We start from the raw sequence: 72,089 nt of genomic DNA, 5'->3' as shown, positions 1-72,089 counted from the left end.
GACAGGGCTTGAAGAATTTTGAAAAAATCTATGGGCAAATATTTTACAATCCAGGTGTGAAAAGCTCTTATTAGAGACTTACCCAGAAAGACTCGCTGTAATCACTGCCAAAGATGATTCTAACATGTATTGACTCAGGAGTGTGACAACTTATGTAAATGAGATATTTCTGTATTTAATTTTCAATACATTTGCAAACATTTCTAAAAACATGTTTTCACTTTGTCATTATGGGGTACTGTGTGTAGATGGGTGGGGGAAAAAAATCAATGTCATCCATTTTAAATTCAGGCTGTAGCACAAAATGTGGAATAAGTCAAAGGGTATGAATATTTTCTGAAGGCACTGTATACGCAGAGGAAGGGACGCTGCCGTGACAAACAGTACCAGTCAAAAGTTTGGACACACCTACTCATTCAGTTTGTAGTGTGATTTCCTTTACAGTCCATTGAGGTATTTAAAACAGTATTGTAATCTCCCACCATAATAAAAGAGTCTTGTATTGCTTGCAGGGTTGATAATTTATTATATATACACTACCAGTCAAAAGTTTTCGAACACCCACTCATTCAAGGGTTTTTCTTTATTTTTACTATTTTCTACATTGTAGAATAATAGTCAAGACATCAAAACTACGAAATAACACATATGTAATCATGTAGTAATCAATAAAGTGTTAAACAAATCAAAATATATTTTAAATTTGAGATTCTTCAAATAGCCACCCTTTGCCTTGATGACAGCTTTTCATGCTCTTGGCATTCTCTCAACCAGCTTTACCTGGAATACTTTTCCAACAGTCTTGAAGGAGTTCCCACATACAGTGGAGAGAACAAGTATTTGATACACTGCCGATTTTGCAGGTTTTCCTACTTACAAACCATGTAGAGGTCTGTAATTTTTATCATAGGTACACTTCAACTGTGAGAGACGGAATCTAAAACAAAAATCCAGAAAATCACATTGTATGATTTTTAAGTAATTAATTTGCATTTTATTGCATGACATAAGTATTTGATCACCTACCAACCAGTAAGAATTCTGGCTCTCACAGACCTGTTAGTTTTTCTTTAAGAAGCCCTCCTGTTCTCCACTCATTACCTGTATTAACTGCACCTGTTTGAACTCGTTATCTGTATAAAAGACACCTGTCCACACACTCAATCAAACAGACTCCAACCTCTCCACAATGGCCAAGACCAGAGAGCTGTGTAAGGACATCAGGGATAAAATTGTAGACCTGCACAAGGCTGGGATGGGCTACAGGACAATAGGCAAGCAGCTTGGTGAGAAGGCAACAACTGTTGGCGCAATTATTAGAAAATGGAAGAAGTTCAAGATGACGGTCAATCACCCTCGGTCTGGGGCTCCATGCAAGATGTCACCTCGTGGGGCATCAATGATCATGAGGAAGGTGAGGGATCAGCCCAGAACTACACGGCAGGACCTGGTCAATGACCTGAAGAGAGCTGGGACCACAGTCTCAAAGAAAACCATAAGTAACACACTAGGCCGTCATGGATTAAAATCCAGGCCCGTCTGAAGTTTGCCAATGACCATCTGGATGATCCAGAGGAGGAATGGGAGAAGGTCATGTGGTCTGATGAGACAAAAATAGAGCTTTTTGGTCTAAACTCCACTCGCCGTGTTTGGAGGAAGAAGAAGGATGAGTACAACCCCAAGAACACCATCCCAACCGTGAAACATGGAGGTGGAAAAATCATTCTTTGGGGATGCTTTTCTGCAAAGGGGACAGGACGACTGCACCATATTGAGGGGAGGATGGATGGGGCCATGTATCGCGAGATCTTGGCCAACAACCTCCTTCCCTCAGTAAGAGCATTGAAGATGGGTCGTGGCTGGGTCTTCCAGCATGACAACGACCCGAAACACACAGCCAGGGCAACTAAGGAGTGGCTCCGTAAGAAGCATCTCAAGGTCCTGGAGTGGCCTAGCCAGTCTCCAGACCTGAACCCAATAGAAAATCTTTGGAGGGAGCTGAAAGTCTGTATTGCCCAGCGACAGCCCCGAAACCTGAAGGATCTGGAGAAGGTCTGTATGGAGGAGTGGGCCAAAATCCCTGCTGCAGTATGTGCAAACCTGGTCAAGACCTACAGGAAACGTATGATCTCTGTAATTCTGTACCAAATATTAAGTTCTGCTTTTCTGATGTATCAAATACTTATGTCATGCAATAAAATGCAAATTAATTACTTAAAAATCATACAATGTGATTTTCTGGATTTTTGTTTTAGATTCCGTCACTCACAGTTGAAGTGTACCTATGATAAAAATTACAGACCTCTACATGCTTTGTAAGTAGGAAAACCTGCAAAATCGGCAGTGTATCAAATACTTGTTCTCCCCACTGTATATATATTATGTCGCAAGTAAAAGTCCTGGGTGGCGAGTTGATACAATTCCATGTCTGGAAGGTTAAAATCACCCTCAGATTTAGGAACATGTAAAACCTTCGCTTTTTATTCTATGAGTTTTATTTGCCCATATAAAGTCTTATGACCGAGTATACTTTTTTAAAGAATGTCTTCGGTGGGGTAATTAGTATTACCGAGAATAAATATAAAAGCTTTGGGAGCCATGCCATTCTGAAGAGGTTTATTCTACCTGTAAGATTTATGGGAAGATTGTTCCATTTAATTAGATCTGCTTTCATATTGTTGAGTAATGGGGTAAAGTTGTCTTTATATATTTGCTGTTTGTTGTCACTTATTAAGCATCCTAAGTATTTGATTTTTGTATTTGAATGTCATACATGATGGATCATTAGCTTATACACTAACTTTCACACATCTAGATGGCCGGGCGGGGTGGGTGTGGAGCCAGAGACAGCAGCGGTTCAAACTGTAGAACACAGTTCCTACATTTGAATATAAAAATGGATTTTATCAAACAAAACTATGCTACATTTTATCTCTGGGACCCTTAGGATGACAAATCAGAGCAAGATTACTGAATGTAAGTACATTATTTACCTTCAGAGGTGAATGTATCAAACCAGTTGCCGTTATACGTTTTTTGTTGTTGTGTACTCTCCTCAAACAATAGCATGGTATTTTTTCACTGTAATAGCTACTGTAAATTGGACAGTGCAGTTGGATTAACAGGAATGTAAGCTTTCTGCCCATATGTTCTGGAAAGTTGCTGTTACTTACAACAGTCATGATAATCACATTAGCGAACGTTAGCTCAACCGTCCCGTATATGGGATACCGATCCTGTAGAGGTTAAAGGATTGCTGTAGATTAGTGGTCACCAACCGGTTGATCTCGATCGACTGGTCGATCTTCAAGGCATTCCTAGTCGATCACCAAACATTTCTGTAGAAAAGCCAACGATAAAGGCTGTGATAAATGCTTGCGCTCCCTTTTCCTATTCGTGTTGTGCGGTTGGCGGTAGGTTAACTTGATTCAGAAGCCCTGGCACCGGGTAAGCAAAGTGTTCTCATTTCGAACCATTTCATTTGTCGGAAAAGATAAACTGCACTTACCTGGCAGAATGGGAGATCTGTGGCTAAATTGAGTGGAGCACACTGCGCTGGCCAATCGGATAGCTCAAATCACAGTGCCTACAGAGCTTCCACGACACCAACCACAGCAAAGTTTGATACTAGCTTACGTAAGATTTAATAACTTTTAAAACCATGACCACAGAGAGACGGTTAAAGAATACAGCAAAGAGCTACTGTTGTTATGAGTGAGTTCATGTTAAATGTTTAATTCAGCACTGTCAACACTGTTTTTATTCAACACTATTACAAAACATGAAATGGCTTCTCTCTACTTCCACTGGCGCTGCAGATGCAGTGTATCGATAGCCCTGCGTTTTTATTATTAGCAGCTCGTCGTGTCTATTTTAATATCTATGAATATTTCACTTTCTCTGGTCATAGGAACAACATGAATTTGGGCATGAGGCAGATGTGGTGCGACTCGAATTTCGCCATCATGTGGAAGACGGTGTCCCCTCTCTCTGGTCCGTCTCACCGGAGGAAAGGACGGAGAGAGCAGGGAGACTAATTCCGTGTTCAAAACAACTGGGAACTCGGAAATCTCCGACTTCCGACAGCAGTGCGTTCAAGACAACTGGGAACTCAGAAAAAAACGAGATCCGACTGGGAAAAATCGTTTTGAACGGTCATCTAACTCGGAATTCTAAGTTGGAAACTCTGCCATCTTTCTAGACCTCCGACTTTCAGACCTGAACATCACTGACATCAGGATTTCACCTTGTTTTTTTTCTCCAAGTTCCCAATTGTCTGGAAAGCACCATGAACATCAGGTGCATGTTCCATCAGTCCAGTAAAATTAAAAAGCAAAATATTTGCAAATTATTTAAATGTATGCTCAGCTGTGCCTCGCAGGTGCTACACCAACTGATCTATTTTGTAACCAAAGCTCATTTTCGAAATATAATATGGTCTGAGAATAACAATATTAGCAGGCCTAATTCTTACAGAAATGTTTTATAAGGTTAATGTTAAATTTTTAAGTCATGTTTAATAAAAATCTGAGCGGTAGATCTTGGCTTGCATTTTGACTGCCAAAGTGATCTTGAGGTTGGTGACCACTGGGCTAGATAGATAAAGTTGTTTCAGAGTTAGAGCACTATAGGCTACCTTTGTTAGCTAGCTAGCTAGCCACTTTACAAGCCTGCTAACTCTTACAAATAAACGTTAATTTACCTTTGTTAGCTAGCTGCTGTAGATCGTGAGTTGTTCTTTTTCTTTTTCCTATCACCATTATTTCGTTTTTTTCCACGTACATTTTATGTCCTGAGATTTTTTTAGTATTCTGATTTTTTTTTGCAAGAGGACATTACATTTTCAATATTGGTCAGGTATATCAGGAGATCATCTGCAAATAAGTTTAGTTTATATTCATGTTTACCAATAATGATACCTGTTACGTTTGGGTCCTGTCTGTTTCTGCAAGTGATTCAATTGCAAACAGGAGGGGGATGAGAGGACATCCATGTCTTGTGCCCATTTCTAAAGCAATTGCATCAGATAATGTATTATTTGTGTAAATATTTGCTTTAGGACATTTCTATAATATTTTTTGCACTAACATTTCTAATGCTTCCCTGTCTGGACGACCTGGAATGATACAGAGAATATTTGTAATGCTCACAAGCTTCATCCTCCTTCTCAAGATGCTCTAAATAACTCAACTGGATTGTTTGCCTGTCTGTAAAGAAAAGGCCAGGCTGTACGTTGATCCTGCTGCTCTAATTGGATAGAGCGAAGCTGTCTCCGTTCCCGTGCTTCATATTTCACCTGATTGCTTCTCATCACACTTCTTTGTTTTCACATGCAACAACTGTAGTTTAGACACTGACCACAACCACACAACTACTGACTACAATTACAGACCACAACCACACAACTACTGACTACAACTACTGACCACAACTCCTGACCACAACTCCTGACAACAACCACACAACTACTGACCACAACTACTGACAAAAACCAAACAACAACTATTGACCAGAACCACACAATGACTGACCACAACTACTGACTACAACTACTGACCACTATTGGCCACAACAACAAAACTACAGACCACAACTACTGACCACAACTACTGACCACAACCACACAACTACTGAACCACACACCTACATACCAAAACTACTAACCACTACTGACCACAGCTACTGACCACAACTACTGACCACACAACTACTGAACCAAACAACTAATGACCTCAACCACACAACTACTGACCACAACCACAAAACGAATGACCACAACTACTGACCACTACAGATCAGAACCACTGACCACAGCTAATGACAACAACCACAAAACTACTGACCACAACTACTGAACCACAACTACTGATCACAACTACTGAACAAAACTGCTGACCACAACCACTGAGGACAACCACACAACTACTGACCACAACTACTGACCATAACCACAAAACTACTGACCACAACCACAAATTACTGACCACAACTACTGACCACAACTACTGACCACAGCTACTGACCACAACCACACAACTGCTGACCACAACTACTGAACCACACATCTACTTACCAAAACTACTGACCACTACTACTGACCTCAACCACAGAACTACTGACCACAACTACTGTCCACACATCTACTGAACCACACAACTACTGACCACAACCACAAAACGAATAACCACAACTACTGACCACAAAAGACCACAACTACTGACCACAACCACACAACTACTGACCACAACTGCTAAACCACAACTACTGACCACAACCACAAAACTACAGACCACAACTACTGACCACTACTGAACACAACTACTGAACACAACCACATAACTACTGACCACAACTACTGAACCACACAACTACTTATCAAAACTACTGACCACAACTACTGACCACAACCAGCCTATCCTAACTTCAAATTCTTAAAACCTTTTATCAACTAGAACTATATACATTTGCTTCATTAGCAAAAAACAACCCACCAACAGTAACTCCTGAACTGTTCAAGCTAGAGACACCAAACCAACTTTCTCTTTCTCTCTTGAGTAAAACAATATTTGGAAGTTGATCAAATATTTTCGTGGAATACAGCATATTCTAAATAAATGATTAAGTGCAACGCTTGAGAGATGAGAGTTCAGGCTCATGTCTATCGGAGCCGAGAGGGAGAGAGATCATAGAAAGTGAATCTCATTCTAGTTATGTGAGAGATACTGGCGCGCTTCTCACACAGCCACCGTCACACGTCGGCCACGCATTGGTCTCAAACATATACTACGCCCACATACTCTAGTGTAGTTGTGGGGCTTACAAGTCTGAATGTCTTATAGCCTAATTTTCAAGACATCAATGTAAGGGAAAACATTTTGCCGTCACTGCAGAACACCCGCCATATGTACAGTGAGGGAAAAAAATATTTGATCCCCTGCTGATTTTGTACATTTGCCCACTGACAAAGAAATGATCAGTCTATCATTTTAATGGTAGGTTTATTTGAACAGTGAGGAACAGAAAAACAAAACAAAATTCCAGAAAAACGCATAAAATGTTATAAATTGATTTGCATTTTAATGAGGGAAATAAGTATTTGACCCCCTCTCAATCAGAAAGATTTCTGGCTCCCAGGTGTCTTTTATACAGGTAACGAGTTGAGATTAGGAGCACACTCTTAAAGGGAGTGCTCCTAATCTCAGTTTGTTACCTGTATAAAAGACACCTGTCCACAGAAGCAATCAATCAATCAGATTCCAAACTCTCCACCATGGCCAAGACCAAAGGATGTCAGGGACAAGATTGTAGACCTACACAAGGCTGGAATGGGCTACAAGACCATCGCCAAGCAGCTTGGTGATAAGGTGACAACAGTTGGTGCGATTATTCGCAAATGGAAGAAACACAAAAGAACTGTCAATCATCTCGGCCTGGGGCTCCATGCAAGATCTCACCTCGTGGAGTTGCAATGATCATGAGAACGGTGAGGAATCAGCCCAGAACTACACGTGAGGATCTTGTCAATGATCTAAAGGCAGCTGGGACCGTAGTCACCAAGAAAACAATTGGTAACACACTACGCCGTGAAGGACTGAAATCTTGCAGCGCCCGTAAGGTCCCCTGCTCAAGAAAGCACATATACATGCCCGTCTGAAGTTTGCCAATGAACATCTGAATGATTCAGAGGAGAACTGGGTGAAAGTGTTGTGGTCAGATGAGACCAAAATTGAGCTCTTTGGCATCAACTCAACTCGCTGTGTTTGGAGGAGGAGGAATGCGGCCTATGACCCCAAGAACACCATACCCACCGTCAAACATGGAGGTGGAAACATTATGCTTTGGGGGTGTTTTTTCTGCTAAGGAGACAGGACAACTTCACCGCATCAAAGGGACGATGGACGGGCCATGTACCATCAAATCTTGGGTGAGAACCTCCTTCCCTCAGCCAGGGCATTGAAAATGGGCCGTGGATGGGTATTCCAGCATGACAATGACCCAAAACACACGGCCAAGGCAACAAAGGAGTGGCTCAAGAAGAAGCACATTAAGGTCCTGGAGTGGCCTAGCCAGTGTCCAGACCTTAATCCCATAGAAAATCTGTGGAGGGAGCTGAAGGTTCGAGTTGCCAAACATCAGCCTGTTATTCTGTCTCTCACTGTTCAAATAAACCTACCATTAAAATTATAGACTGATCATTTCTTTGTCAGTGGGCAAACGTACAAAATCAGCAGGGGATCAAATACTTTTTTCCCTCACTGTATACAGTAGCTTGCGAAAGTATTCACCCTCCTTGGCATTTTTCCTATTTTGTTGCCTTACAACCTGGAATTAAAATTGATTTTTTGGGGGGTTTGTGTCATTTGATTTACACAACATGCCAACCACTTTTAAGATGCAAAATATTTTTTGGGGTGAAACAAACAGAAAACTTGAGCGTGCGTAACTATTCACCTTTTGCAGCAATTACAGCTGTAAGTCTCTTGGGGTATGTCTCTATAAACTTGGCAGATCTAGCACCTGGGATTTTTGCCCATTCTTCAAGGCAAAACTACAACAGCTCTTTCAAGTTGGATGGGTTCCACTGGTGTACAGCAATCTTTAAGTCATACCACAGATTCTCAATTGGATTGAGGTCTGGGCTTTGACAAGGCCATTCCAAGACATTTAAATGTTTCCCCTTAAACCACTTGACTGTTGCTTTCGCAATAAGCTAAGGGTCATTGTCCTGCTGGAAGGTGAACCTCCGTCCCAGTCTCAAGTCTTTGGAAGACTGAAACAGGTTTCCCTCAAGAATTTCCCTGTATTTAGCGCCATCCATCATTCCTTCAATTCTGACCAGTTTCCCAGTCCCTGCCGATGGAAAAACATCCCCACAGCATGATGCTGCCACCACCATGCTTCACTGTGGGGATGGTGTTCTCGGGGTGATGAGAGGTGTTGGGTTTGCGCCAGACATAGCATTTTCCTTGATGGCCAAAAGCTCAATTTTAGTCTCATCTGACCAGAGTACCTCCTTCCATATGTTTGGGGAGTCTCCCACATGTCTTTTGGTGAACACCAAACGTATTTCCTTATTTTTTTCTTTAAGCAATGGCTTTTTTCTGGCCACTCTTCCGTAAAGGCCAGCTCTGTGGAGTTTACGGCTTAAAGTGGTCCTATGGACACATACTCCAATCTCCGCTGTGGAGCTTTGCAGCTCCTTCAGGGTTATCTTTGGTCTCTTTGTTGCCTCTCTGATTAATGCCCTCCTTGCCTGGTCCGTGAGTTTTGGTGGGCGGTCCTCTCTTGGCAGGTTTGTTGTGGTGCCATATTCTTTCCATTTTTTAATAATGGATTTAATGGTGCTCCATGGGATGTTCAAAGTTTCTGATATTTTTTTTATAACCCAACCCTGATCTGTACTTCTCCACAACTTTGTTCCTGACCTGTTTGGAGAGCTCCTTGGTCTTCATGGTGTCACTTGCTTGGTGGTGCCCCTTGCTTAGTGGTGTTGCAGACTCTGAGGCCTTTCAGAACAGGTGTATATATACTGAGATCATGTGACAGATCATGTGACACTTAGATTGCACACAGGTGGACTTTATTTCACAAATTATGTGACTTCTGAAGGTAATTGGTTGCACCATATCTTATTTAGGGGCTTCATAGCAAAGGGGGTGAATACATATGCACGCGCCATTTTTCCGTAATTTTTTTTTTTTTCATTTCACCAATTTCGATTATTTTGTGTATGTCCATTACATGAAATCCAAATAAAAATCCATTTAAATTACAGGTTGTAATGCAACAAAATAGCAAATACGCCAAGGGGGATGAATACTTGAGCAAGGCACTGTATGCACACTTACTCAGCTGTGGGGCTTACAAGACTCGAATTTCATATACTTTTCAAGACATCAATGTAGCAGTAGAACATCATATCACAATCATTTGATTTGATATCAGAATATACTTCAAATAAAATAAATCAATGTAGGCTACAGCATAACACACATTATAATATATAGGCCTCCTGCCTAGGTGATAATATGAAGCACATATTCAGATTAACTCACAGTACAGAACAAGTTTGTAAAGGAAAAATACGTTCCTTCCTTAGTTTTCCAAAACCTCCCACAACACATCAATTTCCTTGTGCGTCTTCTTCTCCCTATTTCTTGTTTTGCTCCTGGTGTCTGTGACACGTCTGTGTCCTTTAGCAATCCATGACCTAACATAGGGGATTGGGTTGAATTTGGTCAGGGGTGGGCCAACGTTCAGAAAGAGTAGCCCTGATATGGTGCAGGTATGCAGAGAGGCGTTGGTTGAGGTGCAAATCAGATTCATTTGAGGAAATCCCTGCTCGCATTCTGCACTGGAGATGGGGATGGTGCTGACCACCATCTGGAATGTCTCCTTTATCATTACCATTAGTGTCCCTGTACTGCCTGTAGCCCTTTATGACTGTACGTGTTCTGTCAATGCCAAACCGCTGGCAGAGAGATTCTATCTCTGTTTCTCCATACAGTGCTCCTGCGTCCTCCGGCCAGTATTGTTCGTAAAGCACCTTCAGCTCCTCTATGAAATTGCTTTATCCTGTATTATCCACCGCCCGTCCTCCTTGAGAGAACATTCTAGCGTCCATGTTCCTTGCCAAGCTCTCAAAAAACTCCCTGATTAAGGACTCTGTCGCTGGGTCTTCCACCATTCAGTTTGACACCTTGGAAAGAGTTATCCTGAATCCCTCTCTGGCTGAGTTGTGTGTGTCGGCCTGGCTGCTCTGCCATTGCTCTGAACACCCTTGCTTCCCTGGTGACTGCCCTGTGTGCAGTAATAATTGTGCAGTCTCTCTTTTGGAGCTCAAGTGACAATTCAAAGTGCACCACACATAAGGCCTAGATTGTTAACAAACACATGCAAGGATATGCGCATGGCAAGGCCACTATAGCTCTGACAGGTCACGCAGTCATGGGAGGCATCCTCAGCTGCTGTGGTGAATTGCTTATGAAGAGCCGGGTACATTTTCCACACAGACGCTACAGTTCTAAAACTGGATGCCACCCATCTAGTGTCCAAGCTCCTGCCAATTTTGCACAGCTTGTCACACCCTGATCTGTGTCTTGTGCTTGTCTCCACCCCCCACCTGGTGTCTCCCATTTGTTCCCATTATCCCCTGTGTATATATACCAGTGTTTTCTGTCTGTCTGTTGCCAGTTCGTCTTGTCTCGTCAAGCCTGCCAGTGTGTTGTTCCGTACTCCTGTTTTTCCCTAGTCCCTGTTTTCTAGTCCTCCAAGTTCCGACCTTTTCAGCCTGCCGTGACACTGAGCCTGCCTGCCGCCCTGTACCTTTCGGACTCAGACCTGGTTTACGAACTTCTGCTGTCCTCAACCTGCCTCTTGCCTGCCCCTAGTATTTTAATAAATATTAAAGATTCAAACCATCTTCCTCCTGTGTCTGCATCTGGGTCTCATCCTGTGTCGTTATATAGCTGAATGTCTAAAATCTGTGTGCACTCCCTCAGCTCCATTCGGTTTTTGTTGGATACGCTATAAAGCGAATATAGCTTGTCCATAAGTATTTTATATTGATTGATAGCCCCCATCTCTTTTACCACATTGCCTACTGCAAGCTCAAGCCTGTGTGCCGAGCAGTGCCAACCAGTTATATTAGGGAAGAGGGCCTGGAGCCTTGTTGCTACTCCGCTCTTGCGTCCCAGCATGACAATCAAGTCACTCTTGTTATTCAAACTAGCATTAGGCTGATTTTGGGAGAGCACTGAAATATGTTTCTGTATGTTGGAGCAAGAAACATTAGAATGGGGAATTCTCCCCATGTCAAGTCCATATAACACCTGACAGTACATTTCTTGCTCAAAACCGTGAGCGGGTCTGTGACGTTTAGCCTCCTTGTAAGCTGTTCGCAAGACTCACAGTCTGCAAACAGACTCTGTAGCGTATATGTTTTTATTTTGAGCGTTAAATACAACCTGTGTTAAGGTGTCCTCTTTAGCCTTGTCTACAATACTTTCTGCCGCTAAATGGGGCTTGGTTTGGGCATGTTCCAAAAACAAAATTCTGAGGGCCCTTTGTTGCTTTTTTACATCGGAGGCAAAGGATGTTACTGTACATTCCACCCACTCTTTTGATAGTTTCATCCCTCCAGTCTTTTCCGGGCCCAAACTCCCTATCTTTGTGCATGTTGTACAGCCCAGCTTTGAATTTTGCTTGACAAGCCAGGGGTTATAAGTTTGCTTGGTCTTGAACTGAGCCTCCGTCCAAATTGCACCTGCTCCGGTACTTCGTCGGTGGATGCACTGAGCACACCATATGTATGTATGGAGCATAATGGTTTGTGTGGTAATCATTTCTTTATTCACTGTTTTATTCACGTTTTCAAGTACTGTTGATAAATCATGCATTCCGATTCTTGCATAGATTGTAATGGGCAAATATGTATATAAAATACATTTCTGAAGGTGATTATGATGAGCTAATGTTAAGCTATTTGCCGGCTCTGTGTGGCGCCATGTTTGTTGACATCATTCAATGCATTCTGGGTGTAACGTAAACTTCTGTCAGACCAAAGAAGTTATAGCAAATCGAGGTGAAGGGATGGTTCACTTGTTTGAGTAAACTTCCAGAAGTGAATGATGGGAAGTGAATGATGGTAGATGGCACACCCCCTTCGCCTTCAAAATGCATACTGCAAACAGACCCAACTCATCTTGTCACCTCTTTTTATCTTTGGTTGACACAGAAAAACAAACATGGCTGCGTGCACAAACTACCCACTGTCGGATTACTGTAGACTTTTAGAAAGTGTTTTACTCAATTATTTAGATCACTGGTAAGCTCACCTGTGATGTGATGAATTGTAAATAGTAATTGCTTTTAGCTAATTCATATTATGGTTTCTATCAGCCGAGAGTTGGCTACATATTACCACTTGTGTTAGCTCACTCTTTACTCAGTTAGCGCTAGGACCAATGTATCCTACATTTTCCGATTTGAATGAGATTTGTGTTATGCTGTTGCTACTTCTGTGAATATCTGAACATGGCATCCAAAAATAAACTGATCACATTGAGGATATAACGTTGTAAAGACTATGTTTGTGCAAAATGTTTCTGTGAAAAAACTGTCTCCATCTCAAACGCTGACTGTTGCGTGAATCCTAACTAGCTAGAAACGCTGTTCAACTGGTCAGGATCACTGTGCTAACATTTTTTATATTTTTAAAATACTTTTTAAGTTCTCATTTTTTTGTCCTTTTTGTCCTCCATCCACTATCTAATGGGATTTCCTCAACATTCTAAAGGTTCCATCATCACTTCCAACATTCCATTCACTATAAATGCAACAATGCAACTTCTGACACAAATCAGCTACTTTGACCACATTGCCAACAACTTCAACAAAAACTTAGAGTGTATGAAACCTTCCTCTACATCTCTGCTTTTCAAATCCAATCAATAGATATAGATGTTTTAGTAACCCATCAACTGTTTTCATTATAGATGCAGTAAGTCATGTCAGAAGGTAGCAGATTCATTACTTACCAACAAGAGCTGCAAAATCCAATAAAACTATATCACGTTTTGAAGTTCATTTTTCTTGCTTTGTCTAACAACACTATCATGAGTGCAGTATTTATTTAGGTTCATAGCACAAACGTTTGTTAGCATGTTTCTCACATTGGCTTTAGCCATGGAGGGAGCAGGCCTGCCAAGGTAACTTTTGCCTAGCAACACGTGCCTCGGTGGGAGAAATTCCCATGATTTGTGAATCTGTTTCAGACCAAACAGCTAGCGCTAAGATTTCTAATGCTTCCCTGGTCTGGACAACCTGGAATGATACAGAGAAGATTTATAATGCTCACTAGATTTGTTCTGCTTATCAAGATCATGCCCTGTGCTCTAAATAACTAAATTGGAAGATTGCTTGTCTGTAAAGAGGGCAAGGCAGGCTGTACCTTGATCCTGCTCTGATTGGATAGAGCAAAGCTGTCTCCGTTCACTCGCTTCATATTTCACCCGATCGCTTCTCATCGCACTTCTTTCAGTTTTCACACGCAACAACTGCAGTTTAGACACTGACCACAGCCACACAACTACTGACCACAACCATACAACTACTGACCACAACTACTGACCACATCCACACAACTACTGACAGCAACTACTGACCACAGCTTCTGACCACAACCACATAACTGCTGACCACAACTACTGAACCACACACCTACTTCCCAAAACTACTGACCACAACCACACAACTACCACAACTACTGACCACACAACTACTGAACCACAAACCTACTGACCACAACTACTGACAACTACAGACCGCAGATACTGACCACAGCTACTAAACCACAACTACTGACCACAAACGCAAAACTACTGAACACAACTACTGACCACAAATATTGATCACAACTAATGACCACAACTACTGACCACAACCACTGAACCACTCAACTACTTACCAAAACTACTGACCACAACCAGGCTATCCTAACTTCAAATTCTTTAAAACTTCTATTAACTTAAACTATATAAATAAAATAAAATAACCCACCAACAATAACTTTTGAACCGTTTAAGCTAGAGACACCAACCCAACTTTCACATGTTCAGGCTAACGTTAGCTACCTAGCTAGTCAGGCAAGAAAAGTGTGTGGTGGTAAATTTGGGCTTTTCACGCTCGTTGATGAACGAGAAGGACCAAAACGCAGCGTGAAATGCCTCCATGTTTATTGAACTTAATCAACATACAAAACAACGAAACATGACGTCGGAAGGCTATACACACAAGCCACACAAGCCACACAAGCCACACTAACCAAACACAAACAAAAACCCACAACACAGGCAGGAAAACTGGCTGCCTAAGTATGATCCCCAATCAGAGACAACGAGCGACAGCTGCCTCTGATTGGGATCCACACCCGGCCAAACATAGAAATACAAACATAGATATTCACACCCTGACCAAACTAGCTAGAGTTATATAGGCCAGGGCGTGACAGGGCTGCACTTGCGAAGCATCAACCTCAGCTGTCACTTTCAAATTAAACTGGCCTATTTATATAATGAATATGAATTCGGAGGACAGAAATTATTAAATATTAAAGCATTAGACCTATCACTAAAAGCTTCAGTCATACAAAAGTTATACTTAAATCCGAACTGGTTCTCTAGCAAATTAGTAATATTGTCTCACCCAATGTTCAAGAATGGCCTTTTCCCCTTTATTCAGATTACAACGTCTCACTTTCAGTTATTTGAAAAGGAAATCATCTCCCAAATATCACTATTTCTAAAACAAGCCAAAGAAAGTTGGTTGCAATTTCAATTTAATCCTCCAGAAATGACAGAACAAATAATGCAACAAATATTGTGGTTAAACTCAAATATACCAATTTATTTTGAAAAAATGTTTTAAAAATGTATAATCTTCGTAAATTATATCATAGGTAGGACTGGTGGAGTTATGTTGCACATGCAGCTAACAAAAACATATGGAAATGTCTGCTCTACCCAAAATTACAACCAAATAATTGCAGCCTTACCGCATAAATGGAAGAGGAAAGTGGAAGGGGGAGAAAGTAAGGAACTTGTCTGTCGACCTTGCATTAAAGAACATAATTGGTTAAAGAAAACTGTGATAAATAAAAAAGTATACCAGTTTCATTTAAGGACCAACTGCCTGGTATGGCAACTGCTCAGCCTCTGACTGCAAGGCACTACAGTAGGTAGTGCGTACGGCCTAGTACATCACTGGGGCCAAGCTTCCTGCCATCCAGGACCTCTATACCAGGCGGTGTCAGAGGAAGGCCCTAAAAATTGTCAAAGACTCCAGCCACCCTAGTCATAGACTTTTCTCTCTGCTACCGCACGGCAAGTGGTACCGGAGCGCCAAGTCTAGGTCCAAAAGGCTTCTTAACAGCTTCTTTCCCCAAGCCATAAGACTCCTGAACAGCTAATCATGGCCTATTTGCACTGCCCCACCCCACCCCCACCCCATCCCCCTCTTTTACGCTGCTGCTACTCTCTGTTTATTATCTATGCAGTCACTTTAACTATACCTACATGTACATATTACCTCAATTACCTCAACTAACCGGTGCCCCCGCACATTGACTCTGTACCGGTACCCCTTGTATATTGCCTCGCTACTGTTATTTTTACTGTTATTTTACTGCTTTCATTTTTTACTTATCTATTGTTTACTTAACACTTATTTTTCTTAAAACTGCATTGTTGGTTAAGGGCTTGTAAGTAAGCATTTCACTGTAAGGTCTACGCCTGTTGTATTCAGCGCATGTGACAAATAACATTTGATTTGATTTGATATCAATGTAAACAGCATTCATGGCATAGTGTTTTTGAACTGATACGCAAAACGACGCTGGATTCAAAACTTAGATTATTGTATAAAATTCTTGCTACCAATAGAATGTTATTTATATGGGGGATACAATCTTCCCAGCTCTGCAGATTTTGCTGTGAAGAGACAGAATCATTAGATCATTTGTTTTGGTACTGTGCATTTGTAGCTTGTTTTTGGACACATGTCCAGGAATGGTTAAAGGATTGTAATTTTTACCTGGAGCTAACCTTGCAGATAGCATTACTGGGTGATCTGTAAAGTCATAGTCAATCGATCAATAATATAATAATACTTTTAAAAATGTTTATTTTCAATTTACAATCTGTAGAAACAATGAGAATAGAAAGCTTTTGCGAAAGAGCACAGTTAGAAAGATATGGCATATAGAAGCAAATCGGATGGACATCATGAAAATGATTGGAGACGTTGAGAGTAGAAGAAGTTCAGGAGAAAAAACAAACAAAATATAATTATTGTAAAATTGACTGTGTCCATAAAATGTATATAGTAAGTATAAGCTGGAAATAGAGGCCTAAGCATTGTTGTTCACTAGTTTACTCCAATTAGGGAAAGGGCGGTGGGGTTGGAAAGTAATAAAGGGGAATATATAAAAAAAAGGATATGTACTGTTGAAGTCGGAACTCTACATACACTTAGGTTGGAGTCATTAAAACCAGTTTTTCAACCACTCCACAATTTTGTTTTTAACAAACTATAGTTTTGGCAAGTCGGTTAGGACATCTAATTTGTGCATGACACAAGTAATTTTTCCAACAATTGTTTACAGACAGATTTTTTCACTACATTAACTAAATTGAATGTGCCTTTAAACAGCTTGGAAAATTCCAGAAAATTATGTCATTGCTTTAGAAGCTTCTGATAGGCTAATTGACATAATTTGAGTCAATTGGAGGTGTACCTACGGATGTATTTCAAGGCCTACCTTCAAACTCAGTGCCTCTTTGCTTGACATCATGGAAAAATCAAAAGAAATCAGCCAAGACCTCAGAAAAATAATGGTAGACCTCCACAAGTCTGGGTCATTCTTGGGAGCAATTTCCAAACGCCTGAAGGTACCACGTTCATCTGTACAAACAATAGTACGCAAGTATAAACACTATGGGACCACACAGCCGTCATACCGCTCAGGAAGGAAATGCGTTCTGTCTCCTAGAGATGAATGTACTTTGGTGCGAAAAGTGCAAATCAATCCCAGAACAACAGCAAAGGACCTTGTGAAGATGATGGAGGAAACAGGTACAAAAGTATCTAAATCCACAGTAAAACGAGTCCTATATCGACATAACCTGAAAGGCCACTCAGCAAGGAAGGAGCAACTGCTCCAAAACCGCCATAAAAAAGCCAGACTACGGTTTGCAACTGCACATGGGGACAAACATCAGTGTCATGCTGTGGGGGTGCTTTGCTGCAGGAGGGACTGGTGCACATCACTAAATAGATGGCATCATGAGGAAGGAAAATTATGTGGATATATTGAAGCAACATCTCAAGACATCAGTCAGCAAGTTAAAGCTTGGTCGCAAATGGGTCTTCCAGATGGAGAATGACCCCAAGCATACTTCCAAAGTTGTGGCAAAATGGCTTAAACCAAAACAAAGTCAAGGTATTGGAGAGGCCATCACAAAGCCCTGACCTCAATCCTATAGAAAATGTGTGGGCAGAACTGAAAAAGCATGTGCGAGCAAGGAGGCCTATGAACCTGACTCAGTTACACCAGCTCTGGCAGGAGGAATGGGTCAAAATTCACCCAACTTATTGTGGGAAGCTCGTGGAAGGCTAAGCGAAACGTTTGACACAAGTTAAACAATTTAAAGGCAATGCTACCAAATACTAATTGAGTGTATGTAAACTTCTGACCCACTGGGAACGCGATTAAATAAATAAACGCTAAAATAAATAATTCTCTCTACTATTATTCTGACATTTCACATTCTTAAAATAAATTGATGATCCTAACTGACCTAAGACAGGGAATTTTTACTAGGATTAAATGTCAGGAATTGTGAAAAACTGAGTTTAAATGTATTTGGCTAAGGTGTATGTAAACTTCCGACTTCAACTGTGTATGTATGTATGTATACAGTGAGGGAAAAAAGTATTTGATCCCCTGCTGATTTTGTACGTTTGCCCACTGACAAAGACATGATCAGTCTATAATTTTAATGGTAGGTTTATTTGAACATTGAGAGACAAAATAACAACAAAAAAATCCAGAAAAACGCATGTCAAAAATGTTATAAATTGATTTGCATTTTAATGAGGGAAATAAGTATTTGACCCCTCTGCAAAACATGACTTAGTACTTGGTGGCAAAACCCTTGTTGGCAATCACAGAGGTCAGACGTTTCTTGTAGTTGGCTACAAGGTTTGCACACATCTCAGGAGGGATTTTGTCCCACTCCTCTTTGCAGATCTTCTCCAAGTCATTAAGGTTTCGAGGCTGACGTTTGGCAAATTGAACCTTCAGCTACCTTCACAGATTTTCTATGGGATTAAGGTCTGGAGACTGGCTAGGCCACTCCAGGACCTTAATGTGCTTCTTCTTGAGCCACTCCTTTGTTGCCTTGGCCGTGTGTTTTGGGCCATTGTCATGCTGGAATACCCATCCACGACCCATTTTCAATGTTCTGGCTGAGGGAAGGATGTTCTCACCCAAGATTTGACGGTACATGGCCCCGTCCATCGTCCCTTTGATGCGGTGAAGTTGTCCTGTCCCTTTAGCAGAAAAACACCCCAAAGTATAATGTTTCCACCTCCATGTTTGACAGTGGGGATGGTGTTCTTGGCAGCATTCCTCCTCCTCCAAACACGGCGAGTTGAGTTGATGCCAAAGACCTCAATTTTGGTCTCATCTGACCACAACACTTTCACCCAGTTCTCCTCTGAATCATTCAGATGTTCATTGGCAAACTTCAGACGGGCCTGTATATGTGCTTTCTTGAGCAGGGGGACCTTGCGGGCGCTGCAGGATTTCAGTCCTTCACGGCGTAGTGTGTTACCAATAGTTGTCTTGGTGACTATGGTCCCAGCTGCATTGAGATCATTGACAAGATCCTCCCGTGTAGTTCTGGGCTGATTCCTCACCGTTCTCATGATCATTGCAACTCCACGAGGTGAGATCTTGCATGTAGCCCCAGGCCGAGGGAGATTGACAGTTCTTTTGTGTTTCTTCCATTTGCGAATAATCGCACCAACTGTTGTCACCTTCTCACCAAGCTGCTTGACGATGGTCTTGTAGCCCATTCCAGCCTTGTGTAGGTCTACAATCTTGTCCCTGACATCCTTGGAGAGCTCTTTGGTCTTGGCCATGGTGGAGAGTTTGGAATCTGATTGATTGATTGCTTCTGTGGACAGGTGTCTTTTATACAAGTAACAAGCTGAGATTAGGAACACTCCCTTTAAGAGTGTGCTCCTAATCTCAGCTCGTTACCTGTATAAAAGACACCTGGGAGCCAGAAATCTTTCTGATTGAGAGGGGGTCAAGTACTTATTTCCCTTATTAAAATGCAAATCAATTGATAACATTTTTGACATGCGTTTTTCTGGATTTTTTGTTGTTGTTATTCTGTCTCTCACTGTTCAAATAAACCTACCATTAAAATTATAGACTGATAATTTCTTTGTCAGTGGGCAAACGTACAAAATCAGCAGGGGATCAAAAAAATGTTTCCTTCACTGTACATATTGCATGATCTGTTTGATTTGGAGTTCTGATATTTGCCAAACGTGGTAAGAAGTACAGAAGTATTTCATCCAAAGGTGATGTATCTAATTTGTCCTGGTGGCGCTGTTGGGCCGAAGCTTGAACCCCGGCATGGCTGCTTGCAGCTATATTTTAGCTTTGCAATCATTGGTTTTTGTATGACATACATTTTAAAGTGATGAATCGGAGTCTCAGCATTACTCTGTTATCGTGGAACCCAAGTGTCTGACTGGTTCATGAGGGAGCTGTGCATAGCTCAATGTGTGAAATGTGCTGACAAACTGTAAGCCATTCTTTAGCACACTCACTCTCACTGTCTATAAACATCTATTCTGAACAAAAATATGAACGCAACACGTAAAGTGTTGGTCCCATGTTTCATAAGCTAAAATAAAAGATCCCCGAAATTTGTCATACGCACAAAAAGCTTATTTTTCCTATGCCAAGATAATCCATCCACCTGACAGGCGTGGCATATCAAGAAGCTGATTAAACAGCATGACCACTACACAGGTGCACCTTGTGCTGGGGACAATAAAAGGCCACTTTAAAATGTGCAGTTTTGTCACACAACACAATGCCACAGATGTCTCAAGTTTTGAGGGAGCTTGCAATTGGACTGCTGACTACAGGAATGTTCACCAGAGCTGTTGCCAGATAATTTAATGTTCATTTCTCTACCATAAGCCAATGTCGTTTTAGAGAATTTGGCAGTATGTCCAACCGGCCTCACAACCGCAGACCACGTGTAACCACGCCAGCCCAGGATCTCCATAGCCACCCGGACAGCTGATGAAACTGGGTTTGCATAACTGAAGAATTTCTGCACAAACTGTCAGAAACTGTCTCAGGGAAACTCAACTGTTTGCTCGTCGTCCTCACCAGGGTCTTGACATGAATGCAGTTCGGCATCGTAACCGACTTCAGTGGGCAAATGCTCACCTTCGATGGCCACTAGCACCCTGGAAAAGTGTGCTCTTCACGGATTAATACCGGTTTCAACTGTACCAGGCAGATGGCAGACAGCGTGTATGGCGTTGTGTGGGTGAGCGGTTTCCTGATGTCAACGTTGTGAACAGAGTGCCCCATGGTGACTGTGGAGTTATGGTATGGGCAGGCATAAGCTACAGACAACAAACACAATTGCATTTTATCAATGGCCATTTGAATGCGCAGAGATACCGTGACGAGATCCTGAGGCCCATTGTCGTTGCATTCATCCGCTGCCATCATATCTTGTTTCAGCATGATAATGCACAGCCCCATGTTGCAAGGATCTGTACACAATTCCTGGAAGCTCAAAATGTCCCAGTTCTTCCATGGCCTGCATACTCACCAGACATGTCACCCATTGAGCATGTTTGGGATGCTCTGGATCGATGTGTATGACAGCATGTTCCAGTTTCTGCCAAAATCCAGCAACTTTGCACAGCCATTGAAGAGGAGTGGGACAGCATTCCACAGGCCACAATCAACAGCCTGATCAACTCTATGTGAAGGAGATGTGTCGCGCTGCATGAGGCAAATAGTGGTCACACCAGATATTGACTGGTTTTCTGATTCATGCCCCTACTTTTTTTTCAAGGTATCGTGATCAATAGATGCATATCTGTATTCCCAGTCATGTGAAATCCATAGATTAGGGCCCAATTCATTTATTTCAATTGACTGATTTCCTTATATGAACTGTAACTCAGTAAAAACTTGCATGTTGCATTTATTTTGACTATATTTCTCTTCGCTTTGCTTCCCTCCATTTCTTCTTTCCATTAATTAGCTTTTCACACTCTTTTTCTGTTCTCACTTTCTCAAACCCAGATTGTATACTCATAAAACTAACAAGCACAGCAATCTGGCATTCAGTGTTCCTTTTGAATCTAATGACAAGGTTCCAATATGTCTGCCTTTACAGTAATACTCACATTTAAAATCCTTCAGTCCCTCTCTCTCACACACACACACACACAAACACACACACACACACACACACACACACACAAAGGTAACTCAAGTTAGCAATAAAACCAGATAAGAAACCAGATAAAGGAACATCTTACGGCACAACGGGGACTGTGAAGAGACACACAAACATTTGTATATACTTTGTATTGTTGTTTATATATTTTGCATTGCATTATGTATTGTATTATGTAGTGTTATGCATTGTATTATGTAGTGTATTATGTAGTTTTATGTATTTTAGATATTCGATTTGTTGTGTTATGTTTCCTGTTTGAACCCTAGGAAGAGTCGCTGCTGTCTTGGCATCAGCTAATTGGGGATCCTAATAAAATACTAAATAAAATACTAATACACGCACACACGCACACATCATACTCACAAAAGCTATAACCCATTAAACCATATGAGTTCACATTATGAAGATTGGTTATGGAGTTGGGTAGAGCTGAAGGAGTGACTGAGAGAGATAGACAGAGACCAGAGGTCTAGAGAGCATGGGGGTGTCTGTATGCCACTGCCTTCCACTGCAGGCATGAGGTAATGTCTGCCTTTGACGCCAAACTGCGGAGCCAGTCTAGCACACCCTGAAAGAATAATAACACATCCCCCTCCTCTCCTCTCCTCTCACACCTCTCCATCCCTGACTCCTCCACTCTTCCTCCACTCTGACTTTCAGAAAGAAAGAAATACACAGAGTACCCTCCTCTCCTCTTCTTCACTCTCAGCTTTTCATCTCCTCTTTCTTCTCCTCCTTTTCTCCACTTTCTGTGTTGCTAAGTGCAGGTGAATATTTTGGAGACAGACACTCTCTTATCAAATAAATACTTGATTCATTTTGACTCCGCGAGCTCGCCGGTTTGCTGCGCTTGTCGGTAATGCTGTTATAATTTTTTTGTCATACTCACATGAGCAAGAGCTGGTTATTTGAAGACAAAAGATTGGCACCTGTTTCAGAGGTGTGATTGTAAATGGTCTGTGAACTGCCTCTTGAAAAGACGGAAAGAGGAAAAGCAGAGGATAAAATAGTCTGATAAAATTGGCCAGACTCAGGCCAGACTCAGTATGTCATCACTTTCCACACTCAAAGTGCACTCTATAAAACTAGTCTATGCAAATCCCCATAAAACCTAACATAAACTCAATTGCTAAAAACATTTGCTGTCTCGAAATTCCAGACTGCCAGCAGTATCTCCTGCGCATTTTGATCATTTAATGGGAGAGGGTAATCATCATAATCTGATTTGGCCGTGACAGCTTAGTTCCTCAGAACTTCTTGCGCAGTCTACCCGCCTTTGGGTGGTCGCAGTCCAATCCCCTCCAACACAAATCCCACACACACCACCCACCACCCTCACACACACTTTACATAATGAGAATGCTGGCAACCAAAAAGTAACCAGTTCCAATTTCCTGCTAAACCTGGAACTTTCCTCAGTAAGTGGGAAGATCTCTCTGCCTGCGTGTGTTTCTCACTGTCCTCCTATGAACACCTGCGGGGCTAAACAAAATGGAGATAAGTGCAGTGAAAAGCCCCCCCAAACCGGAGCTCGTCTTAATCTTTTAGTGCTTAGTAAAATTGCCCTCATAAAATAGGACAGTTATTCTTCCGAAAGCATCCATAATAAGCGGGGGTTTAAAAAAACGACACTCGAGCTGAACTGAAATGATATTATGAATTCAATTTAAGGGTGTTCATTATATCCATTAAACACTGTTGTTGTTTTTGTCGGAGCCTGAGAACCATTCAGAACGAGAGTAACCTATTTGGAAGGCCTCAAAGATATTCCATTCAGTCTAGTTCCCAGAAAATATTTGTCATTGCCAGAACATATGCACCACTTGTGTGACAAAACAAGACAGTTCAACCCTTTCACAGAACAACAACAAGCCACTGACAATGCTGATTGAGGGATGACAGGAGTTCAAGTGAGGAAAGTTGGCCCGTTGAATGCTTTGCTTGGTATTGAGCTGTTTTCCATGAATTATTCCTCCAACAGCTATGAATCATACTCTTAATCAAAACTTAGATTATTCAAGTGCCCCATTTATTTATTCCATTTATTATACAAGCTTAATGAGGACGACTGAACATAAAGTATCTCTGTCTCCTTTTCAGTGGCCATACTGATACTTATTATACGTTGGTAAATCAAGGCTAAACAATGACTTCAATAGTCTACATAAACTCTGTTGTGCCACAAGCCTATTTATCATTTAAAATAATCCTTTGCTTTTCTATGATCTCAAATGTCATGGGGGAAATAAGGATAAGAGTGAGAATGTGCTGGTGTCTGATTTCATGTCACATTGCAAGGCTCTCTAAATGGTTATGAATGACATGAATAGGTTTCAGCCCCAACAATGTAATTGGTATATGACATTATGAGTGACAGTAGGACATTGATACTAGTGATGTGAAAAATGTTTAAAAAATATATAAATATACGGTATATATATATTGTTTAATCACAATGCAGATATGGTTGTATTGTGGTATGACCGCTAGGGGGCAATATAGTTCCATCTACTGCAGTTACTGCTGTCTCCCATCCACTCAGCAACGATGGTAGTTAATGCCGTTTTTAGGTTCCCTGCATGTGCCTTTCCTCCATGTTCTCAGTGGTCAGTACATTGGACTTCCTGTCCCACTTCTCATCAATGTGATGGCTTGTTGCAGTGATGTATGACAGCGTGTTCATAGATGTCCAAGAATCTGTTGTTAATGCCACGTATCGGGTGTTTGAGAGCTTGCGCTTTGTGCAATTTCTCCATTTGGGCCTTCGCAGTTTTTTTACATGGCATCTTGTAGTCAGGTTCTAGATATGCCATCAGGGCATTGAAGCCAACATCCTCTACCATTGACAATGGCTGCATATCAACTGCAATTATTTCTGTAATCAGCACTGTGATTTTCTCACTCCGTCCCTTATCGCACTTCTTTGTGTGAAGAGCCTGTCTAATGTCTGTTGTTGGGGGCCTGCGCTGCTGCCAGCAACAGTTTGGATCCCACGGTGCCTCCCTTTCAGATGGTTAAGCATTGCACCTGTACTATCACTGTAGCTCAATTCCACCTCGCAAAGTTTGCATTTCACCAGATTCTCATTTAACTTCTCAAATAATTGCCATACAGGACTTCGCTGCTGTCGCTTCCCTGTCTCACTCTCTGCCATTTTTCCAACTGTTAACGCCGATGATGTGCAGAGCACTTTATCCGTGGCAAATCAATTGAAAGATGCATATCTCCTCCTACTAACATTGTTGCGTTAGGTTGTTTAATTAAACAATTTTCATTTTCTGGTGATGATTGGCCCTGTTAGTGGTAGCTTTGTGATAACTGCACTGTGAAAAAATAAATAAATAATTTGGTTAGGGATTTTATCTAAACGTTAACGATCCCCATTTCATTTTAACATTTAAACGTTCACACCCCTAATTGATACCATGTTAATGTTCATCTAACTTGCAGTGGATGTTAAGTCTCCTAAATAGGTGCAAAGCGTGGTTCTGGTACCGGTTCCAACCAACATTTTTGCTTATAAATCGATCTGTGAACACCGTAGATCGAAATGACTTGCATTCAGCGATAGCCTTAGTTCTCATGTACTCTGGAGTATATCCAAAGATAGTGGTTAAATGAAGGTGTCTTACTCAGGCCGTTTGCTGTTGGAAAAAAAAGTCAGTTCCGATCTGCTTAACGGGGTGGCTCTCCCATAGGCACCAATGCGATAGCAGCTGGGTCTGGTCTGGGTCTCGTTTTCCAGAGCCTTCATAGCATTACGATCATCATTAGAACCTTATGATGTATCTTTAGTAGCTGAGGTGTTTCCCAGAGCCTTCGTCAGTAACGTGGCTCTTAAAAACCTTTGCACATCTACGAGTGATTCAGACCACTCGTAGAGCAACCAAAGTTTATCATTAGATGTTTTTTTGCCCTTCCGCGTCACTTTATTCATAGAATCAAGATGTTTAGGCTAGCTGTCTGACTGTGACTGCCGACAATTTCAGAACAAAGTTGACTACAAATAAAAAGTTGCTAAAGTATTTGCAATTGTTACAAGTGAAAGATAAAATTATGCTTCATACTCTACTTCATCAGATAGCCTCCACCACAATGAAAGAGCCATGTGGGCACACCTTGAACTTATTTTGAAGGAAGTGAAGGAGCAAAATCCCTCTATAACCACTCTCCAATTCATGAGTGACGGTCCTGTCACCAGGGCCGGAGCCAGAACAAATCAGTTGGACGGATATTTGATTTCTATAGGCGGGCCCGTTTTTTTCATGTGCACAAATTTTGTTTATGGGTGTTATAATAAAGACCACAGGCAGCTTGTGAGTTTCAAGTTTGGAGAAGCTTACAATTTATCCGACCATTTCTACCTATCTGCGTGCCAGTTATGATTATTTTTATATGCACATTTTTGTGGAACAGTTTTATTTTGTCCAAATTATTGTCACGTGTTTAGTCATAAAAATCTGAATTAAAATGATTCAAATATAAAAGTTAAAATTCAACTAATGCAAGAGCACCAGCCTTTGCCTTATGGACACATTGATACACCGTGATCCATTTGCAGCGAAATAAATTAGCGCATGGAACTCAGAGATAGACTATAGGCCAGGGGTAATCAGCTCTTACCATACGAGGTCCGGAGCCTGCTGGTTTTCTGTTCTACATGATAATTAATTGCACACACCTGGTATCCCAGGTATAAATCAGTCTCTGATTAGAGGGGAACAATGACAAAATGCAGTGGAACTGGCTTCGAGGTCCAGAGTTTGAGGGCTATAGGCCAATGCAGCAGTAGGCCTATAACATTCATCGTCAACTAAGTCAAATACATAGGCCTAAAGCCGACAAATAAAAACTGTAGAAAATATCCTGATGAAAATTAATGTTCTTTCAATCGCAATAATCTCTCTACTCCACCTGTCTGCCTCCCTTTCTATCTATCTTGACTTGAGCTATCGCTAGGGAAGTCTATCATTGTATCAACTCAGCAGGTTGGCGTGCTCAGGCGCGTACGCTCCCTCAACATTATCAGGACAGAGAAACCACACACATGCTCATTGCTCACATGGAGCACTCCAAACAAAAGACAATGAAAAAAATGACGAAACTCCTAAATGATGGTTATGAAATGAACCAAAACTTGTTTCTCACAAGTGTAACAGGTTGTGAACTCTGCAAATAACATTTCCACTCTGAGAATGAGAACGGTAAATGACTGTAATACATGCATTACCAGGCCTGCTATTCATAGCAGACTTTGAAAAGGCATTTGATAAAATACGACTAGGGTTTATATATAAATGCCTGGAGCATTTCAATTTTGGAGAATCTCTTATAAAATGGTTTAAAATCATGTATAGTAACCATAGGTGTAAAATAGTAAATAATTGATATTTCTCCTAAAGTTTTAAAATGTCAAGAGGAGTGAAACAAGGTTGTCCACTATCGGCATATCTATTTATTGTGGCCATCGAGATGTTAGCTATTAAAATCAGATCCTACAATAATATCAAGGGATTAGAAATCCAGGGCTTAAAAATGAAGGTGTCATTGTACGCTGATGATTCATGTTTTCTTTTAAATCCACAACTTCACCCCCCCACAGCCTCATAGAGGATCTAGATACATTTTCTAAACTCTCTGGATTACAACCAAATTATGATAAATCACAAAAAAATACAATTTTTACATTACATTGTAGTTTACCAATAAAATGGTCTGATGGTGATGTGGATATACTCGGAATACATATCCCAAATGAAATAAATTATCTAACTCCAATACATTTTAATAGAAATTTAGCAAAAATAGATAAGATCTTGCTACCATGGAAAAATCACCCTGATTAACTCTTTAGTATTATCCCAGTTTACCTATTTGTTTATGGTCTTGCCTACGCCTAGCGAACAGTTTTTTAAATTATATGAGAAAAAAATATTCAATTTTATTTGGAACGGCAAGCCAGACAAAATTAAACGGGCCTATTTATAAAATGAATATGAATTCGGAGGACAGAAATTATTAAATATTAAAGCATTAGACCTATCACTAAAAGCTTCAGTCATACAAAAGTTATACTTAAATCCGAACTGGTTCTCTAGCAAATTAGTAAGATTGTCTCACCCAATGTTCAAGAATGGCCCTTTTCCCTTTATTCAGATTACAACCTCTCACTTTCAGTTATTTGAAAAGGAAATCATCTCCCAAATATCACTTTTTCTAAAACAAGCCATAGAAAGTTAGTTGCGATTTCAATTTAATCCTCCAGAAACAACAGAACAAATAATGCAACAAATAAACTCAAATATACTAATTGATAAAAAAACATTATTAAAAAAAAAAAAAAAAAGGTATAATCTTCGTAAATGATATCATAGGTAGTACTGGTGGAGTTATGCCGCACATGCAGCTAACAAAAACATATGGAAATGTCTGCTCTACCCAAAATTACAACCAAATAATTGCAGCATTTCCGCAAAAATGGAAGAGGAAAGTGGAAGGGGGAAAAAGTAAGGAACTTGTCTGTCGGCCCTGCATTAAAGAACATAATTGGTTCAAGGACCAAAGGATTGACAGCCGTCCCATATAAATTGCAAAATAGTTTGGAAGAGATTTTTGACGTACCGATTCCATGTTAATGAAATGATGCGCAAAACGGATTCAAAACTTATAATTTTTCAATTTAAATTATTATATAAAATTCTTGCTACCAATATCATGTTATTTATATAGGGGATACAATCTTCCCAGCTCTGCAGATTTTGCTGCGAAGAGACAGAATAGTTAGATCATTTGTTTTGGTACTGTCCATTTGTAGCTTGTTTTTGGACACAGGTCCAGGAATGGCTAAAGGATTGCAATATTTACCTGGAGCTAACCTTGCAGATAGCATTACTGGGTGATCTGAAAAGTCATAGTCAATCGATCAATAATATAATAATACTTTTAGCAAAAATGTTTATTTTCAATTTACAATCTGTAGAAACAATGAGAATAGAAGGGTTCAGAACTTTTGTAAAACATCACAGTACAGTTGAAAAATATATGGCAAATAGAAATCCAATATGGATGGTGTTAAGAGATAGATGGGTGGTGTTGAATGGAGTTGAAGGATGGGACTAATAACAACTAACAACAACTAATAACAACAAGATAACTAATGTAAAGCTTACTGTGTCCATAATAAGTATATAGGTTAAAGGTTGAGAGCTTTTGTGAAAGAGCGCAGTTAGAAAGATATGGCATATAGAAGCAAATTGGATGGACATCATGAAAATGATCGGAGAGGTTGAGGGAAGAGGAAGTTCATGAGTAAAAACAAACAAAATAGAATTATTGTAAAATTGACTGTGTCCATAAAATGTATATAGTATGTATAAGCTGGAAGTAGAGGCCTAAGCATTGTTGTTCACTAGTTTACTCCAATTAGGGAAGGGGTGTTGGGGTTGGAAAGTAATAAAGGGAAATATATATTTTTAAAAGTATATGTGTATATATATGTATGTATATGTATGTGTATGTATATGTATATATATATATATACATTTGCGAGAACAAAAACATATGGGGGATTGGAAATGATGCAGACAATTACATTGATGGAAATTACAATCTATCTGCAATATTAAAGCTGATCTACTCACTAAAAGAATAAATATAAAAAATATTATGAGGATTAACGGCACATTTACTAGGCCTACTGGTTACATACAGTATGTAATGGGGAATTGATCAAATTAAACAATCAAAGGGCAAACAATTCACACAATGAAACAATGAATGTTCAACAATTGGCAGGAGACAGTGGAGCACATTCTACAGAGCTGAGTGCATGAATTCTGCAGAGAGATGCCCATATCTTCACCACACACCACTCCCCTTCTTCTTGTCTCAACATTTTAAATTATACTCAAGACACAGTATCTTCACACATTTTAGATGCTTTTCACTGACAGCCGCAACTCAATAATCAGCTAGACCTATTGCTACGCACGCTGCCCAAATTGCTTGCTTCCCAAATAGGCACAGGCCTATGTACAATTGTGATTTGAAACAATCCACAGCAAAAAAAAAGAAAGAAGCTAATGATCCTCTGTTGCTAAGTCAAGCTCTCTAGTAAAGTATTTTGAATAATTTTATTTAGACAGGAGTAATTATATAATTACTGCAATTTACAAAAATGATGCAGACCATTACATTGATAGAACCCATAATCTAACTGCAATATTACATATATTTGCACCTGCCAACTTTTCTTTCTAATTCGCTGAAACCAGAGATATGTATATAATGACGAGATGCTCATGTCTCCGCCCTAACAATGTGAGTCATTGTCCCAAAGGCGAGAATGTAGGCGACAAGCTTAGGTTTGCATTTTATGCCCATAGAAACGCATTGGGCTTATTTGAAATTGATGCATCTTTCTGTCGGCACGCATCTCGGTCAAATAAATGATGAATATTTCAATATTTAATTTGGACAGGCAAGGAGGTACGGCAGGGCGGGCCAGACCCCCTAGGGCCCGCCCACAAGTTCAGCCCTTCCTTTCACGCAGTACAGGAACAAAATAAACGTCTACCTGCTCAGCACGCTTACATTTATTTGGGGATTCAAAGAAGAAATGGATGGAATTTCTCAGAGAAGGCGCATGGTAAAGGAACTCCTGATGGAACAGTCAAACGTCTTGCTGATGATATGTTGAAAAAGCCAGTGCCTCTAACTTTATATTGAATGTATAATTAGTGTTTAGTACATCTTTGTTGCTGAGACAATCTTTTATGATCATCCAATGTGAAATCTCACAGTATGTCATTCGGTGTAACGATGCCACAGTCAGGCGGTTTAACACAGATTTTTGATGTCATATTACATCATTCAGTTTTGGGGAGTTGACAATAATAATCTTAACTCCTTTACAGGAAAGCATTTGTAGACATTTTCCAGCTTCTGTCACTTTTCAGCGTGAAGTTTTGGGTGATAAACATCAGTACATGTTTGTTGAGATCAAACTATGAATATCTATAAACAACTGGGTGCTAATAATGGTAGATAATCAAATAATTTGAAAATCCATTATTACCGTTACACCGAATAACATTTTTCAAGGGAGAAATCATATTATTCATAATTAAAATGCATGAATTACATTAATGGTGAATAAAACTTGTTGAAATATACACAAAAATCGTGTGAAGATAGACATTTTTTAATTAGCATTTGTAAATAATTATTTTGTATTTTATTTTTTGAAACCCTTATTCGTCACTGACCCACAAACAAGTGAAGGATAAAACGATGCTTCAAATGAAAACTGAAATGACTGCATTCAAATATACATTGGCTACATGAGCCTATATAGGCTATTTAAATTATAGTGAAATCAATTTCATGTTCAATCAATTAAGATCTATTTTGTGACGAGGCTCCTGTCTGTAATTTATGCCTCAATGTGAAATCAAATCAAGTTTTATTGGTCGCGTACACATTTTGCAGATGTTATTGCAGGTGCAGAGAAATCCTTATATTTCTAGTAATACAAAACAATACAAAGAAAGGAATTAAGAAATATTAGAACAAGCAATGTCAGAGTCCGTAATTTAAATAATATGTACAGTGGGGGAAAAAAGTATTTAGTCAGCCACCAATTGTGCAAGTTCTCCCACTTAAAAAGATGATAGAGGCCTGTAATTTTCGTCATAGGTACACGTCAACTATGACAGACAAATTGAGAGAAAAAAATCCAGAAAATCACATTGTAGGATTTTTTTATGAATTTATTTGCTAATTATGGTGGAAAATAAGTATTTGGTCACCTACAAACAAGCAAGATTTCTGGCTCTCACAGACCTGTAACTTCTTCTTTAAGAGGCTCCTCTGTCCTCCACTCGTTACCTGTATTAATGGCACCTGTTTGAACTTGTTATCAGTATAAAAGACACCTGTCCACAACCTCAAACAGTCACACTCCAAACTCCACTATGGCCAAGACCAAAGAGCTGTCAAAGGACACCAGAAACAAAATTGTAGACCTGCACCAGGCTGGGAAGACTGAATCTGCAATAGGTAAGCAGCTTGGTTTGAAGAAATCAACTGTGGGAGCAATTATTAGGAAATGGAAGACATACAAGACCACTGATAATCTCCCTCGATCTGGGGCTCCACGCAAGATCTCAACCAGTGGGGTCAAAATGATCACAAGAACAGTGAGCAAAAATCCCAGAACCACACGGGGGGACCTAGTGAATGACCTGCAGAGAGCTGGGACCAAAGTAACAAAGCCTACCATCAGTAACACACTACGCCGCCAGGGACTCAAATCCTGCAGTGTCAGACGTGTCAACCTGCTTAAGCCAGTACATGTCCAGGCCCGTCTGATCCAGAAGAGGATTGGAAGAATGTCATATGGTCAGATGAAACCAAAATATAACTTTTTGGTAAAAACTCAACTCGTCGTGTTTGGAGGACAAAGAATGCTGAGTTGCATCCAAAGAACACCATACCTACTGTGAAGCATGGGGGTGGAAACATCATGCTTTGGGGCTGTTTTTCTGCAAAGGGACCAGGACGACTGATCCGTGTAAAGGAAAGAATGAATGGGGCCATGTATCGTGAGATTTTGAGTGAAAACCTCCTTCCATCAGCAAGGGCATTGAAGATGAAACATGGCTGGGTCTTTCAGCATGACAATGATCCCAAACACACCGCCCGGGCAATGAAGGAGTGGCTTCGTAAGAAATCTTTGGAGGGAGTTGAAAGTCTGTGTTGCCCAGCGACAGCCCCAAAACATCACTGCTCTAGAGGAGATCTGCATGGAGGAATGGGCCAAAATACCAGCAACAGTGTGTGAAAACCTTGTGAAGACTTACAGAAAACGATTGACCTGTGTCATTGCCAACAAAGGGTATATAACAAAGTATTGAGAAACTTTTGTTATTGACCAAATACTTATTTTCCACCATAATTTGCAAATAAATTCATAAAAAATCCTACAATGTGATTTTCTGGATATTTTTTTCTCATTTTGTCTGTCATAGTTGACGTGTACCTATGATGAAAATTACAGGCCTCTCTCATCTTTTTAAGTGGGAGAACTTGCACAATTGGTGGCTGACTAAATACTTTTTTTCCCCACTGTATATGATAGTGTGTATGGACAGTATATGAATAGAATAGTTATTTAGGATTAGCCTTTACTAGAATAGAGTATATACAGTGCATTCGGAAAGTATTCAGACCCTTGACTTTTTCCACGTTGTTACGTTGCAGCCTTATTCTAAAATGGATTAAATTGATTTTTTCCCCCTTATCAATCTACACACAATACCCCATAATGACGAAGCAAAAACAGGTTTTTATAAATCTTAGCAAATGTATATATAAAAAAATAAAAAAACGGAAATATCACATTTACATAAGTATTCAGACCCTTTACTCACTACTTTGTTGAAGCACCTTTGGCAGCGGTTACAGCCTAAAGTCTTTTTGGGTATAACGCTAAAATCTTGGCACACCTGTATTTGGGGAGTTTCTCCCATTCTTCTCTGCACATCCTCTCAAGCTCTGTCAGGTTGGATGGGGAGCGTCAATCAGCTTCACGTCCGGGCTCTGTCTGGGCCACTCAAGGACATTCAGAGACTGTCCCAAAGCCACTCCTGCGTTGTCTTGGCTGTGTGCTTAGGGTGGTTGTTTTGGTCTGAGGTCCTAAGCGCTCTGGATCAGGTATTCATCAAGGATCTCTCTGTACTTTGCTCCGTTCATCTTTCCCTCGATCCTGACTAGTCTCAGAGTCCCTGCCGCTGAAAAACATCCCCACAGCATGCTGCTGCCACCACCATCCTTCCCCGTAGGGATGGTGCCAGGTTTCCTCCAGACGTGACGCTTGGCATTCAGGCCAAAGAGTTCAATCTTTGTTTCACCAGAAAATCTTGTTTCTCATCGTCTGAGTCCTTTAGGTGCCTTTTGGCAAACTCCAAGCGGGCTGTCATGTGCCTTTTACTGAGGAGTGGCTTCCGTCTGGCCACTCTACCATAAAGGCCTGATTGGTGGAGTGCTGCAGAGATGGTTGTCCTTCTGGAGGTTCTCCCATCACCACAGAGGAATTCTGGAGCTCTTTCAGAGTGACCATCGGGTTCTTGGTCACCTCCCTGACCAAGGCCCTTCTCCCCTGATTGCTCAGTTTGGCCGGGCGGTAGTTCCAAACTTCTTCCATTTAAGAATGATGGAGGCACTGTGTTCTTGGGGACCTTCAATGCTGCAGAAAGTTTTTGGTACACTTCCCCAGATCTGTGCCTCGACCCAATCCTGTCCCAGAGCTCTACGGACAATTCCTGCGACCTCATGGCTTGGTTTTTGCTCTGACATGCACTGTCAACTGTGGGACTTTATTTAGACAGGTGTGTGCCTTTCCAAATCATGTCCATTCAATTGAATTTACCACAGGTGGACTCCAATCAAGTTGTAGAAACATCTCAAGAATGATCAATGGTAACAGGATGCACCTGAGCTCAATTTCGAGTCTCATAGCAAAGGGTCTGAATACTTATGTAAATTGCAATAATTTCTAAAAACCTGTTTTCGCTTTGTCATTATGGGGTATTGTGTGTAGATTGATGAGGAAAATGTTTTTATTTTATCCATTTTAGAATAAGGTTGTAACGTAACAATATGTGGAAAAAGTCAAGGGGTCTGAATACTTTCCGAATGCACTGTACAAGTGAAGTAGGTAAAACAGTATGTACAGTGCCTTAAAAAAGTATTCATCCCCCTTCGCGTTTTTCCTATTTTGTTGCATTACAACCTGTAATTTAAATGAATTTTTATTTGGATTTCATGTAATGGACATACACAAAATAGTCAAAATTGGTGAAGTGAAATGAAAAAAAGAACTTGTTTAAAAAAATTCTACAAAATAAATAACGGCAAAGCAGTGCGTGCATATGTATTCACCCCCTTTGCTATGAAGCCCCTAAATAAGATCTGGTGCCACCAATTACCTTCAGAAGTCACAGAATTATTGAAATAAAGTCCACCTGTGTGCAATCTAAGTGTCACATGATCTGTCACATGATCTCAGTATATATACACCTGTTCTGAAAGGCCCCAGAGTCTGCAACTCCACTAAGCAAGGGGCACCACCAAGCAAGCGGCACCATGAAGACCAAGGATATCTCCAAACAGGTCAGGGACAAAGTTGTGGAGAAGTACAGATCAGGGTTGGGTTATAAAAAAAGATCTGAAACTTTGAACATCCCACGGAGCACCATTAAATCCATTATTAAAAAATGGAAAGAATATGGCACCACAACAAACCTGCCAAGAGAGGGCCACGGACCAGGCAAGGAGGGCATTAATCACAGAGGCAACAAAAAGACCAAGGATAACCCTGAAGGAGCTGCAAAGCTCCACAGCGGAGATTGGAGTATCTGTCCATAGGACCACTTTAAGCCGGACACTCCACAGAGCTGGGCTTTATGGAAGGGTGGCCAGAAAAAAAGCAATTGCTTAAAGAAAAAAATAAGCAAACATGTTTGGTGTTCGCCAAAAGGCATGTGGGAGACTCCCCAAACATATGGAAGAAGGTACTCTGGTCAGATGAGACAAAAATTGAGGTTTTTGGCCATCAAGGATAACGCTATGTCTGGCGCAAACCCAACACCTCTCATCACCCCGAGAACACCATGTTTTTCATCGGCAGGGACTGGGAAACTGGTCAGAATTGAAGGAATGATGGATGGCGCTAAATACAGGGAAATGATTGAGGGAAACCTGTTTCAGTCTTCCAGAGATTTGAGACTGTGACGGAGGTTCACCTTCCAGCAGGACAATGACCCTAAGCATACTGCTAAAGCAACACTTGAGTGGTTTAAGGGGAAACATTTAAATGTCTTGGAATGACCTAGTCAAAGCCCAGACCTCAATCCAATTGAGAATCTGTGGTATGACTTAAAGATTGCTGTACACCAGTGGAACCCATCCAACTTGATGGAGCTGGAGCAGTTTTGCCTTGAAGAATGGGCAAAAATCCCAGGGGCTAGATGTGCCAAGCTTATAGAGACATACCCCAAGAGACTTGCAGCTGTAATTGCTGCAAAAGGTGGCTCTTGTCTTAATTCTTGTTTGTTTCACCCCAAAAAATATTTTGCATCTTCAAAGTGGTAGGAATGTTGTGTAAATCAAATTATACAAACCCCCCAAAAATCCATTTTAATTACAGGTTGTAAGGCAACAAAATAGGAAAAATGCCAAGGGGGGTGATTACTTTCGCAAGCCACTGTACCAGCAACATGAGAGATGTTTTGGAACTTGGAACCGATCTCTCTCTATGCTCACTCCACTTGGACTCATGTCGCACTCCTGAGAGAAAAGGCATGAGAGAAAAGCAGTTGATAGCTTCGACTGGATGCTGTGTACAGGTTGCTGGCTCGGACTCAGGTCTCTCGGTAGAAGTGGTGCAGGACAAGGCCATATTGAACTCCTTAGTCGCTATTACTTCAGCCGGTTAGGGAGGGCTTTGAGGTTCACACGCTGTTTGGTCAAATTGTCCCTTCCATACATCTAGATACCATCTGTAGTCACCTCGAAAGGGCAGATCAGAACAACAGTTTAGTTCAGTTCATTTCTGATTCAGGAAATTTCTGATTAAGGACAAGGCCATATTGAACTCCTTAGTCGCTATTACTTCAGCCGGTTAGGGAGGGTTTTGAGGTTCACATGCTGTTTGGTCAAATTGTCCCTTCCATACATCTAGATACCATCTGTAGTCACCTCAAAAGGATTAGTTCAGTTCATTTCTGATTCAGGAAATTCAGACAAGCATTAACTGTATGACAAATTATCACTTTTAACAATATTCTCAATACAAATTTCTAAGACAAAATGTCACCGAGAATAACAACACATTCTGTTGAAACCATTTCCAAATTAGCTCATAATCCCTTATAATACTGTTGACCTCACCGCAGAGTCACAGGGTCAGGAAGTTAGAGGGCTAATCCTTAGGTAGAAATCCCGATCATCCAGCAGACCCAATCTGGTGAGATGTGTCAAACAAAACAAACAACACAACAATACACTCCTTCATATATCACTCGATACACTTCAATATATCACTCAAGGTGTGTAAACTTCAATCCAAAAACCTTTCAGAGGACTCGTAATTCCCCCATTTTGACACGACTCACATCGTGATGAATGTGTAAAAAACAACAACACTAATGGTTAAAAAATGAAACAATTCAACATAAGAAATCACTACCCTTAATAACTCCATTAAATAAATAATTCAAGGACTAGAAAAATTGACTAGAGACAGGTCTATCCTTCTCGTGGTTCGAATCACACATATAACTATTAATCATAAAGTTCTCCGTAATAATAAGTATTACAAATGACCTTCAAATCAATTTTACATGTAACCTTTAAATCATCACCTAACCATCTCTCGGCTTCACAGTGAGGGTGATCAAACCACACTAGAAAGTCAGGACAGTGGTCAGAGGTCAGTCAAACCCTTCAAATAGGTATTTTTTTCTATATTATACTAATTATTTAAAACAGTCAAACATTTAATATCCATCCAAGAGTTACAGTAAGTTTCTTCAGTACGTTTCTTCAGTACGTTTCTTATGAAAATAATTAACGTGTGTTCAATTAAAACTCAGAAAATAAAACTTCTGAAAATTCCATGTGTGTGCCCCTTTAAGGTGCAGTCTGTATAACCTGTGAAAACCCCACTAAAACCCAAATAAAATAGATCACTCACAATAAATCAGACATGGTATTAAAAACACTAACAAATATTCATAATGTAGGGTAAAAACAAACAAAAACGGCCATGCCATCCCTTTATGGCTGAATCTGGATACTTTCATACTTAATTTCACTAACCGCTCTCCCAAGACAATAGTCCCGGGAAACATTTCAAAGAGAGAGAAAATTACTACCCCCATTCTCCTGGAAGAGAAAATGTACATTTCGTTAGTTTCCATTTTGCTAACTCTTAACCAGTCCAAACAATTCAAATTCGAAATTCTTACTTTCCAATGAACTTGCATTCCTTTGTTACCTCCACTAGTCTACATCTCTGTTTCCTTTAACTCAGAAAGCCCTCAACAAAATTACTTGGGACTTCCTCCCTTTAGTCAATTCTATAATCTAGTTTAGAATAAACCGGAATAAAGTGTCTCACGAGATTAAAACCCCTAGAGTTTTCCTGAGTCACATTGTTCCTACTCGATCACGTGTAATGTGCTTTGTGACTTCCGAAATTGAAACCCCAAAATAAGTTATCTCTTGTTTCGCTGGTTGTACTTTCCCACATAATGCCTTGTGACCCCTCTCTACCAAATAGTTTACTAATGTGGTGATGTCTGGCCTATCAGTTTCTTCATCTTTTGACGCTAATAACAAATTCACTACATATTGTATCAACACAAAACCCTCAAATGTACACCCTTTAGCAATTGTTTAAATGTGGTGTGATACAAAGTTTGACCATTTGTAACCATCATTCATGCTCTCGCCCATAAACTGTATATACTGCCCATTTTAATATGTCACCTTTTAGAATCCACTGTCTTTGACTCTCGCAAGGATTATCCAACCCCAAAATCGGCTTTCGAGTCTTCCCATTTTGATAACAGGTTTCAAACCTGCCATCAAAACATGCGTACATTTGATCAATATACTCACATACCCAAGCTGTGTTCGAATACCCATACTAATAGACTGTATACTACATACTTAATTAGTATATACTTCATACTATATACTATGAGTTAATTTTAGTATACTGTGAACAAACGGTAACCTTTCAATTGTGCTTTGCATGTCTACCAGAAGTTGATGCTGTTGCTAATGCAGCCTCTTGCTACCTTGTTAGCATAAAAAATTACTAGTTAGACGTTTTACGACTTCGGGAATTTGGAAATTCAGACTGTTCAGAGCGCACACTGCCTGCTCTGGCCAAGGAGCAGGGTTGATCCAAGCTCTCTGACTTCACAAAGGCAGTCAAGCACCCAAGCCAACTGGCTAAAGTTGGCTAGCTTGCTAGCTAACTCCATACACAAATAAGAGAACACCTCCTCACTCTGACCATTTCACTCACCCTAACAGAGCTGCTTAGGCTTTTTCCATGTTATCCAAAGCGTTGACGACTATCTGTGCTGCTGACAATAATTTAATTATGTTATTTTCCCTGACGTTGACTGACACCGGCCATATGCAACGGGTGTTGAGCGTTCATAAATTAATCAGTTATTCTACGCTTTGGTACATTCAGACAAGAGTGCTCCGAAATCCAAACAAATAGCCAGAGCAAATTTACCAAGCACCCCATTTAACAATATCCATCGAAAACGCACAACGACTATACCATTTAGCTAAGCTAAGAATGATGTGAAGAATCAAGTCAATAAACGTTGGGTAGTTGGATAGCATATAGTTAATATACTAGCAAGTTTGATGCAATGATATGCTATGCGGTTCATAAGGATAGCGTAACCAACAAATTGTCATAATTAGTAAAACCAATGAATTTGTATCCGCTCTCGCATATTTCCCTTCAGCAGGGAAATACTGCCCAATGTTATCCATGATTGGACTTTTCATATTCGAGCCGAATTGGTAGAATACTCTTGAACTTATTTTCTGACCTTCCTCCATCTGTTTCTTCTCGTGACTTTCTTTCACCATTGTTCCTTTATCTTTACTGTCAGACTTTCAGCTTCCCTCTTCCACTATCTAAACTTACCCCAATCTATTCGACATGTCTTGCGTTTCCTAGTTTCCTCAAACTTCTCAAACTTATTTCTACATTCTGCTAATAACATTTTACTCAATGTGCCTTTTAATGGAAAATCTGCTACTTTGCCCCAGAGCAGTACCTGTTCCAGAATATCCCTTCAGATTAGACAACAGGTCATAAAACAAACACTTGTAATTGTTGACAAGCATATATTCAGTTCATGATTCAGTGATTCAAATATGACTCCATTCTCAGTAGGTTATTACAACAGACCATTAGGCAACACCAAAAGTTATAACCTCGAAATCGCCCCGCTATTCATGTTGAATAAATTAGTCTTTCAATTTGAACTAAACAAGCTGCTAAAATGTTCAGTTTACATCTTAAAACAAACACTTACTGCTGTATCTAGCTAAGAAAACCTTGGCAATAGTTGAATTACAATTAGAAACCCAGATTTCAGTCAGTAACATAGAACCCATGCTATTGAAATTACAAAGAAATCCCACAAATAACCCAATTATAATGGTTTGTAATCTTAACAACTGGCACCTAATAATGATACAATTACCAGGAAATAGCCTTAAAGTTTGTCCAAGTGTTTCTTTGCAAAGGGAATAAATTCACAATCATAGCAATCAAACAAATTAAATAAACATCCATTGAAGAAAAAACAGATCTTGCTCCTTTTAATAAAAACTGATTAACTTGTCTCTTGCAACATATTGAAATTACTTTAGTACATCACATTAGCTCCTCAATTATCTTGGAAAACCCTAAGTTAGGCTTTGTACTACGTTATAAATTACGTAGAGATTCCATATTAATTCGATCTAACTGTATGGGAAAAAGGGTTTATTCGATCAATATAGCAACTCCTCTCATACCGCGGAAAAAAATAATTTCAGGCCTTATGGGCAGTTTTATTTTAAATGTAGTACCTGAGGAACTGAGGATATTCCATAAGCGTTTATAGTTTCATTGGACAAAAGTGGACACACGCCAACCTTTTCCTGAGACTATCTCCCAGATCCTGTAGACAGTCATATAACCTTATCTTTATCAAATGATCCATAAACGGGACCAACTCAGAGAACTTTGATACTTTTCCCACCCCTGACGTACGTCTACGTTTGGGTGCGCAAGTTGGCACATGAATATTATTTGTTCCATCATTACTTCATCAAATCTGTAGTAATAGATTATACACACATACAATTTCTCATTTTTTCTCATATCTTCACAGAATCCATATATAACGTAAGAATCTTAGGTACTCACATTAATTAACCACTCCATGTGCGTTTCCAATTACCACACAGTTTCAGCTGTGCATCCAAACTCTCAGCAGAACCCCGGACACTGCCCGGCTGGTCATGGGAATAATGCTCCACACGTATCCTCAACGGCTCTCTAGACTTCCAGAAATTATAGACTTGCCACTACTGTCTAAAATAACAACCCGCGCTCAATACCCCCCCGTGATATTATCCAAATTTAAATCAGCTTATTATACACATTTCTACAGTTGAAGTCGGAAGTTTACATACACTTAGGTTGGAGTCATTAAAACTTGTTTTTCAATCACTCCACAGATATCTTGTTAACAAACTATAGTTTTGGCAAGTCGGTTAGGACATCTACTTTGTGCATGACACAAGTAATTTTTCCAACAATTGTTTACAGACAGATTATTTCACTTATAATTCACTGTATCACAATTCCAGTGGGTCAGAAGTTTACATACACTAAGTTGACTGTGCCTTTAAACAGCTTGGAAAATGCCAGAAAATGATGTCATGGCTTTATAAGCTTCTGATAGGCTAATTGACATCATTTCTATTCAATTGGAGGTGTACCTGTGGATGTATTTCAAGTCCTACCTTCAAACTCAGTGCCTCTTTGCTGGACATCATGGGAAAATGAAAAGAAATCAGCCAAGACCTCAGAAAGAAAATTGTAGACCTCCACAAGTCTGGTTCATCCTTGGGATCAATTTCCAAATGCCTGAAGGTACCATGTTCATCTGTACAAACAATAGTACTCAAGTATAAACACCACAGGACTACGCAGCCATCATACCGCTCAGGAAGGAGACGCGTTCTGTCTCCTAGAGATGAACGTACTTTGGTGCGAAAAGTGCAAATCAATCCCAGAACAACAGCAAAGGACCTTGTGAAGTTGCTGGAGGAAACAGGTACAAAAGTATATATATCCACAGTAAAACGAGTCCTATATCGACGTAACCTGAAAGGCCGCTCAGCAAGGAAGAAGCCACTGCTCCAAAACCGCCATAAAAAAGCCAGACTACGGTTTGCAACTGCACATCGGGACAAAGATCGTACTTTTTGGAGAAATGTCCTCTGATCTGATAAAACAAAAATAGAACCGTTTGGCCATAATGACCATCGTTATGTTTGGAGGAAATAGGGGGCCGCTTGCAAGCCGAAGAACACCATCCCAACCGTGAAGCACGGGGGTGGCAGCATCATGCTGTGGGGGTGCTTTGCTGCAGGAGGGACTGGTGCACTTCACAAAATAGATGGCATCATGAGGAAGGAAGATTATGTGGATATATTGAAGCAATATCAGTCAGGAAGTTAAAGCTTGGTCGCAAATGGATCTTCCAAATGGACAATGACCCCAAGCATACTTCCAAAGTTGTGGCAAAATGGCTTAAAGACAACAAAGTCAAGGTATTGGAGTGGCCATTACAAAGCCCTGACCTCAATCCTATAGAAAATGTGTGGGCAGAACTGAAAAAGCGAGGCCTACAAACCTGACTCAGTTACACCAGCTCTGTCAGGAGGAATGGGACAACATTCACCCAAAATTCACCCAAAACTTGTGGAAGGCTACTCGACACGTTTGACCCAAGTTAAACAATTTAAAGGCAATGCTACCAAATACTAATTGAGTGTATGTAAACTTCTGACCCACTGGGAATGTGATGAAAGAAATAAAAGCTGAAAGAAATCATTCTCTCTACTATTATTCTGACATTTCACATTCTTAAAATAAAGTGGTGATCCTAACTGACCTAAGACAGGGACTTTTTACTAGGATGAAAGGTCAGGAATTGTGAAAAACTGAGTTTAAATGTATTTTGCTTAGGTGTATGTAAACTTCAGACTTCAACTGTATATCTTATTATCCATCAGATTAACACTTATTTCCACACTCACACAACTCTCATATCACATTCACACAGTACTGTTCCCAAAACACATTTAATAAATTGGTTGTTTTCTACAATATTTTTTAATAACCTGTAGGAATATTTTCTAATTTCTATCTCAGTGTTAGTTCCTGGGATAACTCATACATTTACTGATTACTATGGTATAGATTATCTAATGTCTATCCAAATGTGCAAAACTACCAACAGAGTACGCATGTCTCTTATCTAACTTTGTAACACGGTCCCAAAAATCCAATCTAACCTCCACCTCAGGTGAAGTGCCAGGAATAACAAAACACTCAAAATAACACCTAACAATAGTAACCCAGGGCATACCTGTTTACTTCATCAATAAAACATTTCATCGATTACATACACGTTATAATTTGAACTTCACCAAGCCAGATGCCCTCGCAAGGCATCACCTGCACTCTAGTCCCTCGTTCAATACATTAACCTCACCAGTCCTACTGTGATCAACCCAGTACCACGGATCTGGACTTTTGGTTGCCCGCAACTGGCTAATTTAACAATTATGCCCAAGGATACCTCACTTAAGAACACTCTTATCAACTCAACTCAGTCCTGCTAGTTACCTCAGCTGTGGCCCTATTAAGGAAGACTTCGCTCTGAGCGTACCCTCAACAGGGGCATCTTATTTTTTGTATCTTGTTTTCTTTTATATCATTTTTTCAACACTTATTGAAAGATTGTCCAAGCACACCTCTCTCAGCACTATGTTCGAGATCTGGTATCCACCCGCGCCCACTTCCTCTCAGATCTAAGGCTCTATCATGAGTGTGGTTTTTCCCTGACATCCCAAGTTCAGATCTACTGTGCACAGTTTACCCAGATCTTCAGAAGCGGTCAACAGGTGAAGTTACAGAGATCCTCCTCGTCGCCAAAAATGTAGTGGAAATTTCAGTACTGAGAGACACTTAAACAACTATTCAATCAATCATCTTTATTTAACATCGATTAATTATTGCAATAATGAAACCAGTTAACCCAACACTCTTGACTGTTGGGCCGAGGAGCCTAACTAATAATGAAAAAACAGAGATCTTATATAGGAGACCTTAAAATGCTTAGTCATGGCTGGTTCCATATAGACTGGGGACACCCTAAGCCACTTTGGGTTCATCTCCTGGTCATCTGCCTCTGGTGTTATTTTAAACCCCACCTCGTCTTAGTTTCCCAGATGCCAGGATAATTAGGAATACTGAGGACTATGTTCTGCTCCCCAGGCTCTCTCTATCTGGTTAAACACACACCACATCTTGTTTATGGAATGCAGGCTGTAAATCAATTGTCAGCTCAAGCTATCTCTAGTGACCATACACCCAGATTAGCTGCAGGGAGTTAGAGTGGAGACCATGAAACACAGCATTAGTAGAACAGAAATGTCTTACTGTTTGTTAAGTAAATAATTGTTAAATATCCAACAAATCAGGTAAATACGTAATTTTTCTGTGACACTTTGCTTAAGGGATAGTAATTAATTCTTACTTAATGCGATGTTAGGTGAGTCATGTTCACCAAAACCTCCTTGATTTATTCCAGTGTAGCACAGGACCCTACTGATGCTATTCCAATGCTGATAAGAGTGGATCCCGCTCCTTCTCTTTCTCTCCTCTGTTTACTCATTTTATTTTTCATTAATTCTCTGTCTCCCTTGCCCTATTTCTTCTCTCTATTTCTCTCTCTCCCTCTCTTTCATTCTCGGTCAGTCTACCTCTGTATGTGTTGCTCTCCCTCTATCTCCCCCCTCTCTCTTTGCAATCACTGCTCCCCTCTCCCTTTCATTTAGCATAACCATCTGTCTAGACAGTAACCTCTGCAGACAGAGCAACAAGAATACTAGAGAGAGCTGGACATTCCGCTTGTTGTTTGTTACAGTTTGTCTGAGCTAAAACTGACTGAAGAAAGTGTTCAGGTAAATAGTTAGCCACCAGCATCTTTAGAATTTTGGAAGGGGAGGGGACATTTGGTCCATAGACTTGCCCGAGACTTGCGGAGAGAGGGGGTTGGAGCTATCAAAGAGGATCTGCCCTGGTTCCGCCACTCGCACTAGTTTGATATGTCATACCTCTTCCCCCAGAACCTAATCGAGCAGGCCAGTGTTTACGTTAGATTTTGGTTCTACCGAGATTGCTTAGATGCTATAGTGATGCTGAGGATGTGTGGTCCAAGCCGTGAAGTTTGCCATAGATGATATTGGAGCAAGTTTTATGGATGAACATAAACAGGAAGAAAGTGGATTGGTCCTTCGAGCCGGATGTATTACATTTATTTTTATATTTAGACCAAACAAAATACAAAATCTTCATTTGGGTATTTCTTATATAATTCCTTCCTTCCATTATTCACACCAGTCCTGTCCCAAAATAGTATTTGCTTTGATTTATTTGTCTTTCCCAACTTGCTTCTCAATTTCTCTTAAAGGACACATATAGCCCTATTCGGACAGGACAAGTATAACTAGAGAGGTTAGTTATGTTATTATTACCTCAGCATGTGCTTTATTCCAGAGGACGATTTGCACAGGATTAGTTTTTCCAAACTGCCCCCTGTAATTCGTCTTTTTTTGCATTCAATTGACTCATGAGGGTAGCCTGGTCGGTTTAATTGTAGGCACTTAGATATTTCAAAATCATATCTATACACTGATTACTTGTGCTTGGCTGCCAAATGTATAGGTGTCCCCATAATATTTATATTGAGGAAGTGTGATCATAATTGTAACCTCCTGGTTACTTTGTTGTTTTTTGGCACAGACTGTATTACTTACTGTGTACTGACAGTGTTGCATGTGGGACATATTTGGGAGGCAGACCGGTTGCTGGGCAACAGTGCGACGCGTGCTAGGGAAAAGGAGGACTCACAAAAACTACAAGCTATCAACGTTTGCTAATTATTAGTTGTTTCAAGCAGTTTAAAGTTGTGTAACTCGCTCACCAGTGAAAATAAAAGTAGTAAATATGATTAACATTTAGTTGAGGATCCCCAATCACCGTGAGGACAGCTTGTACTTTCTAGGACTAAGAGCATCAACTGTCATCAAAAGGCTACTCTTTCTGTCTCCTTAACTATAGACTTATGAAGAAAGTTAAGCAAAGTTGCTATTACTCAATAAAGTTATTGGAAATGTTCTTAATTTTTCCCCTAAGAAGAAAGTTAAGAAGAAATGGGATTCTTGAAAATAATTTAGGATTCTTTCTTAGAAATGTACTTAACTTTAGGACAGCTAAACCCTACAGGAAAAAGAAGAGGACCGAGCACGCCCCCATTCTCATCGACGGGGCTGTAGTGGAACAGGTTGAGAGCTTCAAGTCCTTGGTGTCCACATCACCAACAAACTAACATGGTCCAAGCACACCAAGACAGTCGTGAAGAGGGCACGACAAAACCTATTCCCCCTAAGGAGACTGAAAAGATTTGGCATGGGTCCTCAGATCCTCAAACGGTTCTACAGCTTCACCATCGAGAGTATCTTGACTAGTTGCATCACTGCCTGGTATGGCAACTGCTGGCCTCCGACCGCAAGGCACTACAGAGGGTAGTGCGAATGGAACAGTACATAACTGGGGCCAAGCTTCTTGCCATCCAGGACCTCTATACCAGGCGGTGTCAGAGGAAGGCCCTAAAAATTGTCAAAGACTCCAGCCACCCTAGTCATAGCCTGTTCTCTCTGCTACCGCACGGCAAGCGGTACCGGAGCGCCAAGTCTAGGTCCAAGAGGCTTCTAAACAGCTTCTACCCCCAAACCAGAAGACTCCAGAACATCTAATCAAATGGCTACCCAGACTATTTGCATTGCCCTCCCCCCCCTTTTATGCTGCTGCTACTCTCTGTTTATTATCTATGCATAGTCACTTTAATAACTCTACCTACATGTACATATTACCTCAATTACCTCGACTAACCGGTGCCCCCGCACATTGACTCGGTACCGGTACCCCCTGTATATAGCTTCGCTATTGTTATTTTACTGCTGCTCTTTAATTATTTGTTACTTTTATTTCTTAGAATTTCTTTCTTTATTTTTTTTGTTTATTTTTTTTGTTGGTATTCTTTCTTAAAATTGCATTGTTGGTTAAGGGCTTGTAAGTAAGCATTTCACTGTAACGTCTACACCTGTTGTATTCGGCACATGTCCTGTTGTATTCGGCACATGTGACAAATAAAATGTGATTTGATTTGTCTTGTGACGAATGGATACTTTTGTAACCATGAACGTTTTGTTGCGCCACTGCCACAGACACAGTTGGCTACCGGACATTTAAATACAGCAAGAAAACGAATTAAAAGCGCATTATCTAGCTAGCTAGAAATTAACAATATATCACAATATTCTAGAAGTGTTAAATAGCTAGCGTTAGCTCGTCAATTTGCATAGAAGAACTTGGCTAACTTAGCTAATGTTAACGCCGTTAGCTATGTTGGCTATAATGTTGTTACGCGTTAGCTAGCTAGCTACCTAACTTACCAGTCGCGCAGTCCCTCTACCACCGTCTCTCCTATCATTGACAACACCTTCTCCTCCAGCTGGTAAACATGAATGGTCTCTCAGCTCCCTTCTTCTTAGCAGCCGACTTGATGTCGGACCACTATTTTTTACGGCGGCGTCACTGTCCCTTGCCATACCCGCAACGGCAGAGACAGACTCTGCCACTCTCGCCCATCCTCACTTTTTGGTATCTGCAGTGACCCCGCAGTTATCGAGTCTCCCCAACAGCAACCTTTTCCTGGCAGCTATTTCCTCCACCATCACCTCAAGCTCTTGTTTGCTTTAGTTTTTATTGTGCTTTCCTTGGTTATCCATTTTTGTTTTTGGTATAGCTAGTCTGATGGCTATAATGTGGGAAAAATAACATTTGTTTTTGTGCATAAAGTGTTCGAGAGCCAACTAAAAAAAATACTTCTCGAGGCATAAAGCAGATGAATAAATGTTATAAAATGGAAAATATCAACACGTTATTATACTGGGCCACATCCTATCATCGCTGTCATGTAGGCTTATTGGTTTCAAGCATGTCACTAATGAAAGATATTTACGAAGTTCCTAAGAAAACTATAGCTGTGTTCGAATACCCATACTAACATACTGTATACTACATACTTAATGAGTATATACTACATACTATATACTATTAGTTCATTTTAGTATACTGTAAACGAACGGTATCCTATCTGTTGAGAGTACTAGCACTTCGCCTTCCTGCTCTTGCTAGCTTGTTAACATAACAAATGAGAGAACACCTCACTCTGACCATTTTACTCGCCCTAGCAGAGCTGGTTAGGCTGTTTTCATGTTATCCAGAGCGTTGGTGACTGTAACTGTGCTGCTGGCAACAATTTAATTATGCTTTTTTGCCGATAATTACTGACACTGGCCATATTCAACGGGTGTTGAGCGTTCGTAAATTCAACAGTTATTCTGCGCTCTAGCACACTCAAATCAAATCACATTTTATTTGTCACATACACGTCTTTAGCAGATGTTATTGCGGGTGTAGCGAAATGCTTGTGCTTCTAGCTCCGACAGTGCAGTAATATCTAACAAGTAATATCTAACAATTTCACAACATATACCCAATACACACAAATCTAAGTAAGGAATGGAATTTAAGAATATATACATATATGGACAAGCAATGACAGAGCAGCATGGACTAAGATACAGTAGAATATTATAGAATACAGTATATGCATATGAGATGAGTAGTGCAAGATATGTAAACATTATTAAAGTGACTAGTGTTCCATTTCTTAAAGTGGCCAGGGATTTCAATAGGCAGCAGTAGCCTCTAATGTGCTAGTGATGGCTATTTAACAGTCTGATGGCCTTGAGATAGAAGCTGTTTTTCATTCTCTCGGTCCCAGCTTTGATGCACCTGTACTGACCTCGCCTTCTGGATGATAGCGGGGTGAACAGGCAGTGGCTCAGGTGGTGTCACGTTCGTTGTGTAAAGGATCGGACCAAAGTGCAGCGTGGTATGTGTACATAGTTGTTTATTTTAATAATCACCGACAAAATCCAACAAGTTCAAAAGGCTAAACATCAAACAAGCCAAACAGAAACAAGATCCTACAACATAGGTAGGCAAAATGGCTGCCTAAGTATGATCCCCAATCAGAGACAACGATCGACAGCTGCCTCTGATTGGGAACCACACCCAGCCAACATAGAAATAGATAAACTAGATCATCCAAATCACACCCTAACCTAACCAAACAGAGAATACAGGTGATCTCTAAGGTCAAGGCGTGACAGGTGGATGTTGTCCTTGATGATCTTTTTGGCCTTACTGTGACATTGGGTGCTGTAGGTGTCCTGGAGGGCAGTTAGTTTGTCCCCGGTAATGCGTTCGGCAGACCGCTCCACCCTCTGGAGAGCCCTGCAGTTGCGGCTCAGGTGGTGTCACGTTCGTTGTGTAAAGGATCGGACCAAAGTGCAGCGTGGTATGTGTACATAGTTGTTTATTTTAATAATCACCGACAAAATAACAAAATCCAACAAGTTCAAAAGGCTAAACATCAAACAAGCCAAACAGAAACAAGATCCTACAACATAGGTAGGCAAAATGGCTGCCTAAGTATGATCCCCAATCAGAGACAACGATCGACAGCTGCCTCTGATTGGGAACCACACCCAGCCAACATAGAAATAGATAAACTAGATCATCCAAATCACACCCTAACCTAACCAAACAGAGAATACAGGTGATCTCTAAGGTCAAGGCGTGACAGGTGGATGTTGTCCTTGATGATCTTTTTGGCCTTACTGTGACATTGGGTGCTGTAGGTGTCCTGGAGGGCAGTTAGTTTGTCCCCGGTAATGCGTTCGGCAGACCGCTCCACCCTCTGGAGAGCCCTGCAGTTGCGGGCAGTGCAGTTGCCGTACCAGGTGGTGATACAGCCCGCCAGGATCCTCTCAATTGTGCATCTGTAAAAGTTTGTGAGGGTTTTAGGTGCCAAGCCAAATTTCTTCAGCCTCCTGAGGTTGAAGAGGCTCTGTTGCGCCTTCTTCACCACACTGTCTGCGTGGGTGGACCATTTCAGTTTGTCAGTGATGTGTACGCCAAAGAACTTGAAGCTTTCCACCATCTCCACTGCGGTCCCGTCGATGTGGATAGGGTGGTGCACCCTCTGCTGTTTCCTGAAGTCCACGGTCATCTCCTTTGTTTTGTTGACGTTGAGTGAGAGGTTATTTCCTGGCACCACACTCCCAGAGCCCTCACCTCTCGTCATTGTTGCTATTCAAGCCTACTACTGTTGTGTCATCTGCAAACTTGATGATTGAGTTGGAGGCGTGCTTGGCCATGCAGTCATGGGTGAACAGGGAGTGTTCTGAAATCGGAGTAGATAGCCAGAGCGAAATAACAAAGTCCATTGAGAACAGACAACGACTATACCAGTTAGCTAAGAATGACATGAATAATCAGGTCAATAAATGTTGGGTAGTTAGTTACATAGCACATTAATATACTGGCAAGTTTGATGTATTTAGTAGCCAACTAACGTTAGGTAGCTAGCTAACATACTGGTACATACTGCTGTGATGATATGTTATGCGGTTCGTAAGGATATCATAGCTAACAAATTGTCAGCCAAAATAACATGTAACGTAACTTATTTTAAGTCATTACTTTATTACATTGCTCAACATTTTCTTAACATTTGTCATAATTAGTTAAAGCAATGAATTTGTATCCGCTCTCGTCGGACTTCGGCTGCATATTTTCCACTATTTTCTTCCAATCTGAAAACGTTGTGAAGCCACGCCAATCTTCTGAAGAATTGCGTTATGGCCCTAAAAACACAGAAATAGTGTCCACTGCTTGAATACTTTGTACAGTGGGGAAAAAAAGTATTTAGTCAGCCACCAATTGTGCAAGTTCTCCCACTTAAAAAGATGAGAGAGGCCTGTAATTTTCATCATAGGTACACGTCAACTATGACAGACAAATTGAGGGAAAAAAATCCAGAAAATCACATTGTAGGATTTTTTATGAATTTATTTGCAAATTATGGTGGAAAAAAAGTATTTGGTCACCTACAAACAAGCTAGATTTCTGGCTCTCACAGACCTGTAACTTCTTCTTGAAGAGGCTCCTCTGTCCTCCACTCGTTACCTGTATTAATGGCACCTGTTTGAACTTGTTATCAGTATAAAGACACCTGTCCACAACCTCAAACAGTCACACTCCAAACTCCACTATGGCCAAGACCAAAGAGCTGTCAAAGGACACCAGAAACAAAATTGTAGACCTGCACCAGGCTGGGAAGACTGAATTTGCAATAGGTAAGCAGCTTGGTTTGAAGAAATCAACTGTGGGAGCAATTATTAGGAAATGGAAGACATACAAGACCACTGATAATCTCCCTCGATCTGGGGCTCCACGCAAGATCTCACCCCGTGGGGTCAAAATGATCACAAGAACGGTGAGCAAAAATCCCAGAACCACACGGGGGGACCTAGTGAATGACCTGCAGAGAGCTGGGACCAAAGTAACAAAGCCTACCATCAGTAACACACTACGCCGCCAGGGACTCAAATCCTGCAGTGCCAGACGTGTCCCCCTGCTTAAGCCAGTAAATGTCCAGGCCCGTCTGAAGTTTGCTAGAGTGCATTTGGATGATCCAGAAGAGGATTGGGAGAATGTCATATGATCAGATGAAACCAAAATATAACTTTTTTGGTAAAAACTCAACTCGTCGTGTTTGGAGGACAAAGAATGCTGAGTTGCATCCAAAGAACACCATACCTACTGTGAAGCATGGGGGTGGAAACATCATGCTTTGGGGCTGTTTTTCTGCAAAGGGACCAGGACGACTGATCCGTGTAAAGGAAAGAATGAATGGGGCCATGTATTGTGAGATTTTGAGTGAAAACCTCCTTCCATCAGCAAGGGCATTGAAGATGAAACGTGGCTGGGTCTTTCAGCATGACAATGATCCCAAACACACCGCCCGGGCAACGAAGGAGTGGCTTCGTTAGAAGCATTTCAAGGTCCTGGAGTGGCCTAGCCAGTCTCCAGATCTCAACCCCATAGAAAATCTTTGGAGGGAGTTGAAAGTCTGTGTTGCCCAGCGACAGCCCCAAAACATCACTGCTCTAGAGGAGATCTGCATGGAGGAATGGGCCAAAATACCAGCAACAGTGTGTGAAAACCTTGTGAAGACACGTTTGACACGTTTGACCTGTGTCATTGCCAACAAAGGGTATATAACAAAGTATTGAGAAACTTTTGTTATTGACCAAATACTTATTTTCCACCATAATTTGCAAATAAATTCATTAAAAATCCTACAATATTATTTTCTGGATTTTTTTTTCTCATTTTGACTGTCATAGTTGACGTGTACCTATGATGAAAATTACAGGCCTCTCTCATCTTTTTAAGTGGGAGAACTTGCACAATTGGTGGCTGACTAAATACTTTTTTCCCCCACTGTATTTTGGCGAATTTAATACGGCATCCAGGAACTTTTGGCATACTAACTATATCCATACCATGACCGATAAGCATACTACATACTCAATTTACATCACAAATAGTACGGTTAGTGAGGTTAGTATGAGTTTTCGAACACAGCTTATGAATTCTGTCCAAATTCTAACCAAAAGGAAAAGAGAGACTGTAGATTCTTCAAACAACAACTTTATTATAAGATTTGCAAAAATGGAGCAGTTAACAGTCACTCAATAGTGCAGAGTTAAAAGCCCAACGAATAGAGTTCGCTCTCAGCTTTTATAGAAAGTACAACACATTTTGTCTGCGTGGCAGTTTAGCAGATGTGTAGAAACAGGGGTGGAACATGGTGTGTAAAAGGTGATTAGCTTGTCTGTGCAGATTAAGATAGCCGACGTTGCCACCATTGTCTGTTCCTGCCTGCAAGTTTCCACACAGCTAAGTTCCTGCATATTGTGAAAACAGGATGTAACATACTATGGTCGTACCCAAAAGGCTCTTATCTGTATGCCTAGACCTATGACTAAGTCACACAAAACAGTCATAGCATGTCTATTAATTAATTTTTCACCACATTTCCTCCCCTTTGAGACTAAGTCTCAACCTAATAGAACATGACTTACAAGCATTTTCATCAAACAAGCATTAACATGAGGGGAAAGAGGGAAAAGGAAAAACTTTCTTACACTTAGTACATTACAACTGTAAATTATGTCTGTTGTCATTGAGTTTCAAACCTTCACATAGTGCAATTCATTCTCAGAATGGGGAAAGGAACATAAAACATCGGTACATGCTTCATCACCACACACAAGGCAATCGCTTCATTTGGTGTTTGTTTGCGAGATCACTGCTGAGCTCTTTCAGATACACTACAATAGTCAAGTTACCCTCACCCTGGGGTATGAATGTACAGCAATGGTCATCTATAATTTGGCACACTCTGCAGGAGATGTGATGTTACTACTACAGCGAACTTCCCTTCCGGTGAGGTGGCCTCCTGTATACAGGGATCTGTGGCTATTCTTTCAAGCGTTGTATCTTCTTTGACAAACCCTCACTGAAAGTTGACAATAGTGTCTGAAATGACAACACTATCTCTGATAGAATCTGCAACTAACACCGTTATGCAAACATTCTGTCTCAAACACATGCCTCGTATGTACTTAGCCTCCGGCTACAAATACATTTCCACATAAATCATTCCATCTTACCCATAACACGTTAGTCACTACTGCTAGTCCACTTATATAGTTATAAGCATACTAAAACATGCTCAAGTCAATTGTACTGTATCATCCAGAAAGCCATATGTATTGATGCGCTTCAACATTAGAATTCTGATAATATGATTAATCAAAAACCCTACTATCAATGTCCCCATCATGGTTATACAACCCAAATTTAAAATGACAATCCTTAGTGCTTCACGTTGAGTCTATCACTCAAATTGAAGACCCTCAACTTAGCACACACCGACATGGTTAGAATGTACATTTACAAACAGGGGACCATATATATACAGTTTGTACTACTTATATTACCAGTATTAACTTTTCTCATTACAGCCCCCGTTTGTCTCTGTTTTACTGTCGCGAGTGGCATGTTAATGACAGATTGGTATCTCAATGCATTTTAATCTAAATTACAATAAGCTTCCCAGTATGTAGACCTCCAAAAACATGATACCCCAAATAAACAGTTTAGGGCAACCCTAAATCAATTTACAGGCACAGTTGACCACCCCCCGGCACTCTTCTTCTGGCGTTTCTTCATGTTCTGCTGCAGATAGTGTTTCAGTTTATCCTCCCAATGGCACATGTTCAAAGTGGATGTCCCTTGATAATGTCTGTCACCTGAGTCCTTTACAGTCCATTATGTCTTGTACATTTTCCCACCAGTACACCAGCAGCATGATAAGCTTGGACAGGATCTCTCTCCATGCTCACTCCACGTGGACTCATGTCGCACTCCTGAGAGAGAAGGCAGTTGATAGCTTCAACTGGATGCTGTGTGCAGGTTGCTGGCTCGGACTCAGGTCTCACGGTATAAGTGGTGAAGGATAATAATAATAATAATATGCCATTTAGCAGACGCTTTTATCCAAAGCGACTTACAGTCATGCGTGCATACATTTTGTTGTGTATGGGTGGTCCCGGGGATCGAACCCACTACCTTGGCGTTACAAGCGCTGTGCTCTACCAGCTGAGCTACAGAGGACCAGGTCGTAGTGAACGTATTTGTCACCATTTCTTCAGCCGGTTAGGGGGGGTGAAGCTCACGCTTCTCGTCGATTTATTCCTTCCATGCATCAAGATACCATCTGTAGTCACTTTCGCCATAACTTCGAGAGAGGACAGACCAAAACAACAGTTTAAGACATTTCTGATTCTGGAAATCCAGACCAACTATTCACCCTATGACAAATTATTACATTCCCAATTTCCTTAATCCCAACATTTCGAAGACAAATGTCAAAGAGCATAACAACACACTTGTTGAAACCATTTTGCAAATTTGCTTATACTCCCTTATCATACTGGCGACCTCACCGCAGTTACCGGGTCAGAGAGTTAGAGAGCTAACCCTTAGAGAGAAATTACAAGATTTGTATCGAAACAAAGACAAGAACAAGAACAACCAAAACAAGAACAACAACAATACACTTCTTCATATTATACCTAAATCTCACAAAATGTCTCTATCAATTCTAGTGAGGTTGATCAGGCCTCACCAGGAAGTCAGGACAAAGGTCATTCAACACCATTAAGTATTTTCTTTCCATTTTCTTTCCCTGTCCATTTAAAAAAAACATTTCAAACATTTCCATCATTCTGCATACCTGGTTTTCAACCAAATTAAAAAGACCCCACACAATAAATCAAACATGGTATTTACACCACCTAACAAATATTCATAACCGGTGGGTTGTGTGTGCGTATGCTGGTGTGTGTGGTAAAAGTAGGGCAAAAACAAACAAACCAATGGCCAGGCCTTACTCATTTGGGAGCTCCCTTTACGGCTGGATCCAGATACCTTTATACTTTATAAAAATGCAGAATTTCACTAACTACTCTCCCAAGGCAACAGCCTCGGTAAACATTTCAAAGGGAGAGAGAGGGACACTCCATCCTCTCCTAAAAGAGAAAATAAACATTTAGTTAGTTTTCACTATGCTACATCTTAATCAGCAACACAAAAGTTTTAATTACAAATTAACATGATAATTGTAATGTGTACACTGGGAGTTGGGAAGCAAGTACAGGGAGTGAATTTAATAATACATAAAACAAGGGACAAAACAAGAAACACGAGTAGCGTACAGACATGAAACACAGGAACAGAATCAATAACACCTTGGGAAGGAACCAAAGGGAGTGACATATATAGGGGAGGCAATCAGGAAGGTGATTGAGTCCAGGTGAGTCTCATGAAGCGCAGGTGTGCGTAACGATGGTGGCAGTTGTTTGTAATGGTGAGTGAACTGGTGACAATGAGCGACAGAGAGTAGGAGAGGGAGTACACGTGACTGTACCCCCTCCCTGCTGCGCGGCTCCGGCCGCAGGACGCCGACCAGAGGGACGGTCCCAAGGACGAGGAGCGGGCCGATCGCTTCTGCTGAGGCACGGGAACCTGTCGAGCCAGCTGAGGCATGGGTACCTAAGGAGCCAACCGAGGCTTGAGAACCTGCCGAGCCAGCTGAGGCATGGGAGCCTTACGAGCTAGCTGAGGCATCCCCGGTAGCTGAGGCAATGGACGCTTGACGAGCAAACCAAGGCTTGAGAACCTGTCGAGCCAGCTGACGCATGGAAGCCTGATGAGCCAGCTGAGGCATGGGATCCTGACGAGCCGGCTGCTGCATGGGAGCCTGACGAGCCGCCTGCGGCATGGGAGCCTGACGAGCCGGCTGCGGCATGGGATCCTGATGAGCCGGCTGCGGCATGGGATCCTGACGAGCCGGCTGCGGCATGGGATCCTGACGAGCCGGCTGTGGCATGGGAGCCTGACGAGCCGGCTGCGGCATGGGAGCCTGACGAGCCGGCTGAGGCATGGGAGCCTGCCGAGCCAACCGAGGCTTGAGAACCTGTCGAGACAGCTGAGGCATGGGAGCCTTACGAGCTAGCTGAGGCATCCCCGGTAGCTGAGGCAATGGACGCTTGACGAGCCAACCAAGGCTTGAGAACCTGTCGAGCCAGCTGAGGCATGGAAGCCTGATGAGCCAGCTGAGGCATGGGATCCTGACGAGCCGGCTGCGGCATGGGATCCTGACGAGCCGGCTGCGGCATGGGATCCTGACGAGCCGGCTGCGGCATGGGAGCCTGACGAGCCGGCTGCGGCATGGGAGCCTGACGAGCCGGCTGAGGCATGGGAGCCTGCCGAGCCAACCGAGGCTTGAAAACCTGTCGAGCCAGCTGAGGTATGGGAGCCTTATGAGCTAGCTGAGGCATCCCCGGTAGCTGAGGCAATGGACGCTTGACGAGCCAACCAAGGCTTGAGAACCTGTCGAGCCAGCTGAGGCATGGGAGCCTTACGAGCTAGCTGAGGCATCCCCGGTAGCTGAGGCAATGGACGCTTGACAAGCCAACCAAGGCTTGAGAACCTGTCGAGCCAGCTGAGGCATGGAAGCCTGACGAGCCAGCTGAGGCATCCCGGTTGCCTTGGCAGCAACAAAAACTAAAAAATAAATTCCCTGATGCTCCCCTTTGGTGAGGCGTTATTCTGTAACGTGTACGCTGGGAGTCAGGAAGCAAGTACAGGGAGTGAATTTAATAATAACTAAAACAAGGAACAAAACAAGAAACACGAGTAGCGTACAGACATGAAACACAGGAACAGAATCAATAACACCTCGGGAAGGAACCAAAGGGAGTGACATATATAGGGGAGGCAATCAGGAAGGTGATTGATTCCAGGTGAGTCTCATGAAGCGCAGGTGCGCGTAACGATGGTGGCAGGTGTGTGTAATGGTGAGTGAACTGGCAACAATGAGCGCCAGAGAGGAGGAGAGGGAGTAGACGTGACAGTACCCCCTCCCTGACGCGCAGCTCCAGCCGCAGGACGCCGACCATAGGGACGGTCCCGAGGACGAGGAGCGGGCCGATTGCTTCTGCTGAGGCACGGGAACCTGTCGAGCCGGCTGAGGCACAGTTGCCTGATGAGCCGGCTGCGGTACAGGTGCCTGACGAGCAGGCTGCGGCACGGGAGCCTGATGAGCCGGCTGCAGCACGGGAGCCTGACGAGCCGGCTGCAGCACGGGAGCCTGACGAGCCGGCTGAGGCATGGGAGCCTGATGAGCCGGCTGAGGCATGGGAGCCTGCCGAGCCAACCGAGGCTTGAGAATCTGTCGAGCCAGCCGAGGCATGGGAGCCTGATGAGCTAGCTGAGGCATCCCTGGTAGCTGAGGCAACGGATGCTTGACGAGCCAACCGAGGCTTGAGAACCTGTCGAGCCAGCTGAGGCATGGAAGCCTGACGAGCAAGCTGAGACATCCCCGGTTGCTTCAGCAGCGTCATCAACAAAAACTTAAAACAAAAACTCCCTGATGCTCCCCTTTGGTGATGTGATTTTCTGTAACGTATGCTGGGAGTCGGGAAGCAAGTACAGGGAGTGAATTTAATAATAAATAAAACAAGGCACAAAACAAGAAACACAAGTAGCGTACAGACATGAAACACAGGAACAGAATCAATAACGCTTCGGGAAAGAACCAAAGGGAGTGACATACAGTTGAAGTCGGAAGTTTACATACACCTTAGCCAAATACATTTAAACTTACTTTTTCACAATTACTGACATTTAATCCTAGTAAAAATTCCCTGTCTTAGGTCAGTTAGCATCACCATTTTATTTTAAGAATGTGAAATGTCAGAATAATAGTATAGAGAATGATTTATTTCAGCTTTTATTTATTTAATCACATTCCCAGTGGGTCAGAAGTTTACATACACTCAATTAGTATTTGGTAGCAATGCCTTTAAATTGTTTAACTTTGGTCAAATGTTTCGGGTAGCCTTCTACAAGCTTCCCACAATAAGTTTGGTGAATTTTGGCCCATTCCTTCTGACAGAGCTGGTGTAACTGAGTCAGGTTTGTAGGCCTCGCTTTTTCAGTTCTGCCCACAAATTTTCTATAGGATTGAGGTCAGGGCTTTGTGATGGCCACTCCAATACCTTGACTTTGTTGTCCTTAAGTCCTTAAGGCGAGGGAGTAAATGTGACAATAATGATAAGTCCACTGTCCTCCCTCCCTCCAATCATTAATCATTTGTGTTTTAATCCATCCCAACGTTTATGTACCCTTTATGTAGCCTGTACTACACTTAGACACGGCTGCATTTCTCTCGCCACCGAGTCTAACGATTTACTCCCGTATATGACTAGTCTCTCTTTTCCCCCATGATTTTACGTAATTTTAAAAGGTAATTTTAGGTTTGGCAACAGCAATGCTGGCGCCTGACACAATTGCTTTTTCAAAACTCTACAAACAATTACTCACAATATTAACTCCACTCTAATCTCTCGTGACCCCTCCTCCCTTTCATCAATTCTATAAATCTATTTCAGAATAAGACGGAATAAAGTGTCTCACGAGATTAAAAACCCCCAAGGTTTTCTGAGACTCACAAGGAGTGTTTGTCCTGGTAGTTTTAATTTGTTACCTTTTAGAATCCATTTCCCTGGCATTTCACATAGATTCTTCCAACACCAAAATTGGTTCCACACCCGGCACCATGTAGTAACATTATGAGAGTATTGTTACTGGTCCTATGGTCAGAGACATGGGTAGTAGCTGTATAGCTTTCAATTCTAAATATAATACTTTCTCCTGTCGTAAATTTAGCCATTTTCGAGCTCCCATCACCCCGCTACACTCACTTTTCCAATTACCAACGGCCCCACACCTAAAACATGGATCTATCTCCCTACACTTTGGTATTTTTTCCCCTACCCTGGCAATATCCATTTTGATAACAGGTTTCAAACCTGCCATCAAAGCATACATACACATTCTATCAACATACTCACATACTCAAGCTGTGTTCAAATACCCATGCTAACATACTATATACTATTAGTATACTGTAAACGAACGGTAACCTTTCAGTTGAGCGTACTAGCGCTTCGCCTGTCTACCGGAAGTTGATGCTGTTGCTATGCAACCTCTTGCTAGCTTGTTAGCATAACAAATTACTAGCTACTTCCAGACACAAATGAGAGAACACTTCACTCTGACCATTTTACTCACCCTAGCAGAGCTGGTTAGGCTGTTTTCATGTTATCCAGAGCATTGGTGACTGTAACTGTGCAGCAGGAAACATTAACATTTTACATTTTAGCAGACGCTCGTATCCAGAGCGACTTACAGTTAGTGAGTGCATACATTTTCATACTGGCCCCCCGTGGGAAACGAACCCACAACCCTGGCGTTGCAAGTGCCATGCTCTACCAACTGAGCTACAGGGGATCCTATTTTAATTACTATTATTTTCTGACGTTTACTGACACCCGCCATATTCAACGGTGTTGAGCGTTCGTCAAATTCAACAGAATTTACAAACAGACCCGAATTAACAATGTCCATTGAGAATGCACAAAGTCTATACCATTTAGCTAAGCTAAGAATGACTTGAATAACCAAGTCAATAAACGTTGGGTAGTTGGATAGCATGTAGTTACAGTGCCTTGCAAAAGTATTCATCCCCTTGGTGTTTTTCCTATATTGTTGCATTACAACCTATAATTTAAATGGAATTTTATTTGGATTTCATGTAATGGACATACACAAAATTGTCAAAATTGGTGAAGTGAAAAGAAAAAAATTACTTGTTTCAAAAAATTATAAAAAATAATTAACGGAAAAGTGGTAAGTGCATATTTATTCACCCCCTTTGCTATGAAGCCCGTAAATAAGATCTGGTGCAACCAATTACCTTCAGAAGTCACTTAATTAGTTAAATAAAGTCCACCTGTATGAAATCTAAGTGTCACATGATCTCAGTATATACAGTGAGGAAAGAAATTATCAGTCTATAATTTTAATGGTAGGTTTATTTGAACAGTGAGAGACAGAATAACAACAAAACATCCAGAAAAACGCATGTCAAAAATGTTATAAATTAATTTGCATTTTAATGAGGGAAATAAGTATTTGACCCCTCTGCAAAACATAACTTATTACTTGGTGGCAAAACCCTTGTTGGCAATCACAGAGGTCAGATGTTTCTTGTACTTGGCCACCAGGTTTGCACACATCTCAGGAGGGATTTTGTTCCACTCCTCTTTGCAGATCTTCTCCAAGTCATTAAGGTTTCGAGGTTGACGTTTGGCAACTCGAACCTTCAGCTCCCTCCACAGATTTTCTATGGGATTAAGGTCTGGAGACTGGCTAGGCCACTCCAGGACCTTAATGTGCTTCTTCTTGAGCCACTCCTTTGTTGCCTTGGCTGTGTGTTTTGGGTCATTGTCATGCTGGAATACCCATCCACTACCCATTTTCAATGCCCTGGCTGAGGGAAGGAGGTTCTCACCCAAGATTTGACGGTACATGGCCCCGTCCATCGTCCCTATGATGCGGTGAAGTTGTCCTGTCCCCTTAACATGTTTCCACCTCCATGTTTGAAGGTGGGGATGGTGTTCTTGGGGTCATAGGCAGCATACCTCCTCCTCCAAACACAGCGAGTTAAGTTGATGCCAAAGACCTTGATTTTGGTCTCATCTGACCACAACACTTTCACCCAGTTTTCCTCTGAATCATTCAGATGTTCATTGGCAAACTTCAGACGGCCCTGTATATGTGCTTTCTTGAGCAGGGGGACCTTGCGGGCGCTGCAGGATTTCAGTTTCACGGCGTAGTGTGTTACCGATTGTTTTCTTGGTGACTATGGTCCCAGCTGCCTTGAGATCATTGACAAGATCCTCCCGTGTAGTTCTGGGCTGATTCCTCACCGTTCTCATGATCATTGCAACTCCACGAGGTGAGATCTTGCATGGAGCCCCAGGCCGAGGGAGATTGACAGTTCTTTTGTGTTTCTTCCATTTGCGAATAATCGCACCAACTGTTGTCACCTTCTCACCAAGCTGCTTGGCGATGGTCTTATAGCCCATTCCAGCCTTGTGTAGGTCTACAATCTTGTCCCTGACATCCTTGGAGAGCTCTTTGGTCTTGGCCATGGTGGAGAGTTTGGAATCTGATTGATTGATTGCTTCTGTGGACAGGTGTCTTTTATACAGGTAACAAGCTGAGATTAGGAGCACTTCCTTTAAGAGTGTGCTCCTAATCTCAGCTCGTTACCTGTATAAAAGACACCTGGGAGCCAGAAATCTTTCTGATTGAGAGGGGGTCAAATACTTATTTCCCTCATTAAAATGCAAATGAATTTATAACATTTTTGACATGCGTTTTTCTGGATTTTTTTGCTGTTATTCTGTCTCTCACTGTTCAAATAAACCTACCATTAAAATTATAGATTGAACATTTCTTTGTCAGTGGGCAAACGTACAAAATCAGCAGGGGATCAAATACTTTTTTCCCTCACTGTAAACACCTGTTCTGAAAGGCCCCAGAGTCTGCAACACCACTAAGCAAGGGGCACCACCAAGCAAGCGGCACCATGAAGACCAAGGAGCTCTCCATACAGGTCAGGGACAAAGTTGTGGAGAAGTACAGATCAGGGTTGGGTTATAAAAATATCAGAAACTTTGAACATCCCACGGAGCACCATTAAATCCATGATTAAAACATTGAAAGAATATGGCACCGCAACAAACCTGCCAAGAGAGGGCCGCGCACCAAAACTCACAGACCAGGCAAGGAGGGCATTAATCAGAGAGACAACAAACAGACCAAAGATAACCCTGAAAGCGCTGCAAAGCTCCACAGCGGAGATTGGAGTATCTGTCCATTGGACCACTTTAAGCCGTACACTCCACAGAGCTGGGCTTTACGGAAGAGTGTTCAGAAAAAAGCCATTGCTTACAGAAAAAAATAAGCAAGCCTTTGGTGTTCGCCAAAAGGCATGTGGAGACTCCCCAAACATATGGAAGAAGGTACTCTGGTCAGATGAGACTAAAATTGAGCTTTTTGGCAATCAAGAAAAACGAAATTCTTGAGGGAAACCTGTTTCAGTCTTCCAGAGATTTGAGGTTTACCTTCCAGCAGGACAATGACCCTAAGCATACTGTTATAGCAACACTTGAGCGGTTTAAGGGGAAACATTTAAATGTCTTGGAATGGCCTAGTCAAAGCCCAGACCTCAATCCAATTGAGAATCTGTGGTGTGATTTAAAGATTGCTGTACACCAGTGGAAGCCATCCAATTTGAAGGAGCTGGAGCAGTTTTGCCTTGAAGAATGGGCAAAAATCCCAGTGACTAGATGTGCCAAGTTTATAGAGACATACCTCAAGAGACTTGCCACTGTAATGGCTGCAAAAGGCGGCTCTACAAAGTATTGACTTTGGGGGGGGGTGAATAGTTATGCACTCTCAAGTTTTCCGTTTTTTTGTCTTATTTCTTGTTTGTTTCACCCCCAAAAATATTTTGCATCTTCAAAGTGGTAGGCATGTTGTGTAAATCAATTGATACAAACCCCCCAAAAATCTATTTTAATTCCAGGTTGTAAGGCAAAATAGGAAAAATGCCAAGGGGGGTGAATACTTTCGCAAACCACTGTAATATACTAGCAAGTTCGATGTATTAGTAGCCAACTAACATTAGGTAACTAGGAGTATGTCGCAAGTCACGACTTCACAGGAGAGCCATTTGAACTTTTTTTTAAATCAAATGCATTTTTTGGCAGAAATGCCTTCTGGAACGTGAACTTTCATGTGCCTTGATAATAAAATTGTTAAATTACGAGCTGTGTTGGTTAAGCCACAGAAAAAGACAGCAACCTTCCCACTAGCCATGATTGCCTGAGATAATGAGTGGGCTGGACATGCCGACAGAGGAGTTCGGATTGGTCTGCCATATAGATGGCTTCTGTCTACTTGAGCTGGTCTATCTGCGTTGATAATCCTGTTGAACGCTGCTTTAAAAAAATGTATTGTGTTGTGGAGCTGCATAAGTGCTGCTCTCCACTTTCTGGAGGATCGAGTTTTGAAATCAGTGGAATTAGAGTATGATAGCTAAAGAGATGGCGAAAGCACCTGTCTCTGGATTACATCTTCAAACTAAAGGCAACCGTGGCATGGCATCTGTGAGGGAGACGCGTCCATCATGCATGATGATGTATACAGGTATGATAGTCTAGCTAGCTACATTTTCAGATATTACACGTTCATTTCAAGCTAAAGTGTACTGTTAGCTAGCTAACGTTATGTGTGTGACATTATTATTCGTATCCCAGAGCCGTTTAATTTGCTAGTTAGAGCCTAATGTTAGCTAGCTAACATTGAACCTGGTTGGTTAGCTCCCAGCAGATCAATGCAGGGTAGAAACGACATGATTTGGCACTATGTTCATTGTTGTTTAACTAGCTAACGTTAGCTGGCTGGCTCGTTAGCTAACGTTACGTGACATGTGTGATCTTACACGTTGTTTACCTGGCTAGGTTTTTTGTTTACCTAGCTAGCTAACTACATGTGTTAAGCTAAAGTGTATAACACCCGGTGAATATGGCCAGTGTCAGTAAACGTCGACATAAAAGCGTGATGAAATTGTTGCCAGCAGAGCTGGTTAGGCTGTTTTCATGTTATCCAGAGGTAAACAAATCATCGGCCAGAGCGTCAAGTGTGCTCTCTGAAAGCTCTGAGAGCGAAACGAGATGGGTGGGGCTGAAGCTTAAGAGGATGTGAACAATGGGTGTAGACAAAGAAGAGCTCTTCACTAGATACCAAAATGTTCAAATGCCATTTTCTCAAGTTTACAAGTTTATCAACTTTCAAAGCAGAATTACTTTCCCATTGTTACATAAATGCAGTGTATGATATACCATTTTGTAGCTCTGAGTCTCATTTCAAATGTTGCTACATAAGACCAAATCCAGGTGGTGAGTCACATATGCTATGTGGTTCATAAGGATAGCATAACTAACAAATTGTCAGCCAACATAACGTGTAACGTAACTTATTTGAAAAGTCATTACTTTATTACATTGCCCAACATTTTCATAACATTTGTCATAATTAGTTGAAGCAATACCTTTGTATCCGCTCTCATGGAAATAGTGTCCACTGCTAGTATGCTTCGTATTTTGGCGAATGTAGTACGACATTCGGAAACATTTGACGTACTAACTATCCATACTATGACCAATAAGCATACTACATAGTCAATTTATAATAATAATAATAATAATAATAAGCCATTTAGCAGACGCTTTTATCCAAAGCGACTTACAGTCATGTGTGCATACATTTTTACGTATGGGTGGTCCCGGGGATCGAACCCACTACCCTGGCGTTACAAGCGCCATGCTCTACCAATTGAGCTACAGACGACCAAATAGCCTTGTTATTGTTATGTAATTTTCTTAACTCTATTTCTTGAACTGCATTGTTGGTTAAGGGCTTGTAAGTAAGCATTTCACAGTAAAGTCTACACCTGTTGTATTCGGCACATGTGACAAATAACTTTTCATTTGATTTTGACCTAGCCTCCTCTGGAGTGCTTCTGGGTGAGCAGGCTTTTGTTTCAGCACTGCTCCAACCCACCAGATTCTAGCTGCTCATCAGGAACTTGAGCTGAATCAATTGTGTTATAGAAGGGTTAGAACAAAAGCCTGCACACACAGAAGCTCTGCAGAGGTAAAGAGAGCAATCACTGGTTTAACAGTAACCACCTATAAATGGTTGCATTGTGTTTGTGTGGAGCAACATTTTGACCATGAAATGTGTGCATTGTAAGTGAAGTAGCCTGGTCAGCTTCTGCTTGAGCCATTTCGTGAAGAAAAGATACATGCAGATATTTTTTAAGGCAGGCAGTCACTCAATGTGCATATTCATCACTAATAGTACGGTGTAATAGTATGTGTTTATGCTGAGTACATCTATTAATTTTGGTTTTATCGGTTTTGCTTTTCTTTTGATAGAACGCTAACATCAAAACACTGGTGACAAAACACTGGCGACTCCAACACCATCATTAAGTTTGCCGACGACACAACAGTGGTAGGCCTGATCACCGACAACGATGAGACAGCCTATACACAAGTTTTTGAGCCGTTTCCGCTCTACTTCCTGAACTCCTCCCGTCGATGCAATCCACTTCCGTTCTGCCGGGCTGGGTTTGTTTTGCTAGCTAGCTCCGTTGTGCCGACAAAGCACTGATATCGCAGTGACAAAGAGGATATAAAAATTACAATTACAACATGAAGAAAAGTGGTTCGGGAACGACGTGTGCGGTAGTTGGTTGCAAAAACTCGAGAAAGCACCTGAACGAGTGGTTAGATAGAGAGTGCTACGACCACAAACCAGCTACGAAGAGGCAATGTCCATGCGCTCCATTGTTTACATTTTTTCGCAAGCCTGATACCGACTCGGAATCAAGGACCTGGCTGAAGGCATTGAATCTAAAGAAACCACCCCTCAACGTTTTTGTTTGTTCCTATCACTTTGTTGACCAAAAACCTACCAAGGATAATCCTTTCCCAGAGTTGTGGTTGGGATACAATCGCCCTCCCCAGCCAAAGAGGCGTCAACTCACCCAGCGGACCACTGCCTCCCCCAGATAAAGAAATGCAGACTTGAATCTGAGGGTAAGTTCAGCAACTTTAGCTATGAAGCTGACAATACTGTTAATTATGAAGAAGTTGTCATACATTAACATTGCTACCGGTATTTTGCTAAGGCAGTTGATTGTTTTGGAGATGGGACAAACAATGCCCACGATAGCTACATCATTAATTGTGTGTGTGTGTGTGTGTGTGTGTGTGTGTGTGTGTGTGTGTGTGTGTGTGTGTGTGTGTGTGTGTGTGTGTGTGTGTGCCTGCCTGCGTGTGCCTTAGTCTACATCATAAATACAATGCAAGGTGGCAGGCTGTTGTGATGATGATTGTGTGTGTGCGTGTGAGTGCAATGTTGTAGTACACATTTTTCCATTGTGATGTTTGTAGTGAGAGGACTCTATGCCTGCATTAATTTTGCTCCATCCATGTTTTCTCTTCCCCTTTTTAGATGCTCCAGAAACCTGTCAGCCTGTCTGTGAGGCCGAGCCTGCTACACCAAAATTTCGAGATGCCCAGACCCAATGGGAGGATCCGTCACATATTGATCACATTTACTGTTCAACAACACAGTCTGTTAAAGTAGACAAGGCCACACAGTGCGAGGCAGAAATGGGTCCTACTGTGACCAGCACCACGGTCATTGATGATGCTAGGTCCCGGCTGTATACAGGAGTGCTTATGGTTCAATTCTTCACCCTGGTGACGGTGTTGTTGCCTTTCAGTAAGCCATCAATTACCCTTCCTGTTGTTGACCAAATACTTATGACGTTGATGAAACTAAAACTAAACCTAATATTAGGAGATATTGCTCACCGCTTCAATGTGTCTACATCCATGGCAAGCATTGTGATTAGTCACTGGATTGACATGATGGGTGAACAGTTCAAAGTCCTGATCCCCTGGCTTCCAAGAGAGACCATTCGTGCCACCATGCCCTTGTCGTTTCAGAGGAACTACCCTCGAACCACCTGCATCATTGACTGTGCCGAAAGTGCCATGCAGAGAGCCACAAACCACGACTCAAGGAGTGACACTTTCAGCCAGTATAAATCACACAACACTGTGAAATATCTCGTCGCTGTGGCCCCTAATGGGCTAATCATGTTTATATCTGATGCCTATGCTGGCAGAAGCAGCGATAAGTTTATCACCATGGACAGTGGGTTCCTAGACTATCTGAGGGCTGGTGATGAGGTCATGGCGGACCGTGGGTTCACCATTCGAGACTTGCTTGATGAGAGAAGGGTCAGTTTGAACATCCCTGCTTTCACCTACAGGCGCAATCAGTTGACCAATGAGGAGACGACACGCACCAGGCGAGTAGCCAATGTCCGCATACATGTGGAAAGAGCAATCCAGAGACTGAAGGTGTTTAAGATTTTATCCCAGAATGTTCCCATCAGCATGGCACCGAAACTGGACAACATCTTAACCATCTGTGCTGGCCTAGTTAACCTGAAGAGTCCACTGATCAGTGAGGTTTAGAATCTTGCCCTGTGTCCCTGTCTACCAACACCCAGCCATGTTGTTCATTAAATACAGATAAACACAACAAATACTGCGTGCATTGTATTTTTTAATATTATATATGAACATTTTCATAGTGATGTAATTGTGTGGGCTGCTTTTGTATTTTACTTTTTAATACCTGTTAAGATTAAACACGCAATCTTTCTTGTTGAAGCCATTTGTTTAGTTTCCTCAAAACAATTAATTAATCCAGTGTTATTTATGTACAGTATGAGCTTACTATGAATTATGAACTGTGTTAAAATAAATTGTAGCACTCTAAGGATTGAAATTACATCAAACTTTATTTTCTCTCAAACAGTAGGCACACTGATATATTGCACAGCATAAAGAGATCATGTAAACAATGGACATCTGTTGGCTCCTGTGGGCATGACCTAAATAAGGCAGTTTATTTTGGTTTTAAAATGCTGAGATATTTACTGCAGAACTGTAACCTTCCCTCAACAAAATCATCAACAATTTTCGGGAGCATGTGGGCAAAGTAGAATGTGCGCAGCCTTATGATATGCCCCTGGACAAAGCCTTGGTCGTAGGGTACTTCGATTTCTAGGTGCTCAGTTTTGTTCCAGATCACCAACTTGGAGTGCTGAAGCCCTGTGCAGTGCATCCCAATTTGTACCTGCATGTAGTAGCCTTTTGGACCATTGCAGGCAATATGGTAATCTACCCTATCTCCGTTTGCCACAGTTGTGATTTCGCAGTTCTTTGTTGCCAAAAATTCTGCAAGTGACTTGTTTCCCATCACAGGTGATTTGATCTCCAACAGAATGTCGTTGTTAGTAGAACCGTGTTCCCAAGCTAGCGTCGACATCGCTGTGTTTACACCGGCAGACGTTGTGCAAACAACTTCCGGCGGAAATGAAATGCATTTGTGTAGAGTTATGGCGCCACCCGGGATACAGCGCGTAAACTTGTGTATAGGGAGGATGTCAGAGACCTGGCCGTGTGGTGCCAGGACAACAACCTCTCCCTCAACGTGACCAAGACAAAGGAGATGATTGTGGACTACAGGAAAAAAAAGAGGACTGAGCACGCCCCCATTCTCATCGACGGGGCTGTAGTGGAACAGGTTGAGAGCTTCAAGTTCCTTGGTGTCCACATCACCAACGAACTATCATGGTCCAAACACACCAAGACAGTTGTGAAGAGGGCACGACAAAGCCTATTCCCCCTCAGGAGACTGAAAAGAGTTGGCATGGGTCCTCAGATCCTCAAAAAATTCTACAGCTGCACCATCGAGAGCATCCTGACTGGTTGCATCACCGCCTGGTATGGCAACTGCTTGGCCTCCGACCGCAAGGCACTACAGAGGGTAGTGCGTACGGCCCAGTACATCACTGGGGCCAAGCTTCCTGCCATCCAGGACCTCTATACCAGGCGGTGTCAGAGGAAGGCCCTCAAAATTGTCAAAGACTCCAGCCACCCTAGTCATAGACTGTTCTCCCTGCTACCGCACGGCAAGCGGTACCGGAGTGCCAAGTCTAGGTCCAAAAGACTTCTCAACAGCTTCTACCCCCAAGCCATAAGACTCCTGAACAGCTAACCATGGCTACCCGGACTATTTGCACTGCCCCCCCCACCCCATCCTTTTTACACTGCTGATACTCTGTTAATTATTTATGCATAGTCACTTTAACTCTACCCACATGTACATATTACTTCAACTATCTCAACTAGCCGGTGCCCCCGCACATTGACTCTGCACCGGTACCCCCCTGTGTATATAGCCTCCCTACTGTTATTTTATTTTACTTCTGCTCTTTTTTTCTCAACACTTTTTTTGTTGTTGTTTTATTTTTACTTTTTTTGTTAAAAATAAAAGCACTGTTGGTTAAGGGCTGTAAGTAAGCATTTCACTGTAATGTCTGGACCTGTTGTATTCGGCGCATGTGACCAATAAAATTTGATTTGATTTGATTTGATTTGGTGTATTGAGCTTTTGATTAGGATTTTATGTCATTGTGCCAACTCACAATAGCATCTCTGAATTCTTTATTAGATTTAGATTTTCCGTCAGCAGGGAAATGCTGCCCAATTCTATCCATGATTGGATTTTTTTCATATTCGAGCTGAATTGGTAGAATGCACTCTCTTTGCTCTAGTTTACCCAAAGCTGTCATCAAGGCAAAGGGTGGCTATTTGAAGAATCTCAAATATAAAATATATTTTGATTTGTTTAACACTTTTTTGGTAACTACATGATTCCATATGTGTTATTTCTTCATTTTGATGTCTTCACTATTATTCTACAATTTAGAAAATAGTAAAAAATAAACAAAAACCCTGGAATGAGTAGGTGTGTCCAAACTTTTGACTGGTACTGTATATTCTTTAGGAGTATATTACCCACTAGGTGGAGGCACTGCACTATTTTATTTATGGTTGGGCCCACCCAGTCCACACACTCATTTTCACATACTGCCTGCTTAAAGACCACATACAGTGCATTCTGAAAGTATTCAGACCCCTTAACTTTTTCCACATTTTGTTATGTTACAGCCTTATTCTAAAATAGATTACATTGTTTTTTCCCCTCATCAACCTACACACAATACCCTATAATGACAAAGCAAAAACACGTTTTTAGAAATGTTTGCAAATGTATATAAAAAAGAAAGATATCACATTTACATTATTCAGACCCTTTACTAAATATTTTGTTGAAGCACCTATGGCAGCGATTACAGCCTCGAGTCTTCTTGGGTATGACGCTGCAAGCATGGCACACCTGTATTTAAGGAGTTTCTCCCATTCTTCTCTGCAGATCCTCTCAAGCTCTGTCAGGTTGGATGGGGAGCGTTGCTGCACAGCTTTTTTCAGGTCTCTCCAGAGATGTTCGTTCGGGTTCAAGTCCGGGCTCTGGCTGGGCCACTCAAGGACATTCAGATACTTGTCCCGAATCCACTCCTGCGTTGTCTTGGCTGAGTGGTTAGGGTCGTTGTCCTGTTGGAAGGTGAACCTTTGCCTTAGTCTGAGGTCCTGAGCGCACTGGAGCAGGTTTTCATCAAGGATCTCTCTGTACTTTTCTCCGTTCATCTTTCCCTCGATCCTGTCTAGTCTCCCAGTCCCTGCCCCTGAAAAACATCCCCACAGCATGAAGCTGCCACCACCATGCTTCACCGTAGGGATGGTGCCAGATTTCCTCCAGATGTGACGCTTGGCATTCAGGCCAAAGAGTTCAATCTTGGTTTCATCAGACCAGAGAATCTTGTTTCTCATGGTCTGAGAGTCCTTTAGGTGCCCTCAGGCAAACTCCAAGCGGGGTGTCATGTGCCTTTCACTGACGAGTGGCTTCCGTCTGGCCACTCTACCATAAAGGCCTGATTTGTGGAGTGCTGCAGAGATGGTTGTCCTTCTGAATGGTTCTCCACAGAGGATCTATGGAGCTCTGTTAGAGTGACCATCGGATTCTTGGTCACCTCCCTGACCAAGGCCCTTCTCCCTCGATTGGGCGGCCAGCTCTAGGAAGAGTCTTGGTGGTTCCAAACTTCTTCCATTTAAGAATGATGGAGGCCACTGTGTTCTTGGGGACCTTCAAAGCTGAAGATATTTTTTGGTACCCTTCCCCAGATCTGTGCCTCGACACAATCCTGTCTCGGAGCTCTACGGACAATTTCTTCAACCTTATGGCTTGGTTTTTGATCTTACATGCACTGTTAACTGTGGGACCTTATATAGACAGGTGTGTGCCTTTCCAAATCATGTCCAATAAATTGAATTTACCACAGGTGGACTCCAATTAAGTTGTAGAAACATCTGAAGGATGATCAATGGAAACAGGATGCACCTGACCTCAATTTTGAGTCTCATAGCAAAGGGTCTGAATACTTACGTAAATAAGATATTCCTGTTTTTTATTTTTAATAGATTTGCAAACATTTCTACAAACCTGTTTTTGTTTTGTCATTATGGGGTATTGTGTGTAGATTGATGAGGAGAAAATATATAGAATCCATTTTAGAATAAGGCTGTAACATAACAAAATGTGGAAAAGGGGAAGGGGTCTGAATACTTTCCGAATGCACTGTAGTTTATTATTGCCACACACCTAGATACTAGGTCCAAACTGATCCCTCAGAAGAGAGGGTTACAAATGGAGGCACTGCTGAGATAATGGATGAGCAATGATTAGACAACAGGAATATGTATGAAGGCAGTGCAGTGAACAGTGAAGATAAAACAGTGAAGAGACTATCCCCCTATGATAAGGCCAACTATTAGTGGTGATATCAAGACATTGAGCATCCTCTCATTTTAAAGGATAGTTCTAATAGCTCAGAGGGAAATATAATGGAGATTAATATGGAGTAGCTGATACAGTGGAGCCAGTGGGAGGACATTGATCCTATTAGGGCATTAGTGGTATGGGGAGTGGAGAAGGCCTTCGAGTTGTTCGGACTGCTAAAGTGAAATACT

The sequence above is a fragment of the Coregonus clupeaformis genome, chromosome 12 (assembly GCF_020615455.1).
Source record: "Coregonus clupeaformis isolate EN_2021a chromosome 12, ASM2061545v1, whole genome shotgun sequence".
Classification (NCBI taxonomy): Eukaryota; Metazoa; Chordata; class Actinopteri; order Salmoniformes; family Salmonidae; genus Coregonus; species Coregonus clupeaformis.
The sequence above is the reverse complement of the archived record's forward strand: the minus strand, read 5'-3'. Positions refer to the sequence as shown.